Below are 72,089 nucleotides of genomic sequence, written 5' to 3' on the forward strand. Positions count from 1 at the left end.
GAAACGAATAATTCATAAAAAAATTAAAGAAGTAACTACAAACCTTACATTGACGCCAGATCTCTTGCGTTGGAAAGACCAAGAAGGGGATAAACCAAGAGAAAAGTCAAATTGTTGCAAGCAAAGAAATAATTGAAAGAGTGTTTGAGAGGTGAATTGTTGGTGAAGGGTGAAGTCATCAGAATCGAAGGAAATGGAGCATTGATGAGTTGAAGTAAGAAAGATTCTGAGAGTGAGAGGAAGGTTGTGAGAGACGAGATTGACACGGAGAAGGAGACCATAGCGAGCAATTGAGAAGTTGAATGAGAGGGAGATGGCTAGGGGAGATCGATGGAGGAGGGCTGATGCAGATGAATAAAATCGCAGATTCATTTACAAGGGTGGGGAGGAGGCGTTGTGTGACGACTGCGGCTGAGCTAGGTTAAACTAAAGGGTTTTGTTTATATATATATATAAAAACTGGATCAAGTCGGGTTGACCTAGTCAAAAATTTATAAACCCGAAACCCGACCCGAAAATATATTTTAAAAATTTTTCAACCCAACCCAACCCTTACAATTTGGGTAGGATATTCCGGGTTGGTTGGGTTACCGGGTTTTTTGTACACCCCTAGTAGAGAGGAGTTTTCTTTTTTTTTTTTCCTCTTTAAGTTTCATTTCAAGCCAAAGAGAGGGGAGAATATTTCTTCTTTTTTTTTTTTTTCCTTTTATTTGGGTTTCATTTAGAGAGAGAGAGAATATTTTTTCCCCTTTTCTTGAGATTTTATTTCTAGCACAGTAAAGGGGAGAGAGATCAGTTTCATTTTACAACCAGATCATTAAAAAAAAAATGGTTGTGATATCGAAAACAAAATGAAGGAAAAGTTTAAAAATGACCTATTTTAAGGTGGATTTGGACAAACGGTTGACTGAATCAAACCAGACCATATTATTTTTATTTTGTTAAAAACTGGCCCAAATCAAACCAATTCGTCTAGTACGGTCCATCGGTTTGATTTGATTTTTTACATCCCAGAAAAAGGGAGACCACTTCATTTAAGCACATAATAACAATTAATAATACAAATGGAATGGAACCACAAATCCCTACTTTATACAATCACTTTCCATGGCAATCACATATTGTTCACATAAAAGTTAGTAAAGTCCTAGCATTGTTCTTTCACATTTCCTTCCTACCAAGCATCACATGTTGAATCATAAATGTTACAATTTTCGGTTTTACCATGGTAACTTGAAAATAAACATGTCTGTACTAGAAGTAGTGGTATGTCTATCATTCTTTTCAATGTGGTAGTTACAAATTTAGTATAATTTAAATACAATATAATAATAAATAATTTATTTACAAAAAAAGAAACTATGTATTGTGTCAAGCTGAGCATAACTCAATTCATTTAGGCTTATATTTTTAAAAAAATTGTCAAATTTTTAAATATTTAATTTTAGACTTTCAATAAATATTAAATTTAGTTTTGGTTTAAAGCTAATTTTCATAGAATTTTGTTAAATATTAATAATTATTTTTGTAAAAAAATATATAATGTGAACAAAATTCATATAAAGAAGGTTAATAAACACTAACTTTTTTTTTTTTAAAAAAAAAAGATTAATAAAGTAATGTATGATAAGAAATATCGAAAATATATGAACTAAAATGAATGAGTTGATCTAAATATAAAGTCTAAAATGAAATTTTAATGAGTGATTATTGGTTATCACAAAAAATAAAAACATAGTAATCATTATTATTTTAAATGAACTAATAATTTATAAATTTAAAAGATGCTACATTTTTTATTACACTTTTTTTTTGTATATTATATAGTTGTAAATTATATATATATATATATATAGTTGTAAATTACATTTGTGATTAATAATATATATTTGTAAATTATAGAGTTGTTTTCGAATAGAGAAAAATGAGTAAAATGAGATTACGATAAACATCTATCACTGACACTAATAGATAGTCTATCACAGTCTATCACGGTCTATCGCAGTCTATCATTGATAGATAATGATATATTGTTCTACTTGAATATATTTTTAGTAGTTTTATCATTTAAAACAGTTATCCTAAATTACAATTTACCTTTAAAATGTACTAAAAAGTTTACTCTTAAGACAAAAAAAATGCATGATTGTAAATTTCTAAGAAAAGAAGACAATATTCGAATTTTTCGTCTTTTTCATTGACTTAATACATAATCTAGTCCCTAATGTTATATTTACATTTAGTCCTTATATTAATTAAAGAATTTCCAATTTCACCCTTTATGTTTATGTGTAGAATTCTTTTTCAATTAAGTCCTTGCAATCACCAAAGGTTAGAATGATGGCGGTGTATAAAATCTAAAATGGCATTTTTTTTTTCAAAGATGGTTGATTGTTGGGTTTGTTTGGTAGGCAATCTAAAAGTCGAAATGTAAAAATAAGGGATTCAATGAAAATAACATTGTATTTCATGTTTTTCAATATGTGCTTGATACTAGATTTATATATTAGATTTTAGTTTAAACAACGGTTTAAAATGTGATTGATAATATATAAACTATAAAACTAGTTGGAGTTATTCACTAAATATTTAGTGAATATGAATTATTAATTATTAATCTATTAGCATCTTTTTGTTTAAAATTTCGTATGAATATCATATAATTTAAAATACATTATATAATATATATTTTAATTTAAAAAGAATGAATTGAATTTACAATCTGAAATACTATATTTATTAATATTTTTTTTATTTTTTTAATATAATTATACATTTTAAAATTTTAATAATTTGCACTACTTGAATCAAGTAATATGAAAAAAAGAATTCAAAACATAATTCATATTACCTACAACACTTGCCATTAATATATTGACTTATTATATCAACAAGCCATTAGTGGTGGGTATTATATAGACAAGTATAGTTCCAATTGTTAAGGTATTATACATACGCATAGCTCCAAATGATTATGATTAAGGTATTATATCATCAATAAAAAAAAAACCAGTACACCAACAATGAAAATGGCCAAAATGACTTTAGTTTAATTATTGACATGTACTCTCATCTTTGAGAGTTGTGATTGAACCCCCGACCACATAGTTGTTAGAGATATAAACCAAGTGCATTAACAAAACAAAAAAAGTTTGCCCAAATGGGTGTTTTATTATGTGTTTGCATTATACTTTGCCATTACTCTCACAGTTAATTTGATTTAGGAATATATATTTCCCACTATCTTATACTAAGAAGTTTCACTATTTTGTTCTAAAATAAAAAATAAGAGAATCTTTCTTATATAAATGGTTGAAATTTTCGACGAGAATGACTAGAAAAATAGGAAACATGTCCAAAGTTTTCCCAAAAGAAAGATGGGGAAGATAGTGGGTTTTATTATAAATATCATTGTTAAGTCTGCTTCTTCTTTTATGGGTCTGCTTCTGCAAAAGAGAAAATATTTTAGCCCGAATGATGAAAAATAAAGAGGCCTTTTTACCTTGACCCAATTCTTGAAGCCCGAATTCTTTCTTGGTTGGTAGAGAACTAGGTTGAAAATTGACCACTATTTTCCAACTGATGGCTAGCACGTGGATGATCCCACCGAAATTTGTCTGATGGAAAAATGAAATCAATTTTGTTTCTGATGGATGCAAAAATGAAATTTCTTTCTCTCTCTATCTTTTTGATTCTCTCGTTCTATCGCCTTTCTGTGTCCTTTCTTTCTTTTAACCCTAATGAATTTTCTTTGATTTGTGCGATTGTTTATGAGTAAATGATGAGAAAGCTTGCAATCGGGTAGATGAAGGCAGAAGAAAGGATGTAGACGATCATGCAATCGTGTAGATGATTGCTCTGAAGAAAGATGTACGATCGGGCAGTCGAGTAGACAATTGCTTGAGGGAAGATGGACGATCGCGCAGTCGTGTAGATGATTGCTTGTAAGAAGATGATCGTTCGTGCAATCATGTAGACGATTGCTTTAAAGGAAAGATAGATGATCGTTCTATTCTACTAGACGATACGAAGAGAAAAGGTAAACGATGGATGATTCTTGTAGACGATGAGAAGAGAAGAAGAAAATACACTACTATGTACGCGGTTCGGCTGTAAAAGCCTACGTCCACGGGAAGGAGATAGTTTTATTATGAAGCTAAGTCACAGATCCTCTTTTCTTTACAGATTGCTCAAGTTTTCTTGAAGTTTTGTAATTGTTGTTGTATCTAAAATTTATAAATGATGAGTTTAAATACTATTTCTGATACAAGTAGTTACAATAACTAACTATAAAGATTGAAGAAATGTGAAATAACTTCTTGATGTTGATGTATGAGCTTATATTCTTCAAATTTACATCTTAAGCTTAATATGCAACTTCTTCTCCTTCATAATTTAATATGTCTTCACCCTTTTTCAAGAAGCAAAAACCCGATCTAACCAAGACAGCTTGAAAGCTTGAGTTTACTTACAGGTTTGGTAAGCATATCGGCTGCGTTTTCGGTGGTATGAACTTTTAACACCTCGATTTCTCCTTTCTTATTCTGTCTCTGACAAAGTGATACTTGATGTCTATATGTTTGGTCCTTGAATGATACTGAGGGTTTTGGAAAGGTGAATGGCGCTTTGGTTATCACAGTAGATTTTAACTACTGTTTGATCAATACCAAAGTTCTTCATCAGTCATTTTAACCACAAAGCTTCCTTTATTGCTTCTGAAAGTGTCATATGCTCTGCTTCTGTGGTTGAAAATGATGTGATTGACTGTAAATTAGCTTTCCAACATAACAAGTTAGGACCAAATAAGAATAGATAACCTGTTAGAGATCTCCTTTTGTCTTGATCACCTGCAAAATCTGAATCAACATATCCATATAGTTCTAAATTTGATTCGTTAGTACTTTGATATGTTAATTTTGACTATTTAGACCAAATAAGATATCTTAAAATCCATTTTGTTGCTTCGCAATATCTTTTTCTAAGGTTAGACATGTATCTACTGACTAAACTAGTGTTGTATGATAAGTCTGGTCTAGTAGATATCATTAAGTACATTAAACTCCCTACTGCTTGATTGTATGGAACTGATTGCATTCGAGTCAAATATTTTATGTCTGTCTCTTTTGGTGAATTCTCAGAGGACAATTTAAAGTGTGTAGCAATAGGAATTGTAACAGGTTTTGCATTTGCCATATTGAATCTGTTTATAACCTTTTCACGGTAGCTTAGTTGACTTATGGTTAGGGTTGAGGTTGTTCTGTCTCTCTGAATATCAATCCCAAGGATCTTTCTAGACTGACCCAAGTTTTTCATGTCAAATTCTCTCTTTAAGAGATTTTTGACATGAGCTAAATCCTCCTTAGACTTTCCAGCCAATAGCATATCATCAACATAGAGTAATAGGTAGACTTTGTCTTTATAGGTAGTAGAGTTGATATAAGTACAAATATCATAGGAACTCCTTTGAAAACCTATACTCTCTATGTAATCATTAAACCTCATGTACTAGCATCTAGGGGATTGTTTTAAACCATATAGTGATTTGTTTAGGAGGCAATATAGGTCTTCCTTGCCTTTTTCCTCAAACCCTTTAGATTGAACCATATATATATTACCTCATCTAGGTTTCTATGTAGGAAGGCAGTTTTAACATCTAGTTAATCTAGTTCTAAATTATACTGAGCAACTAGTGATAAAAGAAGCCTAATAGAGGTTTGTTTCACTACTGGTGAAAAGATTTCTGTATAGTCTATTTCTTCTCTTTGAGTAAAGCCTTTAGCCACTAACCTTGCCTTATATCTAGGCCTTTCATCTTTAGTAGAACCTTCCTTTAGTTTATAAATCCATTTAGAAGCTATATGTTTACAACCTTCAGAAAAAGGAGCTAGGGTCCAGGTTTTATTAACAGTGAGTGACTCCATCTTTTCACACATAGCTAGAATCCAAGACCTAGCATTAGGGCAGTTCACTGCCTCTTCAAAAGTAGTTGGTTCTTGGTCATTAGAAGCTATTGGGCATTTAGAACGAGGTTCATATAGCTATTTTCAGTATACCTAGCAGGAGGAACTATCACTCTTCTCTGTCTATCCCTAGCTAAAGAATACTGACTTAGGTCGGGACAGCTTCAGTATTCCCAGTGGTCTCATTTGAGACATCCTCTTCTTCTTCTAAATCTATAGGAGGGTTTTGGTTAGTGGAAGAAGCTTTAGGTGACTCCACCTCAATCCTAGTGGTGTTGTTAGGAACTTCATAGGATGTCTTTTCCTTTTTCATAAACATTTCTTTTTCTCTGAAGGTGACATCTCTACTTATAATAAACTTCTTTTCAATACAATTCCACATTTTAAAACCTTTTACTCCCTTGGAAAAGCCTACAAACATACACTTTACAGCCTAGATTTTAATTTCCCCTGATTTTGATGTACGTAAACAACACATCTGAATACCCTTAGGTTATCTAGGTTAGGTGGATGTAAGGTCCATTTTTCTTCAGGAGTCAAAAAATTTAGGGAGGAATGTGGACACCTATTTAAGGTGTACACTGTGTAGCTTGCAGCCTCTGCCCAGTTGTTTTCATTTAGAATTGCATCATATAAGAGACATCTAACTCTTTCCATGACTGTCCTATTGAGTCTTTCAGCAACTCCATTTTGTTAAAGAGTGTATCTAACTATCCTATGCCTAGTAATTCCTGTTTCTTTATAGAATTTGTTAAACTCTTCACTACAAAATTTCAACCTATTATTAGTTCTTAAGTATTTAATTTCTTCAGAAGTTTATTTCTCTATCATGAATTTCCATTCCTTAAACCTATAAAACACTTGGTTTTTAGTTTTAAGGAAGTAGACCCAACTTTTCCTAGAGAAATCATCAATAAAAGAAAGTAAATACCTAGAGCCACTTAGGCTAGGTGTAAGGGCTGGACCCCATAGGTCAGAGTGTATGTAATCTAGGATAGCTTTTGTGGTATGTTGTGCTTTAGTGAAACTATGCCTTATGGCTTTCCCTAAAACACAATATTCACAAAAGGTTAGTTCTTTTGAAAGACTTTTAGGGAGAATACCTTGATTAGATAGGACTTCTATGCCTTTGGCACTTATGTGAAATAGTCTTTTGCGCCATAAATCAGCCTCGGTAAGCTCATTTATGGTGGCTACATAAGCTCCAGTCATCATCTCTACCCCTTTGACCACAAACAAGTCATTTACCTTTTCCCCAACTAAGATTATTTTAGAGTCCTTTAGCACCTCAAAAGTTCCTCTTTTACCCCTGTATTCACACCCTATAGCATCTAACATGCCTAAGGAGATTAGATTTCTCTTAAGTAGAGGAACATATCTCACATTCCTAAGAAGTTTGGTAGTTTCATATTTGAGTTTCATGGAAATAGAGTCAATGCCCTCAATTTTATAGGCTTGGTTGTTACCCATATAAACCATTTCTCCTTCTATTTCCTAAAAGGTGTTAAACCAGGGCTTCATTTATATCATATGGTAGGTGCATTTAGAGTTTAAAACCCAATCATGTTTACCTAGAGGGTTTATATGATTAGATCTGTTTAGAGTTAAGGCTAAGGTATCTGAGTAAATGAATGATCCCTCTACAATAGATGTCTCGGGCTATTTTCTCTTTGAATCATTCTCTTTCTCTTGGTACTTTCTCTTTAAAATAAAATAGTCATTTATTAGATGTCCTTTCTTCTTACAATACTTACATTTTACTTTCTTTTTAGATTTATTTTTTCTGGGTTATGAGGTTTCTTGTCTTTAGAGTGGTTTTGTTTGAAGTTTCCTTTTATAAACAGTCCTTCACCACTAGTTTCCTTTTTGTCAACCTGTAGCTCAACCTCTCTAGTTCTAAGGGTTGAGATTATGGTGTCTGTGCTTATGCTATCTCTTTCATACTTTAGTGCATTCTTAATTACTCTATACTGTTCAGACAAAGAGTTTAGAAGCACATAGGCTTCGATTTCATCACCTAAAACTTCTCCTAGAGTTATTTTCTTGAACTCATCTAAGTTGTCAGATAAAGTTTTAGATGAATCCATTTTAAACATGAAGAACTTCACCCTAAGATACATTTTGCTAAGAAGGTCTTTAATAGTATATAACTCTTCTAGCTTAGTCCAAATTCTATATGCAGTTTCTTGATCTAATACTTGTCTAAAAACACTGTCACTTAGATTAAGAACTAACGTACCGTAGGCTACCAGCTCCCAATCCTCCTTTTCTTAGGTTGTCACTGTGGCAAGGAGTGTTGATGGATCAAGGATGACTATGTGGGCTTTCTGCTGGCCGAGTATCGCCTTGATCTTGGCCTTCCACAGTTTGAAGTCTCCTTTGCCATCAAATTTCTCCACCTCGAACTTTGTTACTGACATTTTGATGAAAACTTGTGTCTTGGTTCTCCAAGAATTGAGATCTTGAATGTCTAGTTGCTCTAATACCACTTTGTTAGGCCTGCTTCTTCCTCTATGGGCCTGCTTCTGCAAAAGAGAAAACATTTTAGCCCAAATGATGAAAAATAAAGAGGCCTTTTTACCTTGACCCAATTCTTGAAGCCCAGATCCTTTGTCCCAAATTCTTGGTTGGTAGAGAACTAGGTTGGGAATTGACCACGATTTTCCAGCTGATGGCTAGCACATAGATGATCCCACTGAAATTTGTCTGATGAAAAAATGAAATCAATTTTGTTTCTGATGGGTGCAAAAATGAAATTTCTTTCTCTCTCTATCTTTCTGATTCTCCCGTTCTATCGCCTTTCTGTGTTCTTTCTTTCTTCTAACCCTAATGAGTTTTCTTTGATCAGTGCGATTGTTTATGAGTAAACGATGAGAAAGTTTGCAGTCGGGTAGAAGAAGGCAAAAGAAAGGATGTAGATGATCATGCAATCATGTAGACGATTGCTCTGAAGAAAAGTGTACGATCGGACAGTCGAGTAGACGATTGCTTGAAGGAAGATGGATGATCGCGCAGTCGTGTAGACGATTGCTTGTAAGAAGATGATCGTTCACGCAATTGTGTAGATGATTGCTTATAAGAAGATGATCGTTTGCGCAATTGTATAGACGATTGCTTTGAAGGAAAGGTAGACAATCGTTCTATTCTACTAGATGATACGAAGAGAAAAGGTAAACGATGGATGATTCTTGTAGACGATGAGAAGAGAAGAAGAAAATACACTGCGATGTACGTGGTTCGACTGTAAAAGCCTATGTCCACGAGAATGAGATAGTTTTATTATGAAGCTAAGTCACAGACCCTCTTTTCTTTATAGATTGCTCAAGTTTTCTTGAATCTTTGTAATTGTTGTTGTATCTAAAATTTGTAAATGATGAGTTTAAATACTATTTCTGATACAAGTAGTTACAATAACTAACTGTAAAGATTAAAGAAATGTGAAACAACTTCTTTATGTTGATGTATGAGCTTATATTCTTCAATCATAAAATAGATGCCCAATGTTTAGTGGCCTAAAAGTCATGTGTCATTTTTCATATTGTTCATGTGCCTTGTAATAATTAATGTTTAGTGTCCATGTAAGTCCACATCCTACTTGTCATTTTGCCTATAAATAGTGGCATTTGGTGGATCTCAATAGAATGCACATTGGTGAGAAATCCACTTCAAAATTCCATTAATTTTCATATTATCCAATTTTATAATTTTAGTTATTTTATATTATATTATATTGTTTTTTATTATTATATTATATTTTTTCTGTATTCGTGTTTTCGTCGTGCTCCTCATTTTCACAACACATTATCAACACGAGCTCTTGTCGTTTTTCCCGCTAAAGGTAGGTCCTAAAAGTATGTCGGTTTTTTCCTCTTCGTTATAATTAATAAATTTAATGTTATTTTGCATATTCAATATCTATTAAATTTCTAACATAAGTACAATACTTTATGATAGTGTTGCCATGACAAATCTCACAAAATTAGAATTTTTTGCCCTCGATATTAACGACAATAATTATTTGTCATTGGTATTTGATGTCGAAATCCACCTAGATACTATGAATTTTGGGAGACTATTAAAGAAGGAAATACGATATCCAGTCATGATAAAGCAAAAGCTATGAGTCTCAACTTGTATCCAAGCTACCAAGGGGACCTTATGGACTTAAGGCCCGAAGCTCCAATGGTACGTGAATAACTGACTAAACTTTTTAGTCACGAGATCCATCATCCATTAATTGCCAGACATTCCACTAAAGACTGACAGTTGACCTCTTCTAACCACAGATATATTTTTGGTCCATCTGATATAACCAATCATGAGTACGATAACCCTTCATAAATGCTCGTAAGTACAGCTGGGCTAATTTACCATTTTGCCCCTGTAGTTACATCTCACTCCTTAAGTACCATTGATCCCTCTAATGAACAATACAACATAGTCCAACTATGTGTGAATACCTCTTGGGCCATGAGAAGGTGCGTGGCGCCACATCGTTCAAGTCCTGGGATCAGTCTTAAGGGAGCTATCTATCTACTTACTTCTGCTTCAGGAAAAAATTGAATTCCATCTTGTGTAGCTGAGTTCCTAGCTCCCAAATCAGACGAATCCCCAAAGTGGTAGGTTTGAGTCGACGATCTGACCACTCGCACCCATGCAAATCAACGGACCGCCCTCAATGGCAAGAGTTCCCAACTCATTCAAGATTGAGAACATGTTACTTATGGTCATCCTAGTGAAGTGAAGTCTTTGTCATGAACGGTGTTATATAACCAGATGTTAACACTTCGTGATCAGGTCTTATACAAACTCTTTGTATAGGACGCCTCCACTCGCATGTCCCTTACACGAATGATCAGAATTAAACCATCTATGACAAGTCACAACACTTGTAACTATTCCACAAAGCGGGCCACATCTATAGCGTTACCAGGATAAGGTTTCCCTCCTATATCCATATACTATATACCATTTTGGTTATCACTTAAGACATGATCCACTTGTATGTCACCACATATATGCTTAAGTTACATAAAGACAACCAGGAATTTTAGTTTATTGATTTGTGGTAAAGCAAATAAAACATTCAAATGAGCAAAATCAAGAAGTGAAGTAAATATCATATATTATACATCACAAGCATTCGTACAAACTGTTTACAAATTACAAGACACGAGACTTTAGGGCATCAACCCCAACAACTGTATAACAAATTTGTTTGAAGGATAATAGACTTATTTACAAAGACATTACCAACCGCAACTTTTGAAAAATTGGTGCACAACATTGGAATGTGGCAGCTCGAAGATCTTAAGTAATGTTTTCGTGAGGGGGAGCAAATATATTGTATTCTTTTAGGAGTATGTATTATATGAAATATGTACTCTTCTCCCTTCACTGGGGTTTTTTCCCATTAGATTTTTCCTAATAAGGTTTTAACGAGGCATATTTCATATATATGTGTGTGTACATCTAAGGGGGAGTATTATAAATATCATAAAATAGATGCCCAATGCTTAGTGTTCTAAAAGCCATGTGTAATTCATATTGTCCATGTGCCTTGTAATAATTCATGCTTGCTGTCCATGTAAGTTCACATTCTACTTGCCACCTATAAATAGTGTCATTTGGTGGATCTTAATAGAATACACATTGGTGAGAAATTCACTTCAAAATTCCATTAATTTTCATATTATCTATTTTTATAATTTTAGTTATTTCATATATATTTATTTATTATTATTATATAAAATATTATTATATTATATTTTCTCTATATCCGTATCCCATCGTGCTCCTCATTTTCACAATAGGTTTGAAGATTTTTTTTATTTGATTTTTGATTTAATTGAAATTGAAAAGAGAGGTTTTTTCCCCTAAAACGAGTATATGAATTAGGAGACCTTTTAGTTTCCTTTTTTTAAAAATACATGTAATTGATCAAGAATAAAAGGTAATTGGCCCAATATTTGTGAAATTAAAAAACCCACTCACACTTCATGTAATGAAAAATTAGACATAAATGAAACATAGACCCTTTATTAGGGCCTTATATGTTGTTAACCCTAATTGTTATAAAAAAAAACGATGAATTAATTGAAAACAATCAAAGATTATTATTATTATAATGAACGTAGTAAGAAGATTGTAACCAAGTTTATTGGTTATTGTAAATAAAGAGATTTACAAGGTGAACGATTAAAATAGTTCTAGTGAGAATATCGTTACATAAAAAAATAATCATTATTAGATTAAACTACATATTTAGTATTTGAACTTCCACATTTATATATAGGGAGATTTTAAAACATAGAAAAACAAAGAAAACTATTTACATATAATAACAAAATTTTAATCTTCTTTGATTGCGGTTTATAGAAATCTCTCGATATATACCAGTGATAGAAACTTATGAAAGTCTATCATTGATAGACGCTAATAGAAGTCTATCAATGTCTATCAATATTTTTTTTTGTTATTTCTGTAAATAGTTTGACATATCTTCTATCTATGAAAATTTTCCTTATATGTATGTATGTATGTATATATATATATATATATATATACACCTGATTTCTAAATTTTAATAACTATTTAAACCTTAAACTTTCAGTGTCGTACAAGTCACTAAAATTTCGATTAAAAGAAAGTCATTTTCAATTTTGTGTCAAATAGGTCATTAATCTAATCAACATTTCTTAAAAGTTTACAAACTTGCTAAACCCTAAGTTGAAAGTTTAGACTTTTATTAGACATAAAGTTTAAAATTCAATTTTATGTCAAATATATTAGTTATTTAAATTTTTTAAGTAAATCATGCATCTATTGGACCCAAAATTGAACATGGAGACTTATTATATATTATTTTTGTCTTTTAGGTACAAAATTAATAAAAATTTAAATACCTATTAGACATTTTTTTTAAAAAATTAAGAAATCTCAAAAAGCTAAAATATGCAATATAATGAGGATAGCAAGTAGGAACAAAAAAAAATAAAGTGTTAAAATATTGTATATTTGGAGTTGATAAATTTTAGCAAGCCCAAACTTTGTTATTGTACTTTTAATAAAGAAATAAAAAGACCTTTGCGACCTCTATGTTTTGGGTCCAATCTTTACCAGGTCCATAGATTTCAAAATGCTACATTTCTAATTTTGAGTTTGATTTAAATTTAATTTATAGGTTTCAAAATTTTATAAATTTACTCTTAAAGTTTTAGTTTTGTTTCAAGCTAATCCATAGGTTTCAAGATTTACACTTTTAATATGGATTTTTCACTAAATAATCACTTTTATTTTTTGGCTTTAATGTTTATTAATTAATTAAAAATAATTATAATGTAAAACTTTAAAATTAAATTTAATAGTGATGAAAAATAGTGAAATTTAATTAATTATAATAATTTAGTAAACTTTAAAATTAAATTTAATAGTGATGAAAAATAGTGAAACTTAATTAATTATAATAATTTAGTTCTTTTCAATTAATTAATAAACATTAATATTAGAGATGGAAAGTTAGTGTTTAGTAAAAATTTGAGGTTAAAAGTATAATTCTGGAAACTTAGGGACCACATTGAAACGAAACTCAAACCTCAATGGTAAAATTGTAACATTTTGAAATCAAAGACTAAATTGAAATAAACTCAAAACTTAAAAAATAAAAGTATAGTATTTAAAATTTAGGGACTAAATGAAAAATAGACCTAAAACCTAGGGCTAAAATGGTATTTTTCCTTTTATTATCTTAAATTTAAGCTCATATTTAGCTCTCGCGTAGCATTTAGGGTTGGTAAAAATCCCCAAGGGGTTGGGTCCCTGCAGGTACCCACCCCAACTGGGGCGGGGAATCCCTAGTTTGACCGGGGATGGGTCAAATTAGGGACCCAAAACGAGTCCTCAAACTGAGGACGAGCGGGGATGGGGAGGGTATCCTTGCCTCGTCCCGTCTCGTCCCCTACCCCGCCCTGAATAATTTTTTTTTAATTTTTTTAATACATATATTTATTTATATGTAGATATGTCCAATTTCTCCGCGGGGATGGGCCCCGAGGGGCTCCACCCCAAACGGGGCGTGGCTTCCCCGATTAGGTGGGGATGAGGGAAGAAATGGGGAAAAAAATTTCCTGTAAGCTAAACGGGGACGGGGATGGGGACGAGGAACATTCCCCATCCCCGGCCCCCACCCCATTCCCTGTCCCCATTCTGGTTAGCTCTATTTATTTATTTAGTATAATTATTTAATGTTATGTTATTATTATTATTATATAAACATTACATTTAAACTTAGTTTGATTATTTATTGGTCAAGATAATGCATATATTTAAATTGAATTTTGACATTTAGATTATATATGTGAATAATTTGATTTATATTTATTTCTTTCTACTAAAAAAGTTGATTAATTTTTTTAGGTTAAAATTTGAGTAATTTATCTTTAAATTCAAATTGTCATGTAAAACTTACCATAATAAATAATTTAGTGATAGAGTTAATTATTTATTTAAAATTTGTCCACATTAATGATTTAAATTAATCAATTTTTTTTATAAAAAAAGTAACTAGCGGGGAAAAATTCCCCGCCCCAATTCCCGTGGAGAAGTTCACGAGGATGGGGAATGAAATTGGGAGTGAGGATGAGGATAAAGAATGGCATCCCAACCCTGTCCCGTCCCATAGACATCTATATATATATATATAATACTAGTTTCAAAGATACTATTTTTGTTTGGGCTAGTTGCATAAATAGATTTCAAACCCAAAATAATAGAATATGTAGTACAAGGATAAAATAATTGTATATATAGATAAAAAAAAATAGTAAAAGACTAAAAAACCCATGCCTAGCCACTATTTTGTTCACTTCTTCCTGGTTTTCTCAAATTAAAAGCTATTGCTGATAGCAGTTATTGGTGTTAACCACTGATAGCTGCTATCAGCTGCTATCGCTGATAGTTTCTATCAATTATTATCAATGATAGTTGCTATCAGCGATAACTTTCAATTTGAGAAAAGTTAATACAATCTTGAAATATTAGCTTTTAATTTGCTATCAATTATCAATAGCTATCATTTATTTACTTTCAGCAACTGGAATCAACGTTGAAATATTACTACTTAAGGCTATCAGTAGCTATCAATGATAGATTTATAAATAGTGATCAACTTTGAAAGAAGACCAACAACTTTGATTACCAAAGTAGTTATCACTAATAATCTTTTATCATGGCTATCAGCAGCTATCAGTCATTATCACTGATAGACTTTCATCAATTAGAATCAACCTTGAAATATTAACACTTAAGGCTATCAATGATAGACTTCTATAATTAGTTATCACTTTTGAAAGAAACTCGATATATAGATATCACCTAAGTTTTATCACCGATATCACTAACATCACTTATATTATGGTTATTAGTGATAGCTTCTTTCACTAATAACATCATTGATAAGATGCTATCAATGATCTCACTGATATCATGCTATTAGTGATAGTTCTCTATCACCGATAACGTGCTATCAATGGTAGCTTCTATCACCGATAACGTGTTATTGGGTAGCTTCTATCATGGATAACATGCTACTAGTATTAGCTTTTATCACTGGTAACATGCTATCAATAGTAGCTTCTATCAATCATAGTCACTTAACACCTTTTTGCACTTTTCTTGTCCTTCCCAAACATTTATAAGTCATTTTTTTTTTCGATGATAGCTTCTATCATTGATAAACATGCTATTAGTGATAACTTATAGGCATTCCACTTACATTTTAGTTCGAGATTCAACTTTATTTATTAAATTCACTAAGTTGGCTATCAATGATAGATTTATATTAGTGGCTATTAATTATGAAAATATAATCAAAGATTAAGCTATCAATGATAGAAAATATTAGTGGCTATCACTAATAGACTTTCATTTGCTATTTATATTTATTATTTGCTATAATAATCAAACTTGATGATTGGCTTGTTGGTGTTAAGTCACTTATGAATTGAGTTTTTTCAAGTCTTAGGTACGGAACTCAGCCTCATAATTCTCGTGAAAAAAAGGGGAAGAAAAAAAAATTCAAATAAAGGAAAGAAAAAATTTAAAAATAAGAGAAAGAGAAGAAGCAAAAACTGAAAAAAGGAAAGAAAATTAAACAGAAAAAAGGAAGCAAAAACCGGATAAATGAAAGAAAAACTAAAAAGAGAAAAAGAAAAGGAAGAAGCAAAAAATGGAAAAAAGAAAAGAAAAGAAAATAATAAAAAAAGATAAGGGAAGAAGCAAAAATCGGAGAAAGGGAAGAAAATAAAAATAAAAAAAGGAAAAGAAAAAGAAAGAAAGAAAGAAAGAAATGAAAGAAAATAAAAAATAAAGAAAAGAAGAAAAAAAAGACTAAAAAAAGTGTACAATAAAAAAATGAAAAAATGAAAAAAGGAGGGAAGAAGCAAAAACTGAGAAAGAAAAGAAAATGAAAAAATGAAAAAAGGAGGGAAAAAGCAAAAAAACGAAGAAGATAAAGAAAATAAAAAAGACTAAAAAAGGTGTATAATAAGATAAAACAAGGGAGAGCGAAATTGGAACTTAAAAAAAAAAACCAAAGATTGATTAGTCAACTAATCCATATTTACAAATATTTTAAAGATGTAAAATATTTTTAGATTTTTTCTCTTATTCTACTCTATATTACAAATATCCTTTTTGTTTTTGTTTTTAATTTCATTTCATAATATAATTCATTTTTAACTTTTTATTAAATTTTAAAATAATGAAAGGTTAAAATATTTTATATTATCAATTTAAATAAATAACACAATAATAATACCAAAAAAATGTACCTTCAATATAAATACAAAAAATTATTGATTTTAAATAAAAAATAATAGACAAAGAAATTTTTTCGATAGAGACTTGATTTCTGAACAGAAATTCCCTGACCTCGATCTCGATTATTCAAAATAGGTAATGGAGCTCTGACGAGATTAACAATCCCCACGACCCCTGCGTTGTCAACCTTAGTAGTAGCATTTTTATCTTCTGGGCCGAGGCCCAAATGTTTTGGGTTAAAGAGAATATGAAGCCCATTATGCAAGCCCAATTTAGCCCAAATTTAAGGGGGTTATCCTCCTCTACTTCTTCTGAACCAAAACCCCAACCTCAAACTTCCTTCCTCCCTCCATTTTTGAGCACAAAAACACCTTTCATGGCGCTTCGCCATCTTCTTAAAGCTCCTGGTTATCTTCCCCTTCGCCTCATGGCTTCCTCAACTTCCCTTTTCCCTTCTTCTATACATCTCCGCTCTCTTTCTTCCTCCGCCTCTCTCGCTCCTTCCTTTACTTTCCTTCAGTCCAGGTTCTACCTCTTTTACTTTGCTTCTCCTTGAAAATTATCCAGGAATATCTAAAATGTATTTATTTACATTTTCTTATACTGTGTTGTTGACATTTTGAGATGATGCTTTGGTTCTAGCTTTGCCACTTGATTTCGGAAACTTTTGAGCTCCATTCGTTTTTGGTGTTTTTGAATGTGATATTTATTCAGGTGTTAGCTTTTGACTGGATTTTAATGGTTTTAGTGATGGAATGTGGATAATGTAGCTATTATGGTTTTTTGGTTTTGGTTATTCTACATAATTTTGCGCGGTCAAGAATGCTTTTATTTTATTTTTGCTTATTCTTTATCGTTTTTATGGGGCTAGCGGTACGAGATTTCGAACGAGGAAGATTTCCACTAGCATTCGACTGGTACAAAATGTAGCTTTCATGTCGTCAAGTGCTGCCACTACTGAAACATCGACAGCAAGTGAGAGTTTGAAGGCTTATGGGTCTGAGCAAATTCAGGCAAGTAATTGGGAATTTCAAATTCTAAGTCAATTTTTACGTTAGATGTTTTTTCACTTGGGTGGTAGTCTTTGTTAAGTTAATATTTGTTATTGGGTTCATGCAAAAGATGAACGTAAGCAAATGTAACTTAAATCTATGTTCTTTGAAGGAACCATATTTCGTAAAAGACATTGACCATCTCTATGTTCAGCACTCTTCCTTCCTGATTTTTGGACTGTGTTTTTGGTAAGCCTTTGGGTGTGCGGATATCAACAAGTGCTCAAAATCATCAATTCACATCCTTGAATTATCCATTTTTAATGCTATGTTTTGGTGTGAACAACCACCGCCCCTTAAAAGATCATAGCCCACATTTCATTGTTGCTAATTGGAAACTATTTTTTGTAGCCTCATTGAATGGGCTTTCTTGTTCATCAATGAAATCGTTTCTTATCCAAAGTAATAATAATAATAACAACAACAACAACGAAAGTTTCTTTTTTGATAAAGAAATTGTTCATATGATGATTGTAAGCATAGTTCAACTGATTGTATTGTGACTATACATCGTTTTTAGTTTAAAAAAAAAGATAAAGAAATTTTTTTCTTCTTTTTTTTATTCCTTTATATATATATAATGAGAACTGAAGATATATATCTTTCAATGAGAACTGAAGATATATATATTCTAGAAAAAAGTATAAACAACCTAAAGGTCCGAGGAAGAGGGAGTCCTAAGCCTATGAAGGAGGAATGAAAGACAAGGCCTCCCATCTAAGGTGTGAAGTAAAGAGGGCTTATTACAAAAATATTTGCGGAGGGCACAGGCACACCAATATAAGAAAGTAGAAATTTACAAAAAAACTAAACTTATTTGAGAGTAACTGATGTAAGTAGAAAGGGGTTAAATTGGGTAATTGAATAAAAGTATAGGTTAATTCCATTTTTACCCCACTTGTACTCAATCTCTATAAATAGGAGTCTTCCCCTCACGTATGGATAATAAATGAATAACCTTTCCTTCAAGAATTCTCCAAGATTTGTAGTCTACATCAAATTGGTATTAGAGCGACCTCGTGAAGGGACCTCATGATGAGTAAAGGGCTTGGTAAACTCCCCACTCTTCCTTCCCTCTCTTCTAAAGATGCGGAAGCATCATCCTTCTCCCCTCAATCCGTCAACCGACGATTAACTCTTGCAGAAACTTCTATCATTTCTCTCGGAAAGTTCAATGTGAAATTGCTTGTAATTCAAACCATGGCTGGAATTATAGCCACAAATTTGCGCATCCAACAAGCTATTGAAAATTTGACATTGGATGTTGGAAGAATGGTTGAAAATCAACCAAGAACTCATCAAGAAGCATCAGAGGGAAACCAAGCTCGTGGAAACAATCAAGAACAGCTGCAAGAAGTTCAAAAAAAGCCTAAAAAACCAGCATCAAATGCTTCTAAGAAACCAAGATTTGCCTTGGAGGGTCCAAGAAATTCCTCCAAGAATCCAAGAACCAGCAAGACTGCATCAAAGAATTGAAGGCGGAGGAGTGCAGCTGCCTAATCCTGTCCAATATCATCAACATCTTCTGGTTTATCCACCTTTTAGACCCATGCTACCAAATTTGTTGGGGCTGGACTCTAATTCATCCGAGGATGAAGATTCGGCTAGTCCCCAACCACATTACCGAGCAAGAATGATGCATCCACAACAAGGAAATTACCCATTGTTTCAACGTCAATTCCATTATGATCAAGCACAAGGGTATGGAAGTCAAGAATATTATCAAGATTGGCAAGGTCAACCTAATAGGTGGCAAGATATCAAAGAAAATGAGTGGATAAATTTATTACGAGAAATGGTGTTGAAATTTCTGATGTAGCAAACTTAAGTTCGCTGAAGGCCTTATACAGTAAAGATGCTGAAGTTGATTTTTTCAGTAACATAACCCACTTGCAGAAACTTAGAAGAGCAAAGGCACTGATTCGCTTCAAAAATACTATTCCTACAGTCAACATGCCTGAGGTTATCACAAAGAATGTCTTCATGCCACTGTTCTTCAATATGCTGTTTGACTTCCAATAGGAAAAAGCAGAGAATTAGAGTTGCTTGCATTAAAGTTACTTGTATAGAGGTGCAGAGTATATTAGAGGTGCAGAAAATATTAGAGTTGCTGTCAACATGTTCTTTGCTTAAAGATATTGGCTTGGTCAATGAGTATTTGAACACCTACAATGCTTGGAATCTCGATGAACTTGATGGAAATTTTATATTTCGGACTTTTTTTCATAATATTTTTGTTCAAGATGTAAGAGGTTGATTTGGTCATACTTCGTTGTACAAGTTTATTTTATTTCTTAATTGTTTCATTTTCTTTCTCTTCTTTTTAAAACTCGAGGATTCTTTTTGGAGAGGTAGAATGATGTAAGTAGAAAAGGGTTAAATTGGGTAATTGGATAAATGTATAGGTTAATTCCCTTTTTACCCCCCCACTTGTACTCAATCTCTATAAATAGGAGTCTTCCCCCTCATGTATGGATAACAAATGAATAATACTTGTCTTTCAAGAATTCTCCAAGATTTGTAGTCTACATCAATAACCTTGAATTCTCTTTTAAAAGGAGCCTGGTTGTCCATAAAAATTTTCCTTCATGATTTAAAATTTGAGCAAAACCATCTTACACAGTCTCAGGAAGAACAAGATCAAAACAGTAGAAGGTATATTGAACCTTTGGAAGCATAGAGCAATGAAGGAAGAACTGGTTGATAGATTCTATAGTTGCATATTAGATAAATCTTAGGAGATAAGAACAGATGGAAAAAATTTGTTGTCAAAGGACTGATGCCTTTCCAAATCATTTTGCTAAGCAGCTAATCCAAATAAGAAATCCTAGATGAAAGTTTTTTTTTTTTTTTGTGGGGGGGATAAGAAACGATTTCATTCATTGAATGAAATATCTAAGGATATAATATACAAAAGGATCCATTCAAAGGGAATATAAAAGATATTTCCGATTTGCTATAATGGAAGAAAAGCTGTGACGTTTAATGGTTGGTATGGTTTTACACCTAGAAAAAACATTGTAAACGGCTGATTCAAGGATATCCTTTGCGGTCTTGGCCTTATCTTGGTCAATTATTGTATTTCTTTCATCTCATAACTTCCACAAAACAGATGAAATGTCAATCCATAAATGCTTCTTGACGGCTGTGAAAGGGTGATTAATAAGCAGCATCCAAAGCCAATTCTGTTATCATCAGGGGAAGCCGTGAACCAATTGAAGCCTGAAAATAATTCTGACCAAATGTACGAGGAGGTGGGGTGTCTGAAGAAAAGGTGAACGATTGATTCACTGCTTTTTTGACAGCACCAAGATGGAGACAATTGAATCCATGGGAAACATTTCTGTAAACGATCCATGGTATGGAGGCAAGATTTTGTGATCTCCCATAGTAGGAATTTTGATTCTTTTGGGACAAGTCTTGTATAAGTCTTTTTCCAAAGTGGATTTGCCGGAGATGAGATAGCTGTATACTGATTTTGTGATCTCCCATCTTGTCTGCCAGATATGAGATAGATGGAAGGATTATGCTCCCCAATTTGACCGGATAAGATGTAAATTAGCTGTAGATCCTAATAATACCATTTGTAGCTTGGCATGGAAACATGTTTTGAAGTAAGGATGATGTTAGATTAGGGCATTCTTACACCGCCTTGCCCAAATTTCCTCTTCTAAGCTAAAGATCCCAAGCTTGAAGCCAACAGACGTACAAGAGCATAAGGAAAAGGAAAAGAACAGTGAACTTGAAATTGTAATTTTTGTTTCAAGAATGTTCTTCCATGGGTTACTACTTGACTGAACAGGGTCCATTTATTATTGGCTTACTTTATGCTTTTGAGTTGTGATAATGCTTTTCCACCAAGCCTTTTCCTCATTAGAATATCTCTCACGCCACTTTAAAAATAAAGCCTTGTTCTTTTGTTTGAAATCACCTTTTTCAAAGCCTCTTGAAGCAGGGGGGGTGCGCAACCTTGGCCCAAATGTTAAGGTGGCTGCCTTCATCATTGTTGTCCCTTCTCCATGAAATGAGTGCATGTACATCATACCTCCTATGGTGGTTGCCAAAGCTCGTAGTGAACCCAAAATATGCCGTGGACTTGGATCAGCCATATGATAAAAATGCCTTCAGGATTTAATCACAATTCATTTTTTTTAGTTGTATGTAAGCCTCCCTTAAACCCCACCTGCTAAAGTGGTAAAGAAGGGCTTTTTAGGTCTCAATTTATTTCAATCTAACAGGACAAAAAAATAGGTAGTCGTAGGGACAGTTTTTTCTGTGTTGCTTGCAATTGTTTGGATGCTAGGGGCATCAACCACCTCACGCAGGTGTCTCACTGTGATTTTGCTCGGATTGGGCTTTAGTCTTTGGGTGTCATTGTGGAACCAATGGTTAGAAGGGTCAACTATATATCAAAATGGAAGCAAAGATTGCATATGGATGGATAAATGTCTTACATCTCACACTAATGTTCCCCTACCAATATCTTGGTCTTTTAGAGAGAAGATTTCCTTGACCTGTCTTTATAGAAGCCAATGCCCAAGAGGTCTCAAATGATTTAGCAAATTCCTAATTTATCAAGGTAGGCCTTTCCCATTCTGAAATAGGGGAGCCTCTCCCTTTTAGTAGCAAGCTTGCTTCAAATGGTATCGAATTCCAAAAAGAAAGGATGGAAAGTTTTCCCCAGCAGGCAAACCAATGTAGAATAGAGAGAGAGAGGGAGATACATTGTTGTTGCACACAAGGAAAGGCTGAACTTTCAATCCCTTCAATGTCAATATTCACCCTATCAAGTGTTGCAGCCAGTAGATACCTGTTAGTGTTACAGTTTGAAAGTAGGATCTTTAGACTTCCTTATGCTCTTCAACTAAAATTATTTCTTTAGTTTGTCAGCAAACGTGGCCTTTCATCCATTATTTTTTTTTCAGTGTTCATTATATGTAAAATTCAAAAAGAAACTTTGTTTCTTGTTCTTTATTTATTTATTTTTTGTAATGCACACAATAGAAAATTGTTGTTCATAGAGATGGTCTTTAGAGAATATTTCTTTTTAATTTTTTATTAAAAAATTGTGGGGTGTTGAGATTCATGCTTGAAAAGGCATACTTTTTAAAACATTGATTTTTCCTTTTTCTTCTTGATTGATATCCAATTTTCTTATTGAATATGATAGGGCATTTGGTTCCCTTGTTTCTACTTTTTGGACACTGCGAAGAAATGTGTCTATAGATTGTTGAGCCCCCTTTATGGAATTCTTGTGTTTAGTTTTGCATGTTCTAAAAATGTTCGTAGTTTATTGGTCATCAAACTTAGTGTTTCAACCTTCAAGTGAAATATTTGTGTCTTTATGGTTTTGACCTAAGAGATAATCCTAACTTAGTCCTTTGAGTTTAATCAAATTGATTCGTGGAATTAGTATTTGTGTGCTAGAAGTTTGTGTAACCAAGGGTCTCTTAGACCAATTCACAATGGTTCTCAACAGATCGGTTGAATATTATAAAAATAAAAACTCTCCATCTTTGAAGTAAATTAATGTGCAAGTGGATATGAGGGAGAAATTGTTATTGAAGCACAAATTAGGTTATTGTTATCATTACTACTACTACTACTATTATTATTATTATTTATTTGGTTAAGAGTTTGCGGAGGATATTTACAGATTCTGTTGTTGGTTCATGCTGGTTGTTTGAAATTTTTAGGTACTGGAAGGCTTAGACCCTGTAAGAAAGAGGCCTGGAATGTATATTGGGAGCACAGGACCTCGTGGACTGCATCATTTGGTAGTTAACTTTTCTAATTCTAAAATGGAGGAAATCCACCCCCTCCCCCAACAGAGAAAAGTAAAAGTTCGATGAAATATCTTTATTGATCTTGGTAGGTCTATGAAATATTGGATAACGCTGTTGATGAGGCTCAAGCTGGTTTTGCCTCACAGATAGATGTTGTCTTGCATGCAGATAATTCTGTGAGCATCACGGACAATGGACGTGGGGTATGATTTATCTTTTTATCTCAAATATTTTGAGTTTGACAGCATGAAGGTCAGATTATTGCATTCAATTTATGTTCTGCCAATTTGAACAATGTTCTTCAAATTTTAATCATATGAGAGGCGTATAACATTTTTATGAAATTTTGATTTGGTTTATTCACAATCTTGATATTCGATTTGTATGATTTATTTTACTTTAATCTTTGTTGGTAGGATTATTATTATTATTATTATTAATATTATTATTTTTATAAGAAACGGTTAGATGATATTATATTAAATTTTCACCTATCAGTTTAAACTTTTGGGTCAATCGTGATTTAACATGGTATCAAAGTAGGTGGTCTGGGAGGGTCTCATGTTCAAACCCTTACAATGTTATTCCTTCCCGATTAATATTGATTTCCACTTGTTGGGTCTTTTACATATTCACCTATCAACTTTTAAGCTTTTAGGTGAATAAGTGATTGAACAGAAACATGCTATCATTTCAATGATATAATCAATTATTACAAGCGAATCAATGCCTACCAAAAAAGATGAATTTTTTCACAAGGTTTTATTGTAGGCATATTGGGATAGAGGTTCATTTTTTTTTTTTTTTTTTTTTTTTTTTAAAATTAATATTGGAAGCGAAATGGTTGTCTTTTCAGGGATTCTTTATTTATTTATTTTTATTTTTAGGATTGTTTTCAAATATGGAAAAATGAGCTAACTTATTTATAAATATAGCAAAGTATCACTCTCTATTTGTGATGGACAATGATAGATAGTGACATTTTGCTATATTTGAAAATTTTCTAGCAATTTTGTCATTTAAAAGTTACCCTTATTTTTATTGTTTTATGGATTTGGTTCTATCTATTTCATTTTCTTGGTGTAAATCAGAGCACCAAAACTCATTATAGTTATCCTTTTTAATCTCCAATTGGGGAGCTAGGTTATAATCAACAATAGGTGTTGGGTTTTTCACCAGTGAAATTGTTTCTTCTTCTTCTTCTTCTTCAAAAAAAGGAAATTTAACTTTGGCTTAATGCAGGATTTGCTATTAAGGTTGAAATGATGTTTTTGAACAATTTTTTGTTCAAGTTAATAATATGTACCTGTAGTGGATATTTTAGTCTTTATCCTATCTAAACTTTTCAATTATATGTTGCAGATCCCTACTGATTTGCATCCTGTTACGAAGAAATCTTCCTTGGAGACTGTGTTGACGGTATTGCTTCATGAACGACATTTTGCTCAAGTTACCATGTGGTCCATTAAATGGGTTTTGCTCGCATATATTAATTGTGTATTCTTCATACATTAAAGGTCGAGTATGGTTCTAGGATCCATACAAACTTAAATTTAGAAGTAGTTTGCACAGTAAAAAGCATGAGAAAATGGAGTAGAGTAATTTTGTGCATATTTCAAGTTTGATTTGAAGTTAACAATTTTTTCTAAAACAATTATGAACAAACCGGCTTAAAATGTTACCGAATAGCAATTCTTTTACTAACAAAATACCGAGTAACTAACCACAAAAGCACCTTAATTTTGAAAATGATGAGGTTTTGAGTTTTAATGGAAACCAAATTTTCATCAAGAAGAAACGAAATGATACAAAACGTAAGGTTAGTATAATCACATAGATTTATGAATTTTAGATGGATTTAATCTTTATAAAGAGAGCACCATAAAGAAAAATGCACCCTCACATACTTTACATAGTTTCAACATTCAACTTCGTCTATGATGTTTTCAAATACCCATACTAAAGACCTCTTTCAAATACTCATTGTTTGACTCATGAGCCTGTTCTTATTACATTTTTGCATTTTTGTGACTGTATGATTATGGAAGTTAATGTTTTACCAGGTTTTAATGAACTTGCTATTGCTAAAAAGAATAGTAAGCACAAGCAATCTTTTCTCTGTAAACTCTCTACCAACGTGGCGAGACTCATGTGCTATTGAATTGTACAGGTATTACATGCAGGTGGGAAATTTGGTGGTTCCAGCAGTGGCTACAGTGTCTCAGGTGGACTACATGGCGTGGGTCTGTCAGTGGTTAATGCCTTGTCTGAGGTTTGTGTCTGTTATACATTTTATATACTTTTGTTTGTGTATTTTTTCTTGGTTGTGGAATTCATTTCTTTTTGTGTAATTTTGGATTGCCCACTCTTTTAGTCTTTAAGAAAAAAGAATGCTAGTTAAGAATGATTATTTCCCTTTCTTTCTTTTATTATTATTATTATTATTTTTTAATGATAGTCAAACTTTCATCGGAAAAAGATTATTTTCCTTCTTCAACCTTAAGTACTCAACTAATTCATTTTACTTCGTGAGTTCTCTGGTCAATACACACCTCATAGCTTGTTTCTGATCGAAAAAATTTATTTTCCTTCTTCAACCTTAACTACTCAACTAATTCATTTACTTGGTGGGTGAAATTTTCTCGTCAATCCACCCATTGTGGATATTAAAAGGATTCCTTGGGATCCAGTTGAGTACTTATTAGATGTAATAGTTAAAAACTTGTTAGACACTTTTTATAGTTTAAGAATAAGAACTTGTTAGACGCCCACTCGGATGTTTTGGGGACTGAACTTGTAATTTAACCCTTTTTTTCCCGATAAGAAACCATGCTTTCGTTGAGAATGATGAAAGGATATACAAGGACGTGAAATAAACAAGCCCCAAAACAAAACAACCCACATTCTTAGTTACATAAAGGAATCCAATCCAAGAATAAGGCTAAGCTGATAATTACAAAATAGCATGTGAACGGAGGTCAAAAAGAGGAATTAAATCTAATCAAATCCCAAAGTTCTTCCCAGACTTCTGCACCTCATGATAATTGAACTAAAATTATCCACTGGCTTTCTCATTGTGGTTGTCCATTTGAACTCTTGCATGGTTAGTTGAACTATAATTTGTAGTTTCTCTCTTCTGTATTCACCAATGTTTTTAAAAGGCTAAAGGCAGTCTTGAGGTTTTTCATCTTTCAGAGACAAGGCGTAAGTCTCAAGGTGGTATGAGGTGTAAGTCTCAAATTTAACAAAAAATATTTAAACAAATCCCAAGTTAGTATATGACCAAGTATTGCTAAACATAATAGTCATAGAACAAAATAAAAAAAAAAACCACCCCTGTGAATTGCCACTTAATTAAGCAAAAATTCTAAAAAGGATACCTCTGATTGAACTATTGTTGTCATTTATAGGATTGTTTAATACTATAAGGTTCTGTCTTCAATACTTTTAAAGTCACAATAGCAACAGTAATAAAAGTCAAAACTCAAACTCTCATATTTTTAAGAATGAGACAAATTGCTATCATCCTTTAAATCATCACATGAGACTAAGAGACTTTAAACCTTAGTGCCTTTTCACAAAGGCACAAGCCTCTTCTTTGAGAGGTGTAAGCTTATTGTGGTTCAAAGGAGGCATAAATCTCGAGGCTAAAAGTTAGCCTTAAGGAGTAAGCCTCAATAGGTTTTTAAAACATTGATATTCACCAGCTGGCAGCAACATTGTTTCCAATCTTCTCAAATGACCCATATTTCCAATTCTTACTGTATAGACAACGATGAACAAAGAAGTAATAACTTGAAATAATCTGTGCATAAAACTTATGTCACCATTGGGTGCCTGAACAGATAAAAATTGAAGGGTAGTTGACAAGTCTCGGATTCTCTTCCTATTAGTTACTTTAATGTGGATTACACAACTGGCAAAAATTTTATAAATTCGGGGTAAAGATTACACTTATTGTAAAAGAAATTTAGAAATTCCTTTTCCTAATTAAATATTATGCCTTTTTTCCCTGATCCTTGCTGGAAGGTCTGAAGTTCATGTTTTTGGTATATGTTTTTTGAAATGTTTGGCTACTTCTTACTTACTTGGCAGTTGTTGGAAGTTTCTGTTTGGCGTGATGGGAAGGAGTTCCACCAAAAGTATTCTCGTGGAAAGCCTGCTACTATTCTAGCATGCCATGTTCCTTCGTCTGAGTTGAAAAATCATCAAGGAACTCGCATCAGATTTTGGCCTGACAAAGAAGGTTTTACTTGACCATCATGGTCTGAAATATTTCTGTTGTTACTATGTTAATTTATATTTGTCTTTTGACTAACATATAACAGTGTTGATTTAATTTTCAATTGGTTACTAAGCATAAAAAGTTCTCTTGTTGGTCTTTCTTTCCACTTTAGTTAACACGTTCCTTCTATTTTTATCCAGTCTTTACTACTGTAATACAATTTGACTACAACACCATATCTGGACGAATCAGGGAGCTAGCTTTTCTAAACCCCAAGGTATTTTCTTTTATTGTTTTGCTTTTATTTACATAAAATGATGCCTTGATAAATTCTAGTCAGTTTTTTTCGGTAAAATTGTCAACCAAACATACGTGGCAGTGGGTAGTTTATTGGTTTCTATTGCATGTTGGAAGCCTTTGGAATAATGTGATACTTACTACCCCTGTGATACGACTCTTGCAGCTGACTATAACCCTTACAAAAGAGGATAATGATTTGAAGAACAACCAGTACAATGAATACTGCTATGCTGGTGGCTTGGTTGAATATGTTGCATGGCTGAACAGTGATAAGGTATAGCATCTTATTGCTCTACCCTTCGTTTTAATTTTTAAAAATTTATTCTTCAGTTCTTGTTACATGTCTCCCAAATCTTCATTTCATGTTTCATACACTACATTATAAAGCTAACTATAATCTAAGAAGTACGGGTACGGATACGAGACATGGACATGACATGACACGCCATTTTGTTTTTTTAAATTTAGGACACTGACACATCAATGACATACATCAAAATATAGATTTTTATACCAGAAGAAAATTCAAAGTAAATGTTATCCATGCTTAAAAAATTAGTATGATGTTTTTCACAATCAAATTTATTATCATTGTCATATATGTGTCTTTTTAGTCTATTCAACAAGTGTTCTATACATATCTAACATGTTTGTTGCACTAACTAGTGTCAGATACATGTCCAACAAGTGTCGGAGTGTCCAAATGTCTAACACGTATCCGACACTGACACACTAGTCAAACTAATGTGTTCATGCTTCTTAGACTATAATCACTGCTAATGCTAGTAATCTTTCCTCCAGAAACCACTTCATGATGTCTTTGCTTTCAGAAAAGAAACGGATGGAGTAGCCATTGATGCTGCGCTTCAGTGGTAAGTCACTAATCATGCTTTTCACTGGATCTTCTCAAATCTTGAATTATTTTGTGTAAACAATGAGAAACCGATAAACTATTACTTTAATGCCTGATTAATTGAAAAATCTCCATATTATATATATGTTACATAATTCTTTTTTTTCCATCTGTTGGAATTTCATTCTTCCTGGTTATTGGGTTATCAAGGCTTTGCAAAGTCAGATTTTTAAATTTTGATAGTCACAGCCATAGTATGAGATGATAAAAATCATAAAGCAACTAACACTTATTTGGCAAGAATCTTATTATTGTCGGCTTTGTTGATTGTTTTCTAGGTGTGCAGATGCGTATTCAGACACAATTTTAGGATATGCTAATAGCATACGGACTATTGATGGTGGCACCCATATAGATGGGATGAAGGCTTCATTGACGAGAACTCTCAATAATCTTGGAAAGAAATCAAAGATTTTTAAGGTGGTATTGTTTTCATAGTTTTATTAGTTCCTAATGTGTACATATGTGTATCACTCTTGTGCATAGGCAGAGATGAATAACTTTTGCTTGATAACGGCATATTTTGCATTTATTTTTCTTATAGCTCAACTAAAGAATTATAAATAGAAGGAATAAACCCTTTTCCTAGAAAAAGAAAAAAAAGAAGGAAATAAACTAAGCACAATTATGTATTTCTTCCAGGACAAGGATATCAGTTTAAGTGGTGAACATGTTAGGGAGGGATTAACCTGTGTTGTCTCAGTCAGGGTCCAAAACCCGGAGTTTGAAGGACAAACCAAGGTACCCTTCCAGAATTATGTAAACTTATGTTGATGTCTTGGGCCTCTTGGCCAGTTTATTCTATACTGCTATTTATTTTGCTTTCTCCTCTGTAATGTGTATCTTACTTTTTTGTCAATTCCTAAAAGACAAGGTTGGGAAATCCTGAAGTGCGAAAAGTAGTTGAGCAATCTATACTGGAGTACCTAACTGAATACCTGGAGTTGCACCCTGATGTTCTTGATTTAATCCTTTCAAAATCTTTAAATGCTCTCAAGGTGATTTTCCATAAAATAACGAAGTTTCATTTGTGATTCATTCCTTTTGAAAGTCTAATGGTGGGATTCCATTATGGGATTTCTCTTTACCCAAAGCAAAATTTTTCCCTCCTATTATTCTTATTTTCAGGCAGCTTTAGCTGCTAAGAGGGCAAGGGAGCTTGTGAGACAAAAAAGTGTTTTGCGTTCATCGTCCCTTCCCGGCAAACTAGCTGATTGTTCATCAACTAATCCTGAGGAGTCAGGTATTTAGCTTTTTCGTGGATGGAAATTGAGAAACAAATATTCCACTGATGCAATTTTTCTCTATAAGAATTCCGTTGATATGGGTGGGACTTATTGAGGCTTCATGATATGGAGATTAATTAATAGTATTTTACTAGGTTTAGTTTATTCAAATATTGTATAAAGTCAATTGGTTTATTGCCCAACTCTTCCAGTTATTTGTAACATTGCAACTCTCCAAGTGAGACTACACCTTGGATAGGGGTCATTCAGCACACTCACCAACTCTGCAGAAATTTAGATATTTATAACATAGCATATTTGAATATTCATAAAAAAAAGTCATAACGCATCTGGAGTTTCTTGTTCCCTTCCCTTGGGAAAAAAGCATCTTCAAAGTAGGGACTAACTCATAATTTTAGACAACCAAAATTACCATGGTTGGCCTGATGGTCATTTAAGGATAAGGTAAATGATAGACAGTTTGAAGAGAATGGGTTTAGGCTTTTGTGGTTATTTAGGAATTATATCCTATGAGGGTCAAATGGTTGTCTAGTAGATTAGTTGAGGTACACGCAAGTTGGCTTGAACACTCACGAATATTAAAAAGAAAAAAGTCATCAAATGTGTCATATATTACATTCTTGTTTCAAGCATTTTCCGCTTTATGAGGAATTTTTTTCCCTTTTAATAAAAATAATATATTTTTCTTTTAATCTCATTTTACCTCTTCTCTGCCACAGAAATTTTCATTGTTGAAGGAGACTCTGCAGGTGGAAGTGCAAAACAGGGTCGTGATAGGCGCTTCCAGGTATTTTTCGATTGTTAATGATCAATTGGTTTTGTAGATTTCAATTATTATTTATGGCAACTATTGAAGGCTTAAAGCATGTTAGGTCGATAAATTAAGCTATTTTTTTAAAAAGAAATATATTAAATAAAAGAATACTGCACAAAAAGACTATTGAGGAATCCTCCTATCAGAAAAGGAAAATATAACAAATTGTGGTTGAACAACTAAATGGGTTGCAAAAAGATTAGGAAAAAAAATCCCCTCAACTGAATAGGAAAACAGGAAAAGAAAGTCAACAATTAGTAAAAGACTTAAAATACCATCTTTTATACATGTTGGTAACGTAATCCCAAATAGATCATTAGGCTATAACCCCAACACTTCCTTTTTTGTGTTTGGCAACAAAAAAACCTAGGAGAATTATTCGAGCTCTGAGGGATTTAAGACAAGGTGACCCCTTAGCTCTAGTTGTCTTTGTAACTGTAATCAATGTCTTGAGCACTATGTTGGAAAAAGGCTTTTGATAGGTGTGTAAATGGCTTTTAGGAGTGGCATTCATGTGAGTCATTTCTAATTTGTCGATGGCACCTTTATATTGTTAGAGTATAACAAATAGAAGCTCCAAATTTGAAGAGTATTATCAATATTTTTGAGTTGGTCACCTGGCTCATGGATTGGTATAATTTTTTATGCTCGAGAGGAGGTAGACACACTTGTTAGTGGAGTTTTGTCTAGCATCTCCATTAATTTCTTTTTGTTTTCTAAATGCTCAGTTAAGATTCTAAAATGGCTTGACGGGATCATTTGTGATTTCTTTTGGAAATGTGTCTCTAAAGAAAATGGTTGCATCTTGGGTAATTGGAAGACTACTTCCCTTCCTATTCACAAAGGTGGCCTCGGCTTGGGGAACCTTGGAAGCAAAAACATAAAAACAAAAGCCTACTAGCTAAATGGGGTTATAGATTCATGATGGATGGCTATATTTTATGTAAAAGATGCTCTTGCTAGCAAATACCTGTTCAAGAAGGTGAAGTGGATTCCATTTCCAAAAAACTATTGGCCTTCTAGGGATCTTGGAAGCTCCATCTACAGAGCTTGTTGAACTGGGAAATGTTACACAATTAATAAGGGCAAAAGGGGATAGAATTTGGTCTTGGGAGGACTTACAGTTGGCTATTGATCACTTGAGTTCTCTTTCCTAAGGATCTATAGTACCACAACTACAAAAGAAGGTTTGTTTGCCAGTATTGGTCTGAATCCTCTAGCAAAATTGGGTTTGCCTGTCAGAAGAAATTTGACTAATGAGGAAGTTCTCGAATGGTGGCTTTACAAAATGTGTTGGAGCCACTTAAGCCATCCAAAAGTGATGAATCTAGGTCGTGGTCTGTTTAAAATGATGTTGCTTCTTGGTGAAGTCCTCAGGGTGAATGATTGCAAGGCCCCTGTTGGTAATGCGACGACTTAGGCTATCTCAAAAGCTAAGGTGTCGAAGGAAGTGAAGGTTTTCTTGTGGGTTTTCGTCCAAAGGAAACTTAATATAGGAGATTTGCTTTAAAGGAGCTGGCCTAATTGCTTTATATCTCCCAATTGAGTCGAAGAGACTCTTTTCTAGACTTCCAGCTTACTTTTGGAACTCCCATCAAGATTAAGGCTAGGATTTTGTAGTCGTATACCATTATGGCATCTCTGTGAAAGTTGTGGAATGAGAGAAATCGAAGCATCTTCAAAGAGAAAGCATGCCACCTCAATTTATGGGAGTCTATTTGACTCTTAGCCTTCATGTGGTGTTCTCCCTGTAGATCTTTTTGTAATTATGATCTTGTTCATATCCAAGTGGGAGTCCTTTTTGTAACCCTTTGGCTTTGTGGGGATATCTCATCTTCCTTTTGTATGATCTTTTCAGCAATATGTTTCTTATAGGAAAAATTGTAATTTGGCCTATGTTTTTCCTTTTGTATCCTAATCTGATATGAGGGTGGTCTAGATTTTGATGGTTGGTTGTGGATTTGAAGTTTTTGATAATATACGGAGAATGGAAATAAAAATAAAAAAGTAGATATTTTTTGAACAAATATTTAGGTACATCCGAGCTGGACCTATCGTTGTATACCACACCAAATTATCCAATTATAATTTGCCACGTGCTGTATTTTTCTTACTTTTTTTTGTGTGGGATGATAGTGGGACGCATAAAGATGAGTGCATCCCTATCGCTCATATTTTTTTTTTTGTGCCTATTTTTCACGATAATTGGTCGACCAACTACACTTTTAAGGACAAAGTACTTTTAAGGGCAATCGGCAACTAAGAAGCACAGACATTTCTAAAATAGCAAAGTGTCAGTGTTAGACATGTGTTGGACATCGACACGTCCTGAGATGCCCCGACATGCCTCGAACACGTGTTTGACACATCAACTGGCGTATTGAAGATTTTATTATTTAATTTTGATGTTCGACATGCCCTAGACACGGTAGGACACACTAGGCGACACTTCAGGGACACGACAACCTCAATTTTTTTTTCTTCTTCAAAAAGACAATTAAAACATTCCATTTTTGAAGCCCAGGCCCAAGCTACCAAGCCCAACTTGTTTTTAATTTATTTTAGCATTTATTCGGCTGCTGTATTGAGCACCCACTTGACCTCTTCGACCAGAGTCACCACACCAAACGAGCTCCACGAGTTTTACGCTGCTATGTCCTCATTTCTCAGACTTTGAAGCCCTCCACAGTCGAGTTGAAGCTTCCATGCCGACAACCTTCAACCTGAAAGTGAAAACAGACCAATCCTCCTCACCGGCACCGACTTGAAGACCGACCAACCTCCACTAGCAATTTGGTTTATTTCTCTCCCATTCCTTTTTTTTTCTCTTTGAAGAACATAAAAGATCTATTTTTTGTGTTTTTTTTCTTTTAAAAGCATCCATTTTTGTGTGAAGGGCATCCATTTCTCTTGTGTTTTTTCCATTTTCATAAGTCTTCCCTTTTTTCTTTAATTTTTTTTATTTAAAATTAGGATGGAAGAGTCAACTTCTAGTCATACTAAAATAATTAAAAATGGCTATCGAAGATGAAACGAAACCGTTATGGCAATATGTGACAGAATGAACGATTGAATGGAGGTGAGAATATTGCTTGACAATGTAATTTTTGTCAAGAAAATAGGAAAGATTTTTATACAAGAGTTGGGGCACATCTACTAAAATTAGTAGGATTTGGAATTGGAGTGTGCAAAAAGGTCACTCCTAGAGATCCTGTGGATATGCAAAAGTTGGAATATGAAATAAAAACCTAGGTTTTAAGGAATGCTCCTAAACAAGTTACTTTACCACCTCCATGACATGAATCTCAATCTTTTGGAACAGGAAGAATGGGTAGTTATTCATTTTCTTATTCAACAATGGAACAAAACAAAAGGAAAGGAAATGTTAGTGCACTTGACAAGTCATTTACTTGGCAATTCGTGATCAAGTGGATTTAGAGATAGCTAGAATGTTTCATTCTTGAAGTTTCCCTTTTTATTTGGTTAGAAATCCATATTGTGTGAACGCATTTGCTTTGGTTGCAAATAATGCTATATCAGGTTATTTACCTTCAGGGTATAATAAGTTGAGAACAACTCTTCTCCAAAAAGAAAAAGTAAATGTAGAGAGATTGTTGCAACCTATTAAAAGTACATGACTCAGAAGGAGGTAAGCATTGTCAGTGATGGATGGAGCAATTCGCAGAGGAGGCCATTAATTAACTTTATGGCAATTACAGAAGGAGGACCAATGTTTCTTAAAGTTGTGAAAATTAAAGATAAATACATCAGAGTAAATCTGATGAAGAAGTCATAAATGAGGTGAGACATGATAATGTGCTTTTAATCATTGACAATGCTGCAAATTATAAGGGTGCAGGAAAAATTATTGAATCATAGTTTCCCAACATAGTTTGGACACCATGTATAGTTCATACTCTCAATCTTACTTTGAAGAATATTTGTGCTGCAAGAAATATTGATAGTAATCAACATGTATTTCCAGAGTGTAGCTGGATTTCTGAAATTTTTGATGATATGTTTGTCAAGCACTTTATCATGAACCATTCCACGAGGTTTGCTATGTTCAATGAGTTTGTATCTTTGAAGTTATTTGCAATAGTGAAACACATTTTGCATCTACTATCATTATGCTTAGAAGATTTAAACTCATTAAGGGTGGTTTGCAAACAATTTTAATGATAAATGGAGATGCTACAGAGAAGATGATATGGTGAAAGCAAGACGTGTAAAGGAGTTAACACTTGATGATAATTAGTGGGATAAGATTGATTATTTCTTTCTTTTAACTCCTCCTATTTATGATATGATCAGAGATTGTGATACAGACAAACATTGCCTCCATTTGATATATGATATATGGGACACCTAAGAAGCATAGACACTGACACGCGACATGAATACGACACGACACCAACATGACGACACTGCCAATTTTCAAAAAAAGTAGGACACGACATGATGACACTGCCAATTTTCAATAAATATATGTTGTGCACATAAACATATTGTGAAATATTACCATTAAAAATATCAAAATAACAACCTAACAATATTCTAGTTCTCATAAGTTTTTGTAATTAGTTTAACACAACAAAAGTTCCATCTTCGGTAGTCATTTTTTTAATTAATTTGGGTATGACTAGAAGATGACTATGCAATCCTAATCTTAAATTCCTAATTTTAAATAAAATTGTAACTATAGTGAGAATAAAATAAAAGAGTGATTTATGAAAAATGGAAAAAAAAAACAAAAATTTGATGAAAAAATCAAAGTGATTGGTGTGAGGGGGCTCTTCATAAAAGGCAATGGGAAGTTCATGAAAGGAAAAAAAAAAAAAAAAAAACAGAAATGGGTGAGAAATAAACTAAAGTCGTTGACGTTAGAGTTGGTGGGTCTTCAGATCGTCGACCAGAAGATCTTCAAGTCGCCGGCATGGAGCTCTTTAAGTTACCAGGGTGGAGGTCTAAGTTGAAAGGAGGAAAATTCGCGTGGAGGCTATGTTTGAGGAGGAAAATTTTGTGGTGGTTGCTACGTTTGAGAAGGGCCCGACAGAATGCCCCAAGTTATTTTTTAATTTTTGGGCTGGGCTTTGGGCTTTAAATGCCTTAAAATTATGGTTTTTTTTTTAGTTTGTAGGTTGTCGTGTCTTTAACCATGTCCGCACGTGTCCTTGTGTGTTCTAGGCGTGTCAGAAAGCAAAAAATAATAGTAAAATAATACACGCCAGCTGGCATCTTGGACACATGTCGGAGGCGTGTCGGGATGTGTCGTTGTCCGATACGTGTTTGACACCTACACTTGGCCATTTTAGAAGTATTGGTGCTTTATAGTGGGACACCATGATTGAAAAAGTGAAAGTGGTGGTTTATAGACACATGAAGGAACATGTGCAGATGAATTCTCATCTTTTCATGAAGTGGTGCATCAAACTATAATTGATCGTTGGAATAAAAATAACACTCCTCTCCATTTTTTGGCACATTCTCTAAATCCAAGGTATTCTAAGGCATCTTAAATCTTTATTTTATTTTTTTCAATTCCTAAGCACACTCTAAAGTTGGGTATATTTTAAAATTTTATTTCGGTATTATAGCACACAATGACTTGGAGAAGACAAGACTCGAGTCCCACTACATAAAAACTTAGGGGGCGTTTGTTTCAAGGGTTGGGATTGGATGAATTAGACATCCTAAGACTAATCCTTGTTCAGACATGGATCTAGGAAGCTTGGCTTCCTACATCCTTTTCCCATTGCATGAGTTACCTTTATTTTTTTAATTATTTTTAAAAAATTTAATTTAGAAAGTTTGTCGGCCAATTTTCGAACACCACCTCTGGTGACCGTCGCTGGCCAACTCTGACTGCCACCCTTGGCGACTGCTGGACACCAACTCCAGCGACCGTCGCTAGCCAACCTCCGACCACCACTTCCGGCGACCTTACCGGCGAACATTTTTTCTAAGTCATTCCAAAAAGGTCTATAGTTTAATTAAAATAATATTTTTAAAGTACACTTTCTCTTTCTTCTAATTATTTTTTCTTTTGGAGTTTTTTTTTTTTAAATTGTTATTATTATTATTATTAGATTATCTTTTTTAATTCTCACTCTTCCCTTCTTTGTTTAAAATTAATGTTTCCTTCATTTTAGGATATTTCATTTATTTTCTATTTTTCCTAGTTGAAAATTGATCACCTTCTATTGAGATCTCAAGTATATATTGAATATATTGGTAATGTATGGAAAAATGTAAATATACATTGTATATACCATGGTTTAGTTTTTGGCATATTTACAAATATATTGAAAAATGTAAATATACATCGAATATGTTGTTATGTAAATATACATTGAGTATATTGTTGACTCATATTTTTGTGTAAAATAATAGTTTATTAGACTGCAATTGATTAGGTATATCTATTTATGCTATCTATATAAAAAGCCCTCATTTAATTAACATTTTCATTTTTTTCTGTTTGTCAATTTAATTAACTTGAAGATTTAGAATAATTTTTTAAATGTGAAGGATTAAAATGTTGGAAACAACTTAGTGGCCAAATAAAAATTAAAACTCAAACTTTATGATTTTTTTTGTTCCTCAAGTGTAATTTGATATAGAAAAATATAATTTTTCAATAATTGAATTGAATTGAATTGAATTTAAGACCAAAATACTAATTTATTTCAATATGAAGTTTTCATGATATGGTAAAAAAAAATCGATCCTTTTTAAATTAGTTAAAGTGACAAAAGTCTATGAAGTTTTACCTCAAAATTAAAATACCGAATTATTAACACAATAAATTAAATAACAATATAATTTTAATCACATCTCCATTTCAAAAGTAAAAAATATATATATTTTATTCTAAATTTTTTAGTTTATTTTAAACTTTAACTATATTAAAATAATTAAGATGACAAATTTGAACTAATCTAAAATCTAACCAATGATTAAATACAAGAAAATATTTTACAAACTCAAGATTTATAAACCTGCACTTCATTCCCAGGCTTTTGCACTCCAAACATAGGTTTCTTAAACCAAGACTTCCAAAACTTACACTCTGAACACAATTTTCTTAAACCCATGCTACTTAAACCTCCCAGCCTAACCCCTAGGCTTAACATTACTGGGCTTAAGATTCCATATCTGCGTGCCAAACGTCTTCTTAGAAGTATCAAGAGAGGATGAAGCGTATCAAGAGATATTTTAGTTCAGAGGATGAGCGCACAAGAGTGAACATTGAATTTTCCAATTTCTCTATAATGTCTGCAGAGTTTGCTGAACATGATTCCATACGTAATAGATATAATATGCCTTCGAAGAGTTGGTGGACCATCCATGGTGCCTTTACTCTACTTTACAGACACTAGCTATGATACCCTTTCATAAGCATGACGGCAATGTATTTTCTCTTCCATATTCCAATACAATTTCAATTTTACTTTTCTATTTTCCAATCACATGATTGGGTTTCTATCATAGTTCGTTAAGTGGGAGGAGTAGAGTTTCACAAGTAGAGGAAAGGAATGATTAGGATATGAAGAGAGTATTTTTTGTCAAGCTTGGTTGAGAAGGAGGTCTCCAAGTTCATTGAATTACTTGTGATTGGGTCTCTGTCTTTTTATTTTTATGATTCTATACAATTTAGGATTTCTGTACTGTTGCTGTCATCTATAATGTATTTATGGACTAATTGAAAGTTCTTTAAATATATGCTGATATGCATCTACATATGTGTCAGACATGTACACATGAATATGCATACATATGTTGCATGAAACAATAATGAGGTTAAAGAATCTCTACATTTTTTATGAGGTTAAAGGTTCCTATCCTACATGTGATGTAATATTATAAAAAAATGAATACATGGGATTTCTGTGCTGAATATATTGTCTTTTCACTCCACCTGTTTATAACACTCCAGTCCTTCAGTCGCCTTAGTTCTTTCCTTTTTAAATCAGTGAAATCAGGATTGTGATACTGTTAAGCCTCCGGTCCTCCCCTACTCTTTCCAACTTCCGATCAAATAAGAAGATTAAAAAAATGAACAAGAACAATGGCAATCAACAATTTCCTCCAGCCTTTATTTATAACTTGATAGCAGACGTTCCAACAAAGAATTTCAGAGGAAAAAGAAATTAACCCAAACAAGAGTGTAATCAACAAAACTCAATGGAAAACAAGAAAGTAAAACGATAGCAACCCAGCCTGAAATTCGAGAGGTGCTGGATCCTCTCCTGAAGGACGAATCTTCTTCAACCAAAATTCTCCTCCTCCTCTCTTGCTCTTCCTATTTGTTTAGCTCCTTGTGGTCCCACCCCCAACGGTTTCCTCAACAGATTTGCCCTTTGCCACCATATCTTCATAATCCACTATCCCTCTAACTAACTCTTGTGGTGATTTTTCCTTTTTGTTCCTCCTCTTGTACGTGAATATAATGGGAGGTTTTACAGATACATGCATATTCACATGTTTATCATGTTTATTGTGCAGTCTATAGTTAAGTACTTGTATGCATGATAATACAAAAATGGATGTGCACATATGATGCACCACTGCAAATATTCCAAGTGTTCTTAATTTGTTTAAATGCTCAATGCAGGCTATTCTACCTTTGAGGGGCAAAATCTTAAACATTGAGAGGAAAGACGAGGCTGCAATGTACAAAAATGAAGAGATACAGAATTTAATTCTTGCTCTTGGACTTGGAGTCAAGGTTTATAATATAATCCTTCAATTATTTAAAATTATTATTATTTTTTTCTTAGATTGTGCATTTACTATTGCCTTTAGGGGGAAGATTTTAAAAAGGAGGCTCTCCGCTATCATAAAATAATCATATTGACGGATGCTGATGTTGATGGTGCTCACATCCGAACTCTGCTCTTGACATTTTTCTTTCGATATCAGGTACAATAATTGTCAATATTATTTTATTGCTTGCTAGGGACACGTGTACTTGTAAGATGCCAAAAGAAAATTTGAAAATACGTAGTGTAATGGAGTGAAAAACCAATTTGATTTTGGTTCTTGATCACAGAAAGCTTTGTTTGACGAAGGTTGCATTTATATTGGAGTTCCACCTCTTTACAAGGTTTGCTTCCCCTCTTGATGGGTCAGAGATGCAGAATCTATGCTTAGTTTTAATTCTTTTTATGGTTATTTCTTCTCCTTGTTTTTCCTTTTGGAGATTATCAGGTTGAGAGGGGGAAGCAAGTACACTATTGCTATGATGACAAGGAACTAAAAAAGCTTCAAAGTTCCTTCCCTTCAAATGCATCATATAATATTCAAAGGTTCAAAGGTATTCATTTTAGTGTTGATTCCACATGTGTTCGATGGATCTGTTGCCTCTCTACCTGCTAATACACACCATTTGGTGGCTTCTTTTAATCCTTGTTAGTTGAGTTGTGCTAATGTTCGAGAGTGCAATAGGCATCACTTCAAACCACCATGGTTGGGTGTAAAAAACGAAGATGCTTTTGGTAGAAGTTAAAAGCACTAGAGTGCTTTTTAGTCCAAGTGATTGCTTTGGAAACACTTCAATTGGTACTTGAGAGGGTAGAACTAGACACCAAAGTTACTTGTTATCAATTACTTTCTACCAAAGCTCTTACAAGCGAGATACTTTTGTTGGCCTTATTCAATTTGAAAGGCGCCCAAATATTTCTCTTCTAGAGGTGTTATGTTGTAGAGGAGGTTTTGAATCAGAAACTTCTCAAAGGAATACAAGATCGAAAGATACAGAAAATTTAAAAACAGCAAATATACCCATAAAGAAAACAACCATGAACAAGAACTTTTTATAGACCTAAATGACTGGCCAGTAGAGTACACTTCCATGGAATTAGTGCAAAAACAGCAGCAGCTTGAATGAAGACATGGATGTCTTCTTGAAAAGAAAACACCTAAAAAAAATGATTCACTCTTGCATATTAAAGCATCCTTTAACAAAGAAAAATTATTTAATAAACGCGCAGAACAAAAGTTTAATCTTCAGCACAGAGTTGACAACTGAACAGACTTGAAACTTGGGCTGCCAGGGGAATAAAATCCAAATTTGAATTTATGGTTGCCATTCGATTAGTGTAAAATGTAAAGATTACTGCTTAACTTCAATTATATTATTAGAGTTGTCTTCCAATTACTGCAAAATGTATAAATAATGTAGTTATAAAAGGTGGTGATAATGCTTGGACCATATGGGTAGCTACGAAAAGAAAAGTTTCTTATAGAAAATCAAAAGCTTTTCCTCTCTTCGGAAAGAAAAAACCACTATGATGACTGTTTAGTAATTTTCTTTTGAAAAAAAGATGAATAATAAATGTATGTTAGGCAATCTAGAAGAGCCTTAGGGGTGAGGAATCCCTAAGCCAATCAAGACAGGAGGAATTGAACCAAAAGGCCTCCAATTTAAAGAGTGACGAAGGGGAGGGACGTTATAAAAGGAATGTGTAAGGCGCTCCAATTATGAGGCTGAGTAAAACTGGTCTGGCCGTTTTTGTTCTTCACATTCTGTGATGAAAGTTTTATTTTTCTATAAGACAATAATGATGTTAATATTAATAAACAATTGTTATATAATAGTAAGTTTGTACACCCTCCGAAGCTTCCCATATTATTATGTTTTTAAAATATTTAAGTTTTGAAAGTATGCTAAATATTCTGACTTTAGGTTTGGGAGAGATGATGCCTGCACAACTATGGGAAACAACAATGGACCCAGAACAAAGGATGCTGAAGCAGTTGGCAATTGAGGAAGAAGCAGATGCAAATGTTGTATTTTCATCTCTTATGGGTGCCCGAGTAAGTATTAATGCCTATGCAACTGTTTAACTCCAATCCAGTTCATCAGTGGCCACCATTTGGATCAATTTGGTATTTTCGTACACGTCAAAAGTAGGTCAATCGGGAGCCATTCCAACAGATGTATATTAGATACCAACCAATTCATTTAAACTAGAGAAGATTAGCATCAATTTTTTTCGCTTTAACAAAGCCTTCATAGTTTTTGCCTTTTAACATTCGTATTTGTGTGCTGTCCATGCCCGTTGGTAATTCTAGCGCTAGGTTTAGGTGAAAAGAGTAAGCTTTTCTTTTTTCCTGTGAGGGGTTACAAGAATAAAATTATTTATCTGGCATACACATTTCTATCACTCGAAATATTTCTATGTTCTAGCACTGGATTAATGTGTTTTTTTTCTCCTTTTCCAGGTGGATTTCCGAAAGGAACTAATTCAGAAATCTGCAAATATGATAAATTTCGAGCATCTAGATATTTAAGTGTAGGATATTAGCTTCTAATCCAAAAAGGGTAGGAACAGGGATGGTCAGCTTTGGAACTTGCTTTTGAAAAAGTAAAAAAGAAAGGAAATTAAACAGATGAATTGGTTGAAGTATATATCTCCATTGGCATTCATCATGATTTATATTCTTTTGTCGGTGGCGTTCGAGAAAGACGAACATAGCTTTGATTTCAGGACCATGCCATGGGAATGCTGTGCTCATTGTATAGAAGGTGAGGAATTTAGGAGACTGAAAGAGTGGTATAGTTGAGATATCACTTTGATGTATGAAACTGTGGAGCAAGTTTTTGATGTTTCTGACTTAGCTCCATTTTCTGTCTCTCTCCACCCTGATGTATAATTTCACACATGAATTATATAACATTATTTATTCTAAAGTCTTAAGTCATTGAGATATCATATAATGATGAAATAGAGAGGATGAAGTTCTTAGATCACCCAAATGTCATATTTTGCCAAATATTGGTTTGACTTGTGTCCAAAAAACCTTCATAATAGTGTCCATATCCTACAGCTTCCCCATTCTTGGGTGGTCAAACGAAGCATGGTTTGTTTATTTGGTGGATCAAGACTTTCCTTTTCATTTAAAGCATATCGCGAAAGAGCAGTGCCATTGTTTGTAGTTTGGCAATCTGTCTACCGGAGTTCATTGTGTACGCCAACCTTTATTGTTTGTTTGGGGGCGAACACAATGTAGCAAGTAGCAAAGGCTTTCTACGCAAATAACCTTACCTTTACCTAGGATCTATGTTTTAGAAAAAGTTAAAAAGACCCATTTGGTAATGATTTAGTTGTTGAGTTTTTGTTTTTGAAAATCAAATTTATAGATACTACTTTTATCTTCAAAATTCCTTTTGTTATCTATTTTTTACCAATGTTTTAAAAAATTGAGTCAAATTTTAAAAACAAAAAAAAGTAGTTTTTAAAAACTTGTTATGTTTTTTTTAATTTAGTTAAGAATTCAATCATTGTACTTAAGAAAGATATAAATCATTGATAAGAAATTGAGAGCAAATAGGTTTAATTTTTAAAAATAAAAAATAAAATGGTTATCAAATAGGGTCTAAATTATACGAATTACCCCTAAATTTTTGTACTTTGTATTAAAAATACTCCTCAACTCTCAAAGTTTCATACTTAACTTTCAAACAAAGTTAAAAAATACTTTTACCATTAGTTTTGGATGAAAACTGTTAAGTGTCTTCAAAAGTTCTATTAATACTATCTTAGCTTCACAAAAAAGAAAAAAAAAATAATTTGAAAGTGCTTCTATGGTTAGTATGGTAATCAATTTGTTTAAAGTTTCATTTTCCTTGTCCAAGTCTTCTACCAATTTTCTAAATATAAAATTCCACAAAATCTTACAAAGTTTTAAAATAAAAATCTCTTAAAATTTACCAAGTCAGCTCTAGTCACCTTTAGTCACCTTGCCTTGACAAATGACAACTATTATTAAAAACATTGTAGATCCATAAATAGCAATTACCAGAGAAGTGCAACCTGTGATAATTAAAGCTCTAGCATTGTTGGTGACGATCCATTTTTCTTTGGTGAAGCTGACATTTAAACCTTGGTCGCACGATTGATTTATGCTAATAAAGGTAGCAATAAATCCTTCAACCAACATCACATCATCAAGAGACGATCGATCAAGATATTCGAATTTGCCTTTTCCAACAATCTTGCTACTAGTCTCATCTCCAAAAATGACTTGACCAGAACTTTCAGCCTTGAGATCTGTAATATATCTTTTTTCACCGATCAGATGCTTGAAACTACCACTATAAAAAAACTAATCTCCTTTTAGTAGAAGTTCTAAAAAAAAGTTAAAAGAACATTACAATGAGTTGACACATTTTCGCTCTCCATTCTTGTCGAACTCTTGAAGCATTTTCAACAACAATTCTGTATATGGATCGATAAACTGCCAATCATTTTTGTTTTCTTTTGTAGAATCCATGTACATGGAAACAAAGAGGTCTGACATGACAAATCCACAATAATGACAAATCCACACCTTTCTTGACTTCTTATTTGTTGGAAATGTCAAACTCGCAGTTCATAAATATTGTTAACATATTCTATTTATCAATAAAAGTATTATTGAGTATTTTATTCAATAAATTATTATTAATATTTCATTCTGTTTGAAATTGGAAACCTCATCCTGATGACATTATTGGATGCGACCCATAAATGATGTGGTCCCAAAATTATTCATGTGGAGACATGTGAGTGGATTTGCATAGGATCGGACCTCGAAGTAATCACTTTTCTTTATAACGACCATTTATTGTTAAAAATGACTATTTCAAATTCAATGACCTAGGGTAACTCAATCTTAATCTTGAGCTAACTATGAACTCCTGTTTATTCGGGATTATTTTTTGATATGCGTAGGTGAGAGTAGTCCAACAGCACTGCTTAATAAGCCTTTTATTTTGGGATAATACCGGATAGATAGTTGGGGACATAGTTCTGTAAGATGAAATTCACTCATATCCGATTTAGGGTTAGCAGATAGGTTGTTCTCTTAAGTGCTAAATCCTGGTCTTGAACAATGGGGCCCCACCCTCTCATGATCGAGAGAGTTATGGTTTATAAGTTGGACTATAAACCAACTGTTCGATGGTGGATTAGTGGGAGCTTAAGAAGCAAGATGTATTTACAGGGATAAAACGATAATTTTGACATAGCTGTAAATACGAACGACCTGTGAAGGAGCAATTTACTAATTGTGGTGAAAACGGAAAAAAAATCTACAGTGGGGAGAGTGCAACTATCGAGTTATAGTGGTGTGTCTCGGTAGTTAACGAATATCGATTAATTTGGTCTAAAGAGTTTAGCTAATTAATCTCAAATCATTGGAGTTCATGATCTATATGTTCATAAGGTCCCTCTATTAGCTCGTAAAATATATCTTGGATTAATGAATTGAGTGGATTTGAAATGTTGAGATTCAATATTAGGGTTTTGAATTTGACGTGTTCAAATTAAATTAGGATTTTCATTAATTGTATTTGATACAATTAAAACCTTTAATTTTGTTGAAATTAAATGAAATTGGAGAGTTCAAAAATATTTAAATAATAATTTAAATATTTGATGAGGTAAAATATAATATTTAATATTTGATATTAAATTAAATTAGTTTAAATAATTATCCAATTTTATTCAATTTTGAAATTTATTCAAAATTGGCAATTTGATTAATTGTTTTTTGTTTTTTTTTTGAAATTTAAAATTGTAAAACTTAAAATAAAACTGAGTTTTTGAAAATCAGTTTTAATTAAGTTTTAAATTAATCAAATTAATATTAATTCAAATTTTTTTAAAAAATAGAACGTGAGGAAAATCCTAGATTAGATTATCCCACTCAAAATCCACCTCATGCCAGCTGTTTTAATCAGATATGCATGATCTTAATGTATATATTGAAGTATTGACTTCAAATTTCTGGCCATGCAAGCTGAATACTTGTTGAAACTCTGCTGAAAAATTCATCTCTCCAAACCCTTTTCCATCTCTATCAAATTCACTTCAATTCAGAGATTCCATCTCTCAATCTAAGTTTGAGAATAGTAGAGAAGGTCTCTGTGGGTGGTCCATAGCTGATTTGAAGTTCGAATTCGCGGAGAAAAGCAGGAATTGAAGAGATTTTTGTACTTCATGAAACCCTTCTTCTTGAAATTTTATTTCAATGCATGTTTTAAACTCAAATTAAGTGTAATTAGAGTGCTTTCTGTTGTATGTTAGTTTACTCTATCAATTGGTATCAAAGCATGATTTAAGCACCCAATTATTGTTAATTTGAGTTCGATGGGTAAATTTCTAAGATTGCATGTTTCTGTGACTGATATGGTTGAAATTCAACTTTGGAATTGGATTTCTCTTTGATTATGAATTTTAATTTGTAATTGGCTCTTGTTTGATGAGCCTATATGTGTGCTCTAGAGTATGTAATTTTATTAGAGTCAATAGAGTCCAAATTAGACTGCAATTGAAGATTGAAGCATGCAAGCTCCATAGTAAAAGACTCAAGTTCAGCTTCTGTCCAGCCAGCGTTGCAACGATGCTCTTGTTCGAGCTCGTGGAGTTGCAATGCTGGGATGAGCATTGCAACGCTTCTCATCCCAGCCCAGAAAGGCGGTTCACGCGCTTTAAACCGGTTTGACTGGTTTTGAGGATCCCTGGGTCCAGTTCAGCCCAGTTTAGATCGGTTCAACCATTTCTGAAGCATTTGGAGGCCGGTTCGGGTCGTGTCGAGCGCTCCAGTTCTCTTTTGAAGTTGTTTTTAGTTTTGTATTGTAATAATTTAGTTATTATTGATTGCTTAGGATACCAAAGTTAAACCATATCAGTGTTGTTTAAATATCTATGCATGTGATGTATGTTATATTTAAATAAAAACATGTTTATGCATATTGTATGCCATGTAGATTTAAAATCCCACCATAGGAAGCATGTTACATGCATCGGATATATGTTATAAATTATTATAATATATTTAGTTATTATTGCTTGCTTAGGATGCCAAAGTTGAACCATATCAGTGTTGTATAAATATTTATGCATGTGTGTATGCTATATTTAAATGAAAACATGTTTATGCATATTGTATGCCATGTAGATTTAAAATCCCACCATAGGAAGCATGTTACATGCATTGGATATATGTTATAAATTTTTATAATATATGATATGCATGTTTAGGGTTTCTTTTGTTTAATATAAGTGTTATATTAAATGTTGAATCCTTTGTTAAATGTTATGGATGCATAGCATGTCTATTGCTTTATAAATTGTTATAAAATTGGATTAGACATTAAAATTCATAACAAAGATAAACAAAATTCTCACTTAGGTTATAACCACTTGTTTTAAATAGTTAAAATAGGTCGTTATCTTATAAAATTCGGTTACAAACTCAATTGGTTCATAATTCTGTCTAAGGCTGGAGGTATTTAAGTTGACGGTTTACGTAACACCTCCTACTTGGGGATTATGACCGAAATGTTGAGCATTGTTAACCAGTTTTATGAGCTTGCATGAGCGGTATGAGGTTTAAAATTTGTTTAACACCTAGACATCATAGGTTATAATCCAAATATAAACGTTATACTTAGATTTATCACATAGACTTAGGTTGTTTAAATTAGCTAGAATATCCCTAAGTAAATCAATACCCAATCATATAGAACACTTATGTGGGAGATTAACAATATATATGATATATGATTTTTATCTCTTATGTGCCCAAGAGTTCACACCGTGAGATCCATGCTCGATTTCGTGTCACTTTTATCGCGACTAGTCCATTCGGGAAGTATTTGCATGGGTCAATACCAAAGTGAAGGGGGAAGTCGTTCATAGTAAGTGGGTGAAGAAAATGTTTCTACATATCCTACGATCTCCTCCATTAGTTTGAACCGTGAGATTTCTATGTTGCGCTTGCTGTCGTTTTTAGGCAACATTAGCTAGTCGTTAACTGCGGTGATCCCTTCGGAGGGTTATAACATAGGATTCAAAACAACTCAAGCTTCAGAAATGAATAGGGTTTCATAGTTCCATCTTGAACATTGTATTCCAATTCGGGAGCATGTTCATACCGTTCAATAATATCTAAAAATGGTGGGTCATACTTTCAAGAGTTACTAAATGTTAGTAAAATTCTTGACCGAAAACGGTAACCAAACAACTATAGGAATAAGAGTTATTTTGGATATAGTATTTGGTCAAGATTGTCTTGCTTCAGTGAAGGAGTTTTTGACTGCCCCTCAGTAGCATCTATTCTAACTCACTAAAGTATTGTTACAAATAAATAAAGAAATATGGGTACTTTATTGCTTTTACTAAAATTGGATTTAGATGCATAAGTTTTATAGAATTTGTTTATCTTTCAGCAATGTCAAACTCAATTATACAACTTCTTGCTTTTGATAAATTCAATGGAGAAGGGTACTCTAATTGGAAATCAAACATAAACACAATACTAGTGGTTGTCGACTTGAGGTTTATTTTAATAGAGGGTCCTCCTCTTCCCAGTTCAAATGAAAATCGAAATGTTCGAGAAACCTATGATAGATGGATTCGGGCAAATGAGAAGGCGAGAGCCTATATCTTGGCGATCATATCTGATATGCTCAATAAGAAACATGAAACCATGCCCAATGCCCGTGAAATCATGGCGTCGTTGCAAAAGATGTTCGGAAACCGTCGTTTTCAGTACGACATGAGGCTATAAAATATATTTATAACTCGCGCATGAAAGATGAGACCAAAGTTAGGGACCATGTCCTGGACATGATGGTCCACTTTAACATTGCGGAAGCTCACGAGGCTATCATAGATGAGACTAGTCAAGTTAGCATGATCTTGGAGTCTTCAAAGAGCTTCTTGACCTTCTTAACTAACCACAGTAATGAATAAGATTGATTACAACTTGACTACTCTACTGAATGAACTCCAGACTTACCAATCGATGATGAAATTGAAAGAAAGTGAAGAAAATGTTCTTATAGAAAAAATATCTGAAGGGATCTTCTTTTGGAACGAAACTTTCAGAGAAAAAGAAGTCTACCCTTTCCTCTTCTAAGGATAAAAGTATCCAAATGAAGAAAAAGGGAAAAGGGAAGAAGAAATCACCTACAAAGAAAAACAAAACTCCCAAAGGAAAATGTTTTCATTACGGAGAAGACGGGCATTGTAAATGCAACTGCCCGAAATATCTTGCTGAAAAGAAAGCTAAAAAGGAAAATCAAGGTAAATCAGATTTACTCGTAACTGAAACATGTTTAGTGGAAAATTCTCATTTAATCTGGATATTGGATTCAAGCGTCGCTAACCATGTTTGCACTTTTCTACAGGAAACTAGTTCTTGGACTCAACTCTCTGAAAATGAAATGACTTTCAAGGTGGGAACAGGAGAAGTCATTTCAACTGAAGCAGTGGGAGACATCAATTTATATTTTGGGGAATCTTTCATTTTGTTAAAGAATATATATTATGTACCCAAAAAGAAAAGAAACTTGATCTCCATATCTTGTCTATTAGAAGAAATGTATAAAGTATCTTTTGAAATCAATAAAGTGCTCGTTTTTTTCAAGAGGTGTTTATATTTGTTCTGCTATACTTGAAAATAACTTGTATATATTAAAACCAACTGAAGCAAAAGTCATTTTAAATATAAAGAGGTTTAAAATGGCAGAAACTCAAAATAAAAGACGAAAAATTTCTCCTAACACTTTTCTTTGGCACCTCAGACTTGGTCACATAAATCTCAAGAGGAATGAAAGATTGGTAAAAAATGGTCATCTAAATCAGTTAGAAGACAGTTTGTTACCTCCGTGTGAATTATGTCTTGAAGGAAAAATGACTAAAAGATCTTTTATAGAAAAAGGTCTTCATGCCCAAGAACCCTTAGAACTTATACGTTTAGACCTTTGTGGTCCGATGAATGTTAAAGCTCGAGATGGATATGAGTATTTCATCAATTTTGTTGATGATTATTCGAGATACGACTATATTAATTTAATGAGTCACAAGTTTGAAACTCTTGAAAAGTCAAAGAATTTAAGACGAATGTTGAAAACTTATTAGGTAAGAGAATTAGAACACTTTGATTAGATCGAGGTGGTGAGTATATGGATTTACAATTCCAGAACCATTTAGTAGATCATGGAATTCAATCCTAACTCACAACACCAAGAACACCACAACAACATGGTGTTGCAGAAAGGAGAAATCGAACCTTGTTAGACATGGTTCATTCGATGATGAGTTACGCTCAGTTACCTCAATTCTTTTGGGGGGATGCAGTACATATTGCTGTATATATTCTGAATATGGTTCCCTCAAAAACTGTTTTAGAATCCCCGTATGAGTTGTGAAGAGGAAGTAAAAATAGTTTATGTCACTTCAGAATTTGGGAATGCCTGGTGTCACAATCTAACTTTCAGATAATAGATTGTGACCACACTTGTGCAGACCAGTGTTGACACCTCTGGCAAAGACAAGAGGCCAAGAGAAGTGTCGTGATGCGACCGAGGAGGATGGTGCATCATTCAACACACCAACATAAGTGGAAAGCATTCCATGTTGAACATTAAGTAGAAAGACAAGAACCTGTGTGATTGGTGGTGTCAGTGACAAGCTTTGTGGGAGCCAGATGGGGCTCGGGTCGTGATCTCGTAAGATGGGGTTCCGTCGCGAATTTGGATGAGCGGCTCTAGAGTTAGATGCATATTGATAAGATATGCATGTTGGGGTTGATGCCCTAAAATCTCGTGTTCTATAGTTTGTAAACAGTTTGTATGAACGTTTGTGATGTATAATATATGATATTTTACTTCACTTATTGATTTTGATCAGTTGATTATTTTATTTGCTTTACGACAAACTAATAAACCTAAAATCCCTGGTTATCTGGATGTAACTTAAGCATGTTTGTGGTGACATATAAGTGGATGATGTCTTAAGTGATAACCAAAATGGTCTGTAGTATATGGATATAGGAGGGAAACCTTATCCTGGTAATGCTACGGATGCGGTCTGTTTTGTGGAATAGTTACAAGTGTTGTAACTTGTCATAGATGGTCTGATCCTGATCATTTGTGTAGGGGACATGCGAGTGGAGGCCTTCTATACAAAGAGTTTGTACAAGACCCCACGAAGTGTTAACGTCTCATTATATAACACCGTTCATGATAGAGACTTCACTTTACTAGGATGACCATAGGTAACATGACCTCAATCTTGAGTGAGTTGGGAACTCCTGCCATTGAGGGCGGTTCTTTGATTTTCATGGGTGCGAGTGGCCAGGTCACTGACTCAAACCTACCAGTTTGGGGATTCGTCTGATTTGGGAGCTGGGAACTCAGCTACACAAGATGGAATTCACTCATTCCCCGAAGTAGGGGCAAGTAGATAGATAGCTCCCTTAAGGGCTGATTTCAGGGCTTGAACGATGTGACGCTACACACCTTCTCTTGGCCCGAGAGGTGTTCACACATAGTTGGACTATGTTGTATTGTTTATTAGAGGGATCAGTGGTACATAAAGAGTGAGATGTAACTACAGGGGAAAAATAGTAAATTGGTTCAACTGTACTTACGAGCATCTGTGAAGGGTCACCGTACTCATGATTGGTTATATTTGATGGACACAGAAATATATCTATGGTAAGAAGAGTTTAGTTGTTGGTCTTTAGTGGAATGCCTGACAGTTAACGAATGGTGGATCTCGTGGTAAAGAGTTTAGTAAGCTATTCACGTACCGTTGGAGCTTCGAGTCATAGGTCCATAAGGTCCCCTTGGTAGCTTGGATAAAGTTGAGAATCAGTTTTTGGGTCAGTTTGAAATATTCAAATTGACAAGAGGTAGTTTGATTATATATGATATAATTGACTAAATGTATGAGATACATTATTTTAGAGGAAATTAGATATAAATATGATTTATATCAAGTTGAGGAGAAATTATTATAGTAAATATATAATATCAAACTATAGGTTAAGAATAAAATATGATTATATTCATTATTTAATTAAATAGGCGGTTATGAGATAATTGTCTGAGAATTTCTTCGGAATCGTGCGAAAATGAGAAAATTGAATTTGGTTCTTATAACTGAAGAATAAAATGAAAATTGGTTTCATTTTGTAAGAGACGCAAAAAGCTCACGGTGTGAAAACTTTACGATCGCTTAATGTTGAGAGCCTATGCTATAGCACCCATCGTTCTAAATGATCGCACACCCACGCACTAAATGACCGCACGCGATTTCTAAACGATCGCTTAGTGCGCCGAGCAGACCTAAACGATCACTTAGTAAAACCTACATTATCGTGTACCTTTTTCTAAACGACAAGCACCCGACTATACGATAGTCTTCCCTTTCTCCCACTTGCTTGTTCGTTCTACACGATCGTCTTTTCCTCCTCCCTTTACCAATTCCATCAATGTCCACCCTTTGGATCTCACTCCGAGAATACCGAGTGTTTCGAGTGGTGGTGTCGTCCCAGGTTGTTGTTGGTTCATGTACTGCCGATCGTGTAGACGACCGTGGTGCTGCTAGGCGACTATTTGCTGGGCGATAAAGAGAGTAGAGGAGTTGCTTCCACTGAACTAAGTTCGATTGAAGATTGTCTTCAACTGGTACGTTTACTCAGTGTTTTGTATTATTTGTTAAAGCATGCCTATAATTAGTGTTACAATGCATATCTATTTGTTTGAATGTATGTGTTGTAATTTGATCACAATGAAATCGAAAAGATTCGCATGCGCTCATGGATACTCTTGTTTAGTGGAGATCATGGAGTCCCTATAGAGGATGTTTGGACAACCGTCTGAACGGCTCAAGCATGAGGCTCTTAAGTATATATTCAACTCCAAAATTAAAGAAGGCACCTTTGTTCATGAACATGTGTTTAACATGGTCCACTTCAATATGGCGGAGTTGAATGGGTCTACCATCGATGAGGGCAGCCGAGTTAGAATAATCATGCATTCATTGTCGAAGAGCTTCCTGCACTTTGTTAGCAATGTAATTCGTAATGATAACTTGTAGAAATACAAGTTATTTGTACTGACTTATCTAGATATTGCAGCCAAGAGAGATTAAATATGCGCCAATTTTATGGAAATTAGCTTAAAAATACAATAATTATGAATTATCGCAATTACACCTACTAACATCGTTAAGATGGAAAAAAAAGGAGATTTCTACTCTGTTTTGTAGGAAACCAAGTCACCGCTTGCGATCAAGGCTCAAGAAGAACTGACCAACGCATCTCTGTCACATTGTGCCCATCAATCAACACTGAAAAAGACAATTAACGCAATGACGGTGCAATGCGACAGTCGATCCAAAGCTGACTTTCAACCGCATGCGGTAATAAAAACAATACCGCATGCAAACACTCGATCGAAAGATGCTGCTGAGCAATGCAAAAGCGGAGGATTGTGACACGTGTACAACTAAAGGTTATGCAGATTCGATGGTCTGATTGCATAACAAAAGGAATAATATCCCTCCATCTTCGGAATTTCCATAACAACAAGTGGGGACCACAAGGCCGGAGTCAAAGAACTTCACCTATAAATACCCCATAGAAGTCACAAAAAAAGAGGTTACTCGATACGGGGCTAAGTGCTGCTATTATATTGAGATAAAAGGCTAAGCTGAGTACTAAACTAAAGAAATCCAAGAAGAAGAAGAGGCAAGGCTGAGAGGTGAGTCTTAGTGTTCATCTGCCAAATCCTCGCCGCGAAGCTCTTTTACTCAGATCCCTGTTACCGGTTGAGCAAGCCTGAGAGGGAAGCTCATCCATCCAATCCAGCAAGCAGATCTCCATTCAAATCGGTGCCGAGATGTTGGTGCTATTTGTATTTGTTCTATCTCTTTTCATCATTGTAGTTCATATTCTTTATCTCTGCCTTCACACATCATGTATCAGACGCTAAATAGATATATTGAATGTCTTGATCGCTTTCATCACCACTTTTCTATCTATTTTCGTTCCTCCGTTTATCGCTTTCTTCATGATGTGTTCTTAATCCCCTGGTAATTAATATGAATTAAATGAGTACTTAATCTGTGTTAAAGAGATAAATTGCGTTTAGCTAAGGCATGCTAGATGGCATCTTCACCTGTGAGAGCAGAAGTGAAGATGTTGTTCTGATCTATCGAGAGAAGGTCAGAAGAATGCGTTAACTAGAGCGAGTAGTACTTCTAGACAAGGAAGCAAACTTGCGTTCATTACATTCGTCTCTGTTTCACCACAGACATGTGGGAACGCGGCCGATCACTGAAAGGTGTACGCTAAGGGAAAAATGGAATCGTACTTATCACTTCAACGCAATTAAGAACTTGCGATTGTTATATTAGTTATCTTTCTGATCTGTTTCATACATAAGACTTGCCGCCGCATTACATGATCTTTGTAGAATCTTCACAGCCAGCTTAACCTCAGTATCTTGTATCATGAAACCTGTATCTTGTACCATTTTAACTTAGGTTTACTGCACTTTATTTTATTATCGCATTTTTACTGCTTTTCTTTACTTTATCGCAATTCTTATATACTTGCACAAACTATACTTTTAAAGATTGAAAAACTTGGTCGCATGTATCATAAACATAATGCAATAACCTCAAACAGTCCCTGTGTTCGACCTCGGATCACACCGAGAAACTTGCAATGGAATTATACTTGGTTCTAACGTAAGGAAACTTGTGACAACGCACAGAATACTACTAGAACATCCATGAATAACGCATATCTAGAAGTAGTATTGCATGGATTGAGTCAAGTCAGGGCATTATTGTATATCAATCAACTTGAACCGTGCGTGCATCGTATAGCATAACTCCAACATTACAAGTTTATGAGTTACACTTAACAAAGAGAAATACACCTTTACAAATCTTCTGAACGAGTTAGGGACCTACCAATCTTTACTGAAAAGTAAGAAGAGGAAGAAGACTGAGGAAAATGTTGCTTCATCTTCCAGGAAATTCCATAGAGGTTTGTCCTCAGAAATGAAGTCTGCACCTTCTACTTCTAACTCTGGAAAGGAGAAGAAAAAGAAGGGTAGTAAGGGGAAAGGGAAGACACTTGCTAACCCGCCGCCTGTCGCCCCAAGAAGGCGTCCGCTGCCGGTTGAAAAGGGAAAATGTTTCCACTGCAACTAGGATGGACACTAGAAGAGGAACTGTCCTCGCTGGCTGAAGGAAAGGAAGGCCACCAAGGCTAAGGCCAAGAGGGATAGGTAAATATGATTTACTTGTGCTTGAAACTTGTTTAGTGGAGAATGATGATTCAGCCTGGATAATTGATTCAGGCACTACTAATCACGTTTGTTCTTCTTTTCAGGGGATTAGATCCTTGCGACAGCTGGAGGTTGGTGAGATGACAATGCGAGTAGGCATCAGACACGTCGTCTTAGCTGTGGCAGTGAGAGGGATCCAGTTAACTTTACAGAATAGGTTTCTTGTTTTAAATGATGTATATATTGTTCCTGAACTTAAGAGGAACCTTATTTATGTAAAGTGCTTGCTAGAATGTAAATACACTATTTTATTTAATGTGGATAAATCGTTTATTCATAAAGATGGTGTTAATATTTGTATAGCATATCTGGAAAATAACTTGTATGTGCTAAGATAGTTAGCCATTAGTTCCCTCCATAACATAGAGTTGTTTAAAACTGCCTTAACTCAATCTAAACGTCAACGAATTTCTCCAAAAGAAAATGCCCAACTTTGGCACCTTTGATTAGGGCTCAATAGGATTGAGAGATTGGTGAAGAATGAACTTCTAAGTGCATTAGAAGAAAATTCTTTACCGGTGTGCAAATCTTGCCTTGAAGGTAAGATGACTAAAAGACCTTTTACTGGAAAATGTTATCAAGCCAAAGAGCCTCTTGAGTTAGTACATTATGACCTTTGTGGTCTTATGAATGTGCGAGCCCGAGGTGGCTATGAGTATTTTATCAGTTTTACTGATGATTACTCTACGTATGGGTATGTTTATCTAATGCAATGGAAGTTTGAATCATTGGAAAAGTTCAAAGAGTTCAAGGCTGAAGTTGAAAACGCATTGGATAGACGAATTAAAACATTTCGATTGGATCAAGGTGGAGAGTTTTTGGACTCAGCATTTTAGGACTATTTGATAGAACATGGAATTGTTTCCCAACTCTCAGTGCCGGGTATACCTCAGCAAAATGGTGTAGCAGAGAGGAGAAATAGAACCTTGTTGGACATGGTTCGTTCGATGATGAGTTACGCTTCCTTACCGAACTCATTTTGGGGTTTCACAGTGGAGACTGCGATATACATACTCAACTGTGTTTCCTCCAAGAGTGTTGCGAGAACACTTCTGGAGTTGTGGAACGGGTGTAAAGCTAGTTTATGTCACTTTTGCATTTGGGGTTGCCCTGCACATGTGCTTGAGGCAAATCCCAAGAAGTTGGAACCACGGTCGAGGTTATGCCTCTTTGTAGGCTACCCCAAAGGTACACGAGAGGGTTATTTTATGATCCGTCGGAAAATAGAGTGTTTATTTCCACGAACGCTACTTTCCTAGAGGAGGATCATATTAGGGAGCACAGTCCACGAAGTAAAGTCGTGTTGCGTGAGCTTTCTAATGAAACTAACTTCAACAAAGTTGTTGAACAACCTACTTCATCAGTAAGAGTTGTTGATGATAGTTCATCTAGTAGGTCGGTTCTACCTCAAGAGTTGAGGGAACCTCGACGTAGTGGGAGGGTTTCAAACTCGCCCATTCACTATTTGGGTTTCACAGAAATCCTTGCTATGGTAGCAGATGGCGACGTTGAGGATCCGTTGTCTTATCAGAAGGCAATGGAGGATGTTGACTGGGATGAATGAGTCAATACCATGGATCTCAAGATGGAGTCGATGTACTTCAACTCAGTATGGGATCTTGTAGATCAACCTGATGGCGTAAGACCTATAGGTTATAAATGGATCTATAAGCACAAGCGGGGTGCTGATGGGAATGTGTAGACCTTCAAAGCTCAACTCATGGCAAAGGGTTGTACCCAGGTAGAGGGAGTCGACTATGAGGAGACTTTCTCGCTAGTTGCCATGTTAAAGTCGATTCGCATCCTTCTGTCCATTGCAGCTTATTATAATTATGAGATCTGGAAAATGGACGTCAAGACGACCTTTCTGAATGACAATCTTGAGAAGACCATTTACATGGTGCAACCCAAGGGATTCATAGCCCAAGGTCAAGAGCAAAAAGTTTGCAAGCTGAACGTTCATTTATGGGCTGAAACAAGCATCTAGATCTTGGAACATACGGTTTGATACTGCGATCAAGTCGTATGGCTTTGACTAGAATGTTGATGAATCTTGTGTCTACAAGAAGATCATCAATGCTTCAATAGTCTTCTTAGTGTTGTATGTAGACGATATACTACTCATTGGGAATGATGTAGGTCTACTGACTGCAGTTAAAAACTGGCTAGCAACCCAATTTCAAATGAAAGATTTAGGAGAGGATCAGCTTGTTCTTGGTATACAGATCTTTTGGGATCGTAAGAACAAAGTGCTAGCACTGTCTCAGACATCATACATTGACAAGATGTTGCTCAAGTACTCGATGCAGGACTCTTAGAGGGGCCTCTGTCATTCAGGCATGGAGTCACTTTGTCTAAGGACATGTGTCCTAAGACGCCTCAAGAGGTTGAAGAGATGAGACGGGTCCCATATGCGTTTGCCATTGGCAGTTTGATGTATGTGATACTCTGTACTCGACCAGACATCTACTATGCTATGGGCATAGTCAGTAGGTATCAGTCTAACCTAGGCTAGGATCACTGTACCGCAGTGAAGAACATCCTCAAGTATCTTCGAAGAACGAGGGACTACATGCTCGTGTATGGATCTAGGGATTTGATCCTTACTGGATACATGGATTCTGACTTTCAGACTAATAAGGACTCTCATAAGTCCACATCAGGGTCAGTCTTTACTCATAACGGAGGAGCTATAGTGTGGCGAAGCACTAAGTTGGGGTACATCGCTGACTCCACTATGGAGGCGTAGTACGTAGTGGTTTGCGAAGCTGCTAAGGAGGCCGTCTGGCTCAGAATGTCCTTGATAGAACTGGAAGTTGTTCCAGATATGTCTAGGCCCATTACCCTCTATTGTGATAATAGTGGGACAATAGCGAACTCCAAGGTGTCTAGGAGTCACAGGTGCGACAAACATATAGAGCGGAAGTATCATCTGATCCGCGAGTGCATTGAGGGGATGTGATCATCATGAAGATCTCTTCGAAACACAATGTTGCTAACCCCTTCAGAGCATGGGTCTCCAGGATTACTCGTGGTTGGACTAGGGCAAGTGGGAGATTTTCTTGTACTGGGCTTTTATGCCCTAGTTTATTGTTTTGTACTAGTTTTGTACACCTCACTTCGCTTTAGGACAAGTGGGAGATTGTTAGGGTTGATGCCCTAAAGTCTCGTGTCTTGTAGTTTGTAAACAGTTTGTACGAACGTTTGTGATGTCTAATATATGATATTTTACTTCACTTATTGATTTTGCTCAATTGATTGTTTTATTTGCTTTACCACAAACCAATAAACCTAAAATCCCTAGTTATCTGGATGTAACTTAAGCATGTATGTGGTGACATATAAGTGGATCATGTTTTAAGTGATAACAAAATGGTCTGTAGTATATGGATATAGGAGGGAAACCTTATCCTGGTAATAGTTGCAAGTGTTGTAACTGTTGGGTTTTATGTCCTAAAAACTCGCAGTTTGTAAAATAATGAACATTTTCTATTATCAATATACTTGTTATTGATCTCATAAATTGTATGAAAGTTTAAATCCAATAAACTAAGACCCATGATTATTGTATGAGTACTTGAACTTTATGTGGAGACATAAAAGTGGATCAGGTTCGAATAAATAGTCAAAATGATCTATGGTACATGAATAAGATTTGGTACCTTATTCTAGTAACACCATTGGATGTGGCCTACTCTGTAGTTGTTACAAAGAATTGTAAAGTGCTATATACGATGTGATCCTAATTCGTACATGTTATGACATGAGGAGTGGGGGCGTCCTATGCAATAAGTTTGCATAAGATCAGGACCAAGAAATAAATCACTCTTACTTTATAATGCTGTTTACTGTTTAAGACTGACTATTTCATCTAGATGACCTGGGTAACTCGATCTTAATCTTGAGCTAACTATGAATTCCTGTTTATGTGAGATTGCCTTTAGATTTGCATAGTTGAGGGTTGGCTCAACAACACCAGCTCAATAAGACTCTCATTTTAGGGGTAAGACTGGATAGATAGCTGGGGACATAAGGTAAAAGACGGAGTTCACACCTACCCGATTTAGGGATAGGAGAAAGGTTGTTCTCTCAAGTACTGAATCCAAGTCTTGAACAAGGGGCCCCACCCTCTCACTGAGCTGAGAGAGTTTGGTTTAGTGATTGGATCACAAACTAGTTTTTCATTAGAGGATCAACATGGACTTAAGGAATAAGACGTAATCTCGGGGGTAAAATAGATATTTGACCCAGCCGTTATTACGAACAACCTGTGAAGGGTCGACTTGCTGATTATGGTTAAATCATGTAGACATAATATATCTATAGTGAGTGGAGTGCAACTATGGGATTTAATGGAGTGACCCATTAGTTAATGAATGGGGATTAATTTGGTCTAATGAGTTTAGCCAATTAATCTCAGATCATTGGAGCCTATGATCTGTTGGTCCACGAGGTCCCCCTATTAACTCGTAATGGACTAGCTCTAGAATAGCGTGATAAGTTAATTTGAATCGTTCAAATTAGAATTAAGGGAATTAGTAATTATATGAGATATAATTTTATGTTTAATTTTAGAATTAAACGGAATAGGAGAATTTATATATTTAAATATGATTTAAATATATAAAGATGGATATGTATTAAAATTAATTTAATATTTGATATTAAATTAATTAAGCTTTATATAATAATTAAGTTATGAAATTAATTAATTTTTTCATTTTAAAAATAAATAGATTTTTTTAATCAAATTTTTTATTTTATGATAAAATTGAAAAAGGAAAAGAAAAAAAACACTTAAATGGAAAATGAAGATTTTTCATTATCCATTACCAAGTAGCTCACTCAAATGGTAGTATCTTTGCCTTGTCTTCTCCAAGCATGAGTTGTAACTCATGCAACTCTTCTCTTTGCATGTTGATATGCAATATAATGAAGAGATTGGAGTAAAAATCAGGCATGCAATCCATAGAGATTTTGAGAGAAAATTTGGTTTGAAGAAAGAGTTATTCAGCTGATTTTTTGCAGTGAGCATGTCTCCTTCTACCCTTGGTTCAAACTTGTTTTGAGTCCCACAACTCAATCTAGAGCACCAAGAGAATAGTGGAGAAGATCTTAAGGTGGTCTACAACAAGATTTGAAGAAGATAGATGCTGGTGAAGGAGCTTTTAAGAATTTCTACAAGAGGTATGTCTTGAACTCACTCTTTCTGCAAAAGCATGCTTTATATATTGCCAAAATTAGTGAATTTGAGTGCTTAGATGATCCTTGTGCTTTCGCTGCTGTTAATACATTCCTACAGTAACTTGTCACAGGTGGTCTGATCCTGATCATTCGTGTATGGGACATGCGAGCGTGGACGTCCTATACAAAGAGTTTCTATAACCACGAAGTGTTAACGTCTCGTTATATAACACCATTCATGACAGAAACTTTACTTCACTAGAATGACCATAGGTAATATGATCTGAATCTTGAGTGAGTTGGGAACTCTAATTGAAGGAAATCGGATATGAGATTTCCATGAGTAGTGGAAGAAAGATTATTCTAAATCACAATCATGAATGAACAATACATTTACAGTCGACTTCAAACAAGCAGTTATACAATTCATACAGAAATTACAGCATGAAAAATTACAAATGCTCAAAGGGAAAACTGTACGAACATTTGTCACCTCGTCTCCACGTTCCTCGCTCACAAATGCTCGAACAACAGCAACCTCGAACGCTCCATCTACACGACCGCAACACAACAACAAACATAGCACAAACACTTCACGCTCGGTCACGAACTCCTCAACGATCGCATCAGTCACGAACTCCTCCGCAACACGAACGACCTCCACAGCACCATGAACGACCTCCAAAAAACCTCAACAATGTCGAGTTGAGTTTGACACCATCAACAAGGGTACCTTGGTATTCTCGGTGTGAGAATCCAGAGGGTGGGCTTTGTTCGGACTTGGAATGAGGCAGACGAAGGAGGAAACACCGATCGTGTACATGACTGGGCAAGTGGGAGATGGCGGAGACCTATCGTATAGGTTGATGCCCAATCGTTTAACTTAAACTAAGTGATCGTCTAGCAAAAGCTATGCGATCATTTAGCTCATTGTTTAGCTCGGTCTGTTGCCTACAGACTCTACACGATCGTTTACTTAGGGCAAGCGATCGTCTAGCAAAATTGATGACGGGCAGAAATCTACGTTATTATAAGCATTTTATTTAGAATTATGAGGGCTGTTAAGTAGAATATGCGGCGATTATACTAAGGATTCATGAGAAAATGAGCTTGCGTCGATCGACATTAAGAATCTCGACTAACCGACTTTTATGCGTTATTATGCGTTTAACTATTTACTTTTGTAGCAAATTCAGAAATCGATCGCATGCGCGGAAGCGAGGTTATCGAGAAGACGATTGCATGCGGTGATCGCATGCGTCAGTCATATGGGTGTTGCGGCAACCAAGCGAATGCGGTCATCGTTGGGAGATTGCAGCTACAGGGTAATAACCATAATAGAGGGATGAACGCAAGGGTGGTGGAATGCGTTGACATTTCGGAAACCAAGCATGAACGCATACCTCGGGAGTGTCAAAAAAGTGATGTTGATATTTCACCCACCACGCCGTTAGCAGTAGAGATTCAGAAAAGGACCATCGTGTCACGAGTGTCAGATTCAGAGCAGGTCCATAAATGCTGTTGGTGTTCAAGCTCTATAAATAGAAGCCTTAGAGCATAATTTCAGATCATCCAAGGTTTTCTGCCTGAGGGTAGATCCTTGTGATCCATACCAAAGCGTGGGAAGATATTCTTGAGAGTTCTTCATCCCTCAACCATTCCAAGTGAAGACCAGAGCCTTTGCTAGAGTTAGAGCTCGAGAGAGTCTACTCCACCGCCCATCCATGGCACCACCGAAAGCCTTGGCACACATCTGATATAAGCGAGACATTGCTTCCATCTGGCTTTCCATTTCTCTTCTATCCTTGTATTGTATTACATTGTGGCTTAAGAGATTAAAACATTTTGTGATCAATGCATTTCTATATTTTCCTTCGATTCCATCTCCATCTTCATTTACTTAGCATCCTTCACTTTCATTGCATTACTAAGTAAGACTGTTAGAGTATCACATACTTAATCATGCGGCATAGACATATGAAGCATGTAGTAAACCACCGAGAGGTGTGCGTTGCTTGAGTATTGTGAGAAAATCCTATTTGCTTAGTGTGAAGCTGTAGCAACGCTTGTCTATAAGCGGACGCAATGCTTGTCCATGAGTAGAGTCAGCAGCAACCAACTGCCCGGGAGGGTAAGTAGTTGATCGCATTAAGCAATGTAAGCAAGTGTTCGCTAGAGATAGGAATAATCTTACGTCAACCATGTTTTATGTGATTACCTTGTCTTATGAGCGCATCATTAATCATTTAGGCATACTTCGAAAAGTAGTCTAAAATCCAAATCTAGACTCGGGAAAGCAGATTGGATCGCATAAGCAAGAATGGAGACTTAGGAATAAGATCTGTTTGCTACTACACAACGTATGCACCCTTTAAGTAGGATAAGGTGGTATGCGATCATCTTGCCTATGTGTGAGAGCACATGATCAGGAATAGAGACTTAGAAATAAGGCCTCTCGACATTATCGCATATACATCACATGCGTCTATGTCAAGTGTGTATAGCATGATCGCTTAGCATGCGTTGGCTGAGGTTACCCTTACGGTTAAGCTTAGTGTTGCGGTGAAGACATCCTCACCATTTTATCTATTTTCCCATACATTTTACTATGCGTTAACAGTTGCCGTGTCTCTTATCTCTCACAGCCATACTTCCACTGCTTAATCTATTAGTTAGGAGTAGAAGTAGCGCATAGCCACTAACCCTCAACATTCTTTTATTCTTTGCCGCAAACACATTACTTCATGACATTTAGCCACAAGTCCCTGAGTTCGACCTCGGATCACCCGAGTAACTTGCAATCTCATTATACTTGGCGAGAGCGCAAGAAAAATTGTGATAGGAATGCATGGTCATTGCATACAAGATTAACACATACTTTCCATTCCAACGCATGACCACCGACGCATGAGAACAAACGCATAGCTTAAGACATGCATCATATATGCGCTTCCGAATTTTTCATCACCAAAAACTATGTGATGGTTTAGTAAATACTGCATGATCATTTAGCTCACCACTGCACGATCATTTAGCTCACCCAACCATCGTTTAGTAAATTCGTATTTACTTGACGACTACCATGAGATCCTTTGCGCCGAGAGAAAAATCTCAAAAACTTTTTCAATCGTTTGTAAAACCTCTTTTCAAATAGGAAAACCATTTTCCTTTTAAACTCACGATTACCATAAGTCCAATAACCACCTACTCACTTGGTTATTAAAGAAAAAGAATTAATTATCCAATAATTAATATTATTATAAATATAAATGATAACCAACTTATCATACTATATTTATAACCTATAGTTTTAATATTTCATCTCATGAAACATATAAACCATAGTTCTTTTTCTATTCCATGGTACTTAATGTAAATCTCATTTACATCAATCCTCCATTAGATGTATCTCATACATCATATCAATTATATCATATATAATCAAAATACCTCTTGTCAATTTGAACATTTCAAATCAACACCAAGAACTGATCCTCAACTGAATCCATTAAGCTACCAAGGGGACCTTATGGACCTGGAGTACGAAGCTCCAACGATACGTGAATAACTGACTAAACTCTTTAGTCACGAGATCCACCATCCATTAACTGCCAAGCACTCCACTAAAGACCGACAGTTGAACTTTCTTTACCACAGATATATTATGTATCCATCTTAACCAATGTGCAGTGCGACAACCCTTTACAAATCGCTTGTAAGTACAGCTGGGCCAATAACCATTATGCCCCTATAGTTATATCTGTCTCCTTAAGTACCACTGATCTCTTTAATGAACATAAGTCATAGTCCTACTATGACTGAGTCTTCTCTTCTAAAGAGAAGCTATGGCCACTATGTTCAAGCCCCGGAATCAGCCCTTAAGGGAGCAATCTCTCTACTTATCCTTGCTTCAGGAAAGGAGTGAATTCCATCTTGTGGATTGAGTTCCCAACTTCCAGATCAGACAAATCCCCAAAAAGGTAGGCATGTTGAGTTGGCAATCTGGCCACTCTCACACATACTAATCAAAGGACCGCCTTCAAAGGCAGGAGTTCCTAAAACACTCAGGATTGAGGTCGTGTTACCTATGGTCGTTTAGGTGAGATGCAAGTCTCTAGTATCAACGGCCTTATATACAGAGTTTAGTCATCTGTGGTCTAGGTCTTATACAAACTCTTTATATAGGACATCCCCGCTCGCACGTCTCCACATGAATGGTCAGGATCTACCATCTATAGTAGTTTACTACACTTGCAAACCTCTACAAAGCGGGCCGTATCTGTAGTGTCACAAGGATCAAGTATCCCACCTTAATCCTTATACTACAGACCTATTTAGGTTATCAATTAAGGCATGATCCACTTGTATATCACATATACATGCTTAAGTTCACATAAGATAACTAAGGAGCTTTGTTTATTGGATATGAGTAAATGCTAGAATTAAATAACACTTATTTTATTCATTGAACAATGTGTATCTTTACAAAACAACGAGACTCCGGGAGAATTAGGACACCAATTCCAACACTCCTGCCATTGAAGGCAGTCCTTTGATATGCATGGGCGACAAAGAGGAAAATATTTAGATTGCACTATAGGGGGAGGCATGATGTCAGCTCTCTACCACCCCTGGGCCCTGTGGCCGAAGTGAGCTACCCCATGACACATGCATGTGTCATGGCATGGGCGAGCGTTACAAGACAAGTGTCTTGGGCGTCTTCCATCGAGAATGGGATCTCATGAACAGTGTCGGACGACACGGGTGTGCCAGCATTGCGCCCCTTCCCATGGGCCAGAGGTTTAATGTAGCACCCGGTATGCTATTTTGATTTGAAAAGGGCTTGGAAGGGCCTAAGTATCGACTATGTCCAGAAGGATGGATGTCCAGGATGTCCCGAGTTGGATTGTTGCCCATGGGTCGGTTGATGATAGTTTTCGATAAGCGTACTCGATCAGAAGAGAGAAAGCTGATGACATCCTGACACTCAGGATGGCATTCTAAAGCATCAGTGGGACTCGATAGTTCCCGATTTGCCCGATACTTGCTTGAGTTGTCCCGGTAAGCAGTGTAATGGCTCGATAGAGCCCGATAAGCGACCATTAGTTCGGTAGAAGCTCAGTAGGTGCCAAAATAGGCTGGTAGAGTCCGGTAGGCATTATTATGTCTCGGAAAGCCTTGATAAGTGTCTGAATCACCTGGTAAGCCCTGTAAAGGGTTATAAGCCTGTTTTGGCCCAATGAAGGGTCATAACTCATCTCGGTGAAGTTCCAAACCGATGTAGAAGTATGGGGGACGTGTTGTTGGGAACCAAGATGATAGAGAGAGATGCGATGTGGCATTGTGATGACCTTAGCCTCATATATGAGCAAGGTCTAGCCTCAAGACTTGGTCTAGAGCAGAGGCAAGTTGGCTAGAATCGCACATGAGGGAAAATACATGTACGAGTGACGTGTATAGGCGAATGAAGTTCAGTTTTGCATGAGTTCGGTTTGGTTGAGGATGGAATAACCTCGCCTAAGGTCCGACAAAGCTTCAAAGAGTTTAGCTAAAAGTGAATTGGGACTTGAACATCCCGCAAGGCTGACCATGACCACGGGTGGATCATGGTGCCGCATGGTTGGAGAAGTACGATCGTGAAATTTGGTATCAAAGACAGGTTGACTCCGATACGTTTGGTATCAGAGCCACTCTTTTTGAATGGAGTCATAGAAGACAGAGAGAAGACTCGAGGGTTAAATTGAAGACTTCATAGTTGCGTCAAGAGTGCGAGTTTGGTAGGGCAGATGTGAGTCAGTATCAGAGACAGTGTGTGAATTGAAGCCAGATTTCGCCATTAAGGGAAATTTGTCTCGTCAGTGAATAAGAACCAAGCTTGTTTGCCAAGAGTTTGGGTGTTCTGTTTGTTAGAAGAAGTACAGAAGGTGTACCGGGTAAGGTGCCTTCGAAAGAACGATTACTACTAGAGGGATAGTGCTAATTGTTGCATGTAGAAGAACCGGGGCTTAGGGAGACATATTTTGGTCAAGTGCAATTGTGCATCAATAGTTTGTATGGGCAGACATCATGGCTAGTAGAGCCAAGTGATTGGGAAGCAACTCGCAAGAATGGGTTGTTGTCTCGTGAGAATGCTCCCTTTGTGTGGAGCCGATGTGTCCCTTAATTCATTCCACAGGCCTAAGTGGGGTGGCTTCACAGTTGTTGGGGCCAGTGCACATTGGAGATGACCAACAGTTTGGCAGTTCAGAGAAAGAGAATAAGCTGAATCAAGAGAAAGAGAAGCATCTTCGCAACATCGCCACATAAGATGGCCAGTGAGTCGGCTGAAGTGTAGTGCTAACAAAAGAGGGGGTTGTGTTTTGTTTTTCGACTTCGCAAAGGTGTGGGTAGATGCCACGATGTGTGATGTATTGGGATTGATGTCCTAATTCTCCTAGAGTCTCATAGTTTGTAAACTGTACACATTTTTATGAATAAAATAAGAGTTATTTTGGCATTTACTCATATCTAATAAACAAAGCTCCATGGTTATTGTATGTAAACGTAAACATGTATATGAGATGTACAAGTGGATCATGCCTTAAGTGATAACCTAAAGAGGTTTGTAGTATAAAGATTAAGGAGGGATACCCGATCCTTGTGACACTATGGATACGACCCACTTTGTAGAGGTTTGCAAGTATTGTGAATTACTATAGATGGTAGATCCTGACCATTTATGTGGAGACATGCGAGCGGAGGTGTCCTATACAAAGAGTATGTATAAGAATGAACCACGAGATGACTAGTCTCTTGATATAACGTCATTGATACTTGAGACTTACATCTCACCTAAACGACTATAGGTGACATGACCTTAATCCTGAGTGTTTTGGGAACTCTTGCCTTTGAGGGCGGTCCTTTGATTAGTATGGGTAAGAGTGGCCAGATTGCTAACTCAACATGTTTACTTTTCGTGACTAAAGAGTTTAGTCAGTTATTCACGTACTGTTGGAGCTTCAAGCTACAGGTCCATAAGGTCCCCTTGGTAGCTCAATGGATTAAAGTTGAGAATCAGTTCTTGGTGTTTATTTGAAATGTTCAAATTGACAAGAGGAAATTCGATTATATATGATATGATTGGTGTGATGTATGAGATACATCAAGTGGAGGATTAATGTAAATGTGATTTACATTAAGTACCAAAAAGAACTATGCTTTATATGTTTCATGAGATGAAATATTAAAACTACAGGTTATAAATATAATATGGTAAGTTCATTATCATATATATTTATAATAATATTAATTATTGGATAATTATATCTTTTTCTCTAATAACTAATTGAGTGAGAGGTTATTGGTGTTTTCATGGTAACCGTGAGATAAAAGGAAAAATGTTTTCCTAAATTTAGTAGATTTGAGAGAGTTGTTATTTGATGACATGCAGAAATGCACGTCATCTTAGGCCGTTTATTTAGAATTATGAGGGTTGTTAAGCAGAATATGCGGCAATTATGTTAGGAATTCATGAGAAAATGAGTTTGCGACCATCAGCATTAAGAATCTCAGCTAATCCACCATTATGCGTTATTATGTGTTCAATTGTCTATCTTTGTAGCTAACGCAGGATGCGGGCGCATATGCGAAAGCCGGGCTATCGCAAAGATGACCACATGCGAAGAATTTCTCTATCGCAAAGGCAAACGCATATGTTCGAAGCATGGATGTTGCGGCCATCAACCGCATGCATCCATCGCATAGAGGTTTCGATCATCAAATGAATGTAATCATCTCTGAGAAGTTACAGCCATCGAGTGAATGTGGTCATCGCAAGGAGATTGCGGCTACATGACGATAACCATAATAGAGGGATGAACGCAAGGTTGGTAAAATGCAACATGAATGCATATCTCAGGAGTATCAAAAGATGATGTTGACATTTTTCCTACCACGCCGTTAGCAGCAGAGATTCAAAAAAGGACCATCACGCCGCGAATGTCAAAATCAGAGCAGATTCATTAATGCTATCGGCGATCAAGCTCTATAAATTGAAATCCCTGAGCATAATTTCAAAGAATCCAAGGTTTTTCGTTGATGCTCGCCTTAGGGCGGATCCTTGTGATCCAGACAAAAGTGTGAGAGGAAAGCTTGAGAGTTCTTCATCCCTTTCATCCATTCCGAGTGACAATCGGAGCCTTCGTCAGAGTTAGAGCTCGAGAGAGTCTCCTCCACAACCCATCCATGAAACCACCGGTAGCCTTGACACACATCTGCTGGAAGCAAGACATTGCTTCCAGCTCGTCCTTTCATTTTCTATTCTTTCCTTATATTGTATTTTATTACATTATGCTTTAAGGAATTAAGACATTTTGTGAACAATGCATTTCTATAATTTCCTTCGTCTCCATCTTCATCTTCATTACTTAGCATCCTTAACTTTCATTGCATCACTTAGTGAGATTACTAGAGTATCACATACTTAGTCATGAGACATAGGAATATGAAGCATGTAGCAAACCACCAGGAGGTATGCGTTGCGTGAGTGTTGTGAGAAAACCTTATTTTCTTATTGTGAAGCTGTATCAACGCCTGTCTATAGGCAGACATAATGCTTGTCTATGAGTAAAGTCAACAACAATTAACTGCCCGGGAGGGTAAGTGGTTGGTCACATAAGTAATGTAAGTAAGTATTCACTTGAGATAGAAATAATCTTACGTCAGCCAGGTTTATGCGATTACCTTGTCTTATGAGCGCATCATTCATCATTTAGGCATACTCAAGAGAGAGTCTAAAAACCAAATCTAAGTCTTGAGAGAGCAGATTGGAATGCATAAGCAAGAATGGAGAACATAAATAAGGCCACTCGACACCGTCACATATACATCGCATGCGTCCTAGAATTAGGCTCAAGTGTGTGTAGCATAATCGCATAGCTTTGCGCTGGCTGAGGTTGCCCTTGTGGTCAAGCTTAGGGTTGCGATGAAGACATCCTCACATTTTATCTATTTTCCATGCATTTTACTACGCGTCAATAGTTTCCGTGTCTCTATCTCTCATTCATATTCCCACTGCTTTGTCCGTTTGCTAGGAGTAAGAGTAGTTTGTAGCTTAAAACCCCCTATCATTCTTTTATTCATCTGCCACAAACACATCACCGCATATATTTAGCTACAAGTCCCTGAGTTCGACTTCGGATCACCCGAGAAACTTGCATTCGCGTTATACTTGGCGTGAGCGCAAGAAAACTTGTGACAGGAACGCATGGTCATCGCATATAAGAGTAACATATATTTTCATTCCAATGTATGACCACCGACAAATGAGAGTAAACGCATACCTTAAGACATGCATGTCATATTGCGTTGACCATAATTTTAACCATCAAGTTTTTGGCGGCTAATTTCACGTCACCAAATTTTTGGCACCGTTGCCAGGGACTTGGCAACTAATTGTTTGTTAAGTTTTGTATCTCTACAGGAAACCTTTTTACCTTAGGAGTATTCTAGCTTGTGTGACCAAGTTGCAAACAATATTGAAGTGTAGGCGATGTGCCGAAAGCCAGTATTGACCCCAAGGTAGAAGGGCAATCAGTCGCATGAGCTGAAGGTAGTTCTAAGCACATGGTCGCTAACATGCGCCCAACAATTGCCAGAAGTTCCAATGGTCAGGGCGAGCCCCTTGACCTAAGCAGTTGAGAGAAATTTCCTGCATGGAAGACTCCTTACAGTGACATCACTCCAATTTCTCCAGGGACGTCTTCTACTCTATCTTTACCTTGCTTTCTTAGTTAGTTTTTTTTATTATTATTTTGGATATGTGGCTGCTTCCTTGGTTGTGGTGAATTTTCTCCTTATAGGTGCGACAATAATTCTCCTCGGTGCACAGTTACAATGGAAGAATCCTCCCCACCCTTCAACGCATGAATTCTAAAGCGTGGTCGCATACGTTATTCCGCCTAAGGTTCTTTTCATGTTATCTTTTATGCATTATCCTTTTGAAATCCTCCTCGTCCGATTGCATTCCTTTTCGATGTATCTATGATGGTACGTATAATTCACCGCATCCGCTAACTAAGCATCGTAAGGCTCACCTTACTTTTAATAGTTTCTTCAAATTTTGAAAGTCTAAAGTTTTATTTTGTGCAAACCTTCGCTCAAATGATTATTACTACATTCCTGTTGAGTTTTTTTTTAGCTTTGCGGTGAGAACACTGCCAACCTGTAAGTTTGGGGGTGGCAGCGATCCCGGAGAATTGCATTCTCTACATTGCGATCATTATCCTTCGAAAAAAAAATTTGAGAATAACAACTCCACTGTCAACGCAATGGGGAAACCCATGTTAAGAAGAGTTAAGTTGTGAAAGGCACTTACCCGTAGTTGGATGTCTGCATGACACATGTGGAGGCAAGCCAAAGCGAAAGTAAGTCGCTAGGATCAACACATAAGTGCAACTCCTTTGTCGGGTACAAGCCAATTCGAGCAAGACATGAGTTGAGTTGAATATGAAACGCAACCAAAGTTGGATGCCCGCATGACACACGTGGGGGCAAGCCAAAACGAAGAGCGTAACCAGGTTCAACGATGCATTCTAATAAGTAATTGCAAATTTTTGAATTATTTTGGATGAACGCATTCTCAAAAGTTGAACGCTAAGTTGCGGAGAATGAATAAAATATTTTTGAGCAAAGGCTTGCCGAATCTAAACTTAGAAAAGATCTTTTTGAAGAAGCAGCCAAAGTGGAGGAGAGCGTTGTGGCCATGGTTAGAGGTACGAGTAAATTATATTTTGAGAGGCTGGTCATCGCAAAGGAAAGCTAGAAGGTAAGTTAAGAATATTTTGAATATAACGTATGCTTGAGGACAAGCATGATTCTAAGTTTGGGGGTGTGATGACATGCAGAAATGCACATCATCTTAGGCCTTTTATTTAGAATTATGAGGGTTGTTAAGCAGAATATGCGGCAATTATGTCAGGAATTCATGAGAAAATGAGTTTGTGGCCATCAACATTAAGAATCTCAGCTAACCCACTATTATGTGTTATTATGCGTTCAATTGTCTATCTTTATAGCTAATGCAGGATGCGAGCGTATACGCGAAAGCTAGGCTATCGCAAAGACGACCGCATGCGGAGAATTTTTCCATCGCAAAGGCGAACGCATACGTTCAATGCATGGATGTTGTGGCAATCAACCGCATGCGTCCATCACATAGAGGTTACGGTCGTCAAGCGAATGCGGTCATCGCTGAGAAGTTGCGGACATCGAGTGAATGCGGCCATCGCAAGGAAATTGCGGCTAGATGACGATAACCATAATAGATGGATGAACGCAAAGTTGGTGACATGCAACATGAACGCATATCTTGGGAGTATCAAAAAATGATGTTGACACTTCACCTACCACGCCGTTAGTAATAGAGATTCAGAAAAGGACCATCACGCCGCGAATGTCAAAATTAGAGCAGGTCCATTAATGCTATTGGCGATCAAGCTCTATAAATTGAAGCCGCTGAGCATAATTTCAAAGAATCCAAGGTTTTTCGCCTGAGGCTCGCCTTAGGGCGGATCCTTGTGATCCAGACAAAAGCGTGAGAGGAAAGCTTGAGAGTTCTACATCCCTTTCATCCATTCCGAGTGATGACCCGAGTCTTCGTT

The 72,089-nt window shown here is 35.3% G+C and overlaps 1 protein-coding gene across 2 annotated transcripts; it reads left to right on the plus strand.

Annotated features, from left to right (window-relative positions):
• The first annotated feature begins 17,016 nt into the window (after positions 1-17,016).
• On the plus strand, positions 17,017-42,813 carry LOC120073964 (DNA gyrase subunit B, chloroplastic/mitochondrial-like). Of its 2 annotated transcripts, none has more exons than XM_039026894.2 (21): positions 17,017-17,303; positions 17,650-17,791; positions 23,527-23,607; positions 23,706-23,819; positions 24,979-25,035; positions 25,787-25,888; positions 27,712-27,862; positions 28,042-28,118; positions 28,305-28,415; positions 28,943-29,013; positions 29,333-29,474; positions 29,697-29,795; positions 29,924-30,052; positions 30,183-30,297; positions 31,021-31,088; positions 39,733-39,846; positions 39,924-40,040; positions 40,171-40,224; positions 40,329-40,434; positions 41,806-41,936; positions 42,345-42,813. In XM_039026894.2, exons 1-21 carry the CDS (start codon positions 17,026-17,028, stop codon positions 42,411-42,413), a joined length of 2,328 nt encoding a protein of 775 aa, XP_038882822.2. In that variant the 5' UTR covers positions 17,017-17,025; the 3' UTR covers positions 42,414-42,813. The 2 variants fall into 2 exon arrangements, 1 of the variants encoding a protein (XP_038882822.2); XR_016528401.1 differs by having other exon boundaries at positions 17,082-17,303; positions 40,321-40,434.
• Positions 42,814-72,089: the final 29,276 nt, after the last annotated feature.

This window comes from Benincasa hispida, chromosome 3 (assembly GCF_027475165.1).
Source record: "Benincasa hispida cultivar pf3 chromosome 3, pf3_genome.v1.1, whole genome shotgun sequence".
In the NCBI taxonomy this organism is placed as follows: Eukaryota; Viridiplantae; Streptophyta; class Magnoliopsida; order Cucurbitales; family Cucurbitaceae; genus Benincasa; species Benincasa hispida.

Bases quoted from the DNA above. Each gene is read 5' to 3' on its own strand.
- LOC120073964 (XM_039026894.2), top strand. From the start codon at position 17,026: ATGAAGCCCATTATGCAAGCCCAATTTAGCCCAAATTTAAGGGGGTTA. The intron at 17,304-17,649 runs GTTCTACCTCTT...TTATGGGGCTAG, and splicing joins TTTACTTTCCTTCAGTCCAG to CGGTACGAGATTTCGAACGA. The intron at 41,937-42,344 runs GTAAGTATTAAT...CTCCTTTTCCAG, and splicing joins CATCTCTTATGGGTGCCCGA to GTGGATTTCCGAAAGGAACT.